General features: G+C 45.0%; 1 pseudogene; it reads right to left on the minus strand.

Moving 5' to 3' along the window:
• Positions 1-45,361: 45,361 nt before the first annotated feature.
• Positions 45,362-45,470, minus strand: LOC137374768 (U2 spliceosomal RNA; annotated as a pseudogene).
• Positions 45,471-72,089: the final 26,619 nt, after the last annotated feature.

The following is a 72,089-nucleotide window of genomic DNA, read 5'->3' on the forward strand; positions in this document are numbered from 1 at the left end:
AAGATACAATTTTTCAATTTTTTCTTAATGTTAAGCAAAACTGCTGACTTGAACTGCCAGCAATCTGTCCCCTGATTTCTAACACACAGGAACAGCTGTTAAAGCCAAGAATTTTCACACTGCTGAGAAGCTGTGAACAGAAGAGTAATTCAGACTATCTCCTCAGGCCTCGCCGTTTGTTTGCTGTTCAGCTTTGCCCTCTTTCTAGCAAGAAAGAAGATTAATGTGTTTATCATGAAACTCAGGATGGAATTTCAGATGTGAAGCTCATAAGCCGTGAATAACTCAAATATTTTGTTGAAATTATTCTTGTTGCTAATTTTAGCCTTTTCTTACTTCAGGCGATGTTTGCGCAAACTGTGAGTGACATTATTAGACAGAGACCATCTCATGTGACGTCTGAATATTACACATATAAATTGTCCTGTTAAATCTGAATAGGAAGCATTAATTTATCTACCGTATATGCCAATAAGCCATCAAAAATGCCAGCCCAATATTAATAACATCTCCTGTATGTGGTACAAGGACTTTCTTTCATTAGCCTAATCTTTTCCGGAGAAAAAGGAAGTGGGATGGAATCGGAAAAAGAAACTTCTTAATAAGAATGTTGCCATGCTTCCTAGAATTTAATAACAATCCTTAAGGAGACTAACTAACTTAAGAGTCGTTCCTAAATCAGCCATGGTGTTCGTTGCTCTAACTGGTTTGTTTGTTCATTTTTAACTAAGTTAGTTAATAGTTCATGAAAAGCCAAACTGTATGTGATCTGTGCAAGGAATGGATTAGGTAGGTTAAAAAAGCCTTTTCTTATTCCTTTGTGCCATTGATTTTGAATTGATAATGACTGAAAAGAAAAGCCGTATGTTACTCCTGATGGATGGAGAAGGCCAGATCTGCAACAGTTAGTTATAGACAACAGAATTTACAAATTAGAGCTAAAATAGATTTATAATGAGTTAAGAATAAATTTCAGATAGTTTTACAACAGCGCCAGAATGAGAGAAATTATATTTGGTTTTAACTAAATGAGGATAATTTTGATCTGCACATAACATATTACTGTGAAGAAACAATATTTAGTTTCCTTGACTGTATAAAGTTTGAAGATACTGAGCAAGAGGGATGATCTATTTTCTGTAGATAAGCATGCGTTACCTACTAGAATCATCCAAAGGACATTGATAATTGTAAATTTTGAGGTAAGTGACAGTGGAATTATAAGGATTGAATTGATACTTCCATGGTAATGAATCTTTCTAAATAATATAGTCTTTGGATTATGGCTTTGGTTCCATGTCTAGTTCTTCACTGGGACATACTATCAAATGACTTTAGCAAAGGCCTGTCAGCATGTTCAGGAAATTCTCTTGTCTCTGGGCCAGATATTTGAAACATTTCTGTCAAATATTTTTAATTGTTTTGGTCTAAATTTGAAGTTGTGCAGTCAAAAGTGGAATGAAAAAAAAAATGTTTTGATGAAAGGTCATCGGCCAGAAACATTAACTCTTTCTCACTCCAGAGATGCTGCCTGGCCAGTTGAGTATTTCCAGCATTTTCTGTTTTTATTTCAGATTTCCAACATCTACAGTACTTCACCCTTGCAAATAAAAATGTTACTTATTTCCTGCGTAAATATGCTGGAAGGCGGCATATTTCATAGCCATGTGAACTGTCAATCTGGCTCATTTTTGAGTTACATGTCAGTGTGCATGGCTCAATCTAAACCTCTGCCATTACAATTTACATTTAAAGGAAGAAAGAAAAACTTCCACCTATATAGTGCCATTCACAGCCTCAGAGCATACAAAGCACTTTTTAGCCAATGAGGTGTTGTGCAGCCATTTGTATCTCGTCCTTTTTCTTTGTTCTTACTGGATAATGACAACAGAACCCCTTGAATACGCCAGCATTTAAAACCCAAGCTGAATAATCAGAGTGAAGAGCTCAAGCGATTGCCCACTGAGGCTTGCTGAACATAATTATCTCTACCTACTCTGTCCCATCCAATCAAGCCCTCGAGCGTGTTACACCATTCAATTGGATTATGGCTGATCTGTATCTCAACTCCATCTATCCGCCTTGGTTACATAACTCTTAATACCCTTGCCTAATAAAAACCTATCAATCTCAGTTCTGAAATTTCTAAGTGGCCCCCAGCCTCAACAGCTTTTTGGGGGAGAGAGTTCCAGATTTCCACTAGCCTTTGTGTGAAGAAGTGCTTCTTGACATCAGCCTTCAATGGCATAGTTCTAATTTTAAGATCAGTATTAAAGAGATCAAAGTTCTGGCATCAGTCACAATGTTTCCTCTTGCTGATTTATTGGATTGGTTGCCTGTGCCAATGTTGATGTCATGGAGTCACAGTTGACAATAGAGATCAGTGTAGCAGTGGGAGTGAGCATGAATTGTAAATATACAGGTTTCCTACAGTTCCTGTCTGCATAAGTTCTAGGGCTGGATCTTAAGAGCCCACCATCGCTCCCGGCGGCAAACTCAAAAAATGGCGGCCCACATGCGCAGGCCGCAGGTGGAAGATCCATCACGATCCCCTGCGCGGTGGCTCATTTAAATAGCCGGGGCTGCCCACCCACCATGCCCCCCCAATCACATGGAGGGGGCGGGCTGTCTGACACCAGCATTGATGTCAGCTGCCTGTGCGCAGGCGCGAGCGCCATTTTTAAAGGGCAGCCAGCCCTGCTGGCATATTTACATTTTTAAAGATACACTCCCCCAAAATTTATCAAATAAAATTCTGATGCCCCTCTCCCACCCCCCAATAACAATTATAAAGCATTTACCTTTTAAAGGGGCGGCACAGTGGCGCAGTGGTTAGCACCGCAGCCTCACAGCTCCAGGGACCCGGGTTCAATTCTGGGTACTGCCTGTGTGGAGTTTGCAAGTTCTCCCTGTGAAAGCGTGGGTTTTCGCCGGGTGCTCCGGTTTCCTCCCACAGCCAAAGACTTGCAGGTTGATAGGTAAAGTGGCCATTGTAAATTGCCCCTAGTGTAGGTAGCTGGTAGAGAATATGGGATTACTGTAGGGTTAGTATAAATGGGTGGTTGTTGGTCGGCACAGACTCGGTGGGCCGAAGGGCCTGTTTCAGTGCTGTATCTCTAAATAAAAAATTTTTAAAATCTTAAGTTTCCCCCCAAGACTGCACAAAATTTAAAGTTCACCCCTTCCCACCATCCCCTACACTCATTGTATTTATTTGACCCCGTCCCCACACCCCCCACACTGGAAATCTTAACTCCTTCCCCCTCCCCACCAGTGTCATGCTGGCTTTCCCCAGACGGGGAATTGAAGGCACGGGAATGCCAGGCACTGCGGAAGATTGCGGATAAGTTCATTTAAATTTATTAATCTCATTAATTTAAATATTAAAATTGAGGCGGGGTTAGTGTCACGGAGCCTCGTCGCCACCAGGAGGATTGGGCCAGGCCGGGCCAAGCCCTCCTGGCATCGAGCTCCATGGCAGGCCTCATCTGGAGCTATCTTCCTCAACCGCCCTCCCCCCACCGCACCACAGAGCCCGACTTAGTCAGCTTGGTAAATTCCAGCCCCTAGAGAGAACTGAATTTCGTGAAGGACATAGAAACAATTACTAACAGCAATTGCTGTTATTATAATAACACTTGAATACTGAAACTGCATAGCAGCTCAGTCTGAATCGAAAAGACAAAAGATAAATGAAGGTTTCAGGCATTAGCCTTCACAATTTCTGTTGAAGGGTGTTACTGACAATGTACCTTTGTCTGAGATTCATATTGATCTGCTGTAACTTTCCAGGATTACTGTTTTTACTTCAGAATTCCAGTGCTTGTGACTTTTTATTAGAAATGTTATGCTTTTTCCCAATAAAATAATGGCTGTGTTTTATGTTAGTGAAGGTGAAGGATGCACACTGTCCCATCTGGGAATCCTGGGTTAATATCTCCCACTTTAAGTTAGGTTCCACTTCTATCCCAATACACCTCAATCACAACTTTGGACTGTAGGAACACACATAGGAACAGGTGTAAGCCATTTAGCCCCTCTAGCCTGCTCTGCCATTCAATTAGATCATGGTTTGTCTGTATCTTAACTCTACCTATCTGCCTTGGTTCCATAACTTTTAATATCCATGGCCAACAAAAGTCGATCAATCTTGATTTTTACTCTGAAAAAAGACCCCTTTCCATGCCTTTAGGGCATAGTTTAGTTCTCATTCTGAGCCTCTGAGTTAGATTAACGATTAACAGCAAATTGGGATCAGTTTGTGAATTATATTATCTCCATAGGTACCAACAGCAGCCTCAGATGGAATTCACGCAAAGTGAGAAAGTGTCACTATCCTGTTCTGAGAAGTGGCAATTTTTCATTTCTTGTTAGAATGTGTGATAGATCATTGGACAATTAAATATTCAGTTACACTGATTGCAATGAAATGCTTAGAGCAGTGCTGACATACTGGAATAAAATCTTTTTATAAGGTTATCCTTTATAATCCATTCAAAAAGTGTGTTATAAAGAAATTATTCACCATCTGAGAGTGAGATATGAAGGATGTATAAAAATTTTGCAGCCATGATTTGTCACAGAACGTTATAATGGGGGTCTAGTGAGTTGCACATGTCTTCCTTTATCTATGCTGCATCTCAAGCATATCAAAAGTATTGGAATAACACCACAGTATCACAAAGCTCAACAGAACTGACTACTTGTTTTTCCCTTATTACGGTAAATGTAATACAGGACATGTGATAGAATGCAAGGTCTCCCATCTCTCTGTAATTCCAATTCATTTTTCCAGTTCCATGTATAACCCCTAACCTTTACTGCAGTCACAAGGCAATTCTTAGGTTTTTTAGACTTCACATGCATAATGTTATGGTCAGGTTAGGACGGGTCAAAGGGCTTCCCTCTTTTCCCTCTCCTTGTTTGATCACAACAGATTTAATTCTTTCTTAAAGTGGATGTACTGGCCAATTCAGAAGGTGCTTGATTACTTACTTGCCATGATCATAACAAGAACCAATCAGACAGGTTTTCTTGAGCTAACAAAGAAAGAGGTTAACTTTATTGTACCTAAGCCAAACTAATAAAATAATAAACACACCAACTTTCATTCTCTCACACACTTTTGAGGTTTACACACACACAAATTGGTTACAGAGTGGGGAAAGGTAGTTTGGTTCAGTTAGAGTTCATAAAAAAGGTATGCAGTCTGTGGAGTTTGGTGATTCAGCTGGCTTCTTGCTGAATTCAGTGGTCCTGAGGCTTTTAGTTTGAAGAGGTAGATGACTGGTTCAATGAGTCTCTTGGAGATAACGATGTGGATGATTTCCTCCAATGGCGTTTCAGACTGCAGCCAGAGTATGCAAAGGTGGTCAGTCAACAAATAGGATTTGAAAGTTTTCAAACTGGAATGGAGAGAGAGAGAGATAGGGACCCCAACTTAGGTTCTGCTCATGTCAGAGTCCAGTTGCTTCTCCTCTGCTGCAGAAAAAATACCAGCTTTAAAACCACAGATGGGGAGGGGCTTGTCACATGACAGTCACTCAGTCTTTCAAACACAGCAGTTAGCAGAATTTCTCTGCTTGCTGAGAGAACAAGTAGTTCCTTTAAACTTCCTGAATCTTGGTTCTTGCTGGGAAATTAGCAGATATTTCGTCTCACTCCTCACAGTCCTTTGCAGTGTCGGATACAGTGTTGCAAACGAGGTGATCATCTTAAACTGAAAGGATAACTTTGCTGGCAGCTTGTAAAAAATTTTAAACACTAAACATTTTTTAAATGTCTTTAAAAAAAATAAATTCAGATCTGCAGCCAGTGGACCAAAGAAAATGATCATTCAACAAAACACACTGGCGTAACAATAGATTGTTCTCTAGCTAGTTGGGAACTCTGAAAATAAGCACTATTAAAATGATCATATCTCCAACGTCTCTTTTGAACTTCTAAAATATTTTTAAGCAGAAACTTCCTACAAGATATTGAATAAAGCTTTTTTTCTCAAGAACAATACTTTAAAGATCATGCATATAGATTTTGGCAAATTTTTCTTTTCATTGTGGGAGGGAATATCAGGAATGAAATACTGTCTCACTTTGATCACCTCCGTGTCAACATCAAGCACCTCTGGTGTATGTATGGTGTGATCTAGGTGCCTCTTCTCCACTCAACATTATTCCTTAATTTCAAACTCAGGAAATTGTGAAAACATGAGTGAAATTGTTTGTCTTTTCTTAACAATTTCTCGGTTAATTTTGCCGCAGTCTCTCTCCTCTTCTGATGGCATTGACTTCTGATCGAATGTAGTCTTATGGACGCCAGTCACCTCCTTGTATTTCCCATAAGTGGCCATTGTTCAGCCTGGACACTAAGTTATTAGCAGACTATTTGACCACAGAACAAATCACAGCTGAGCCCAATCCACACGTCCACACATGCATACTTCCAACAAGGATGACTGGATAATGATCAGGAGAGGGAACCCTGGCCAATTTTCTCTTCCCTCCCTAGGGCATTGAGACCATTAATGGCACTGTATTCAGAAGCGGGGTTTCCATGAATAGAATAAGCTATCAGACAAACAATGACACATCTGGTTTTAGTAGTTAGCTTTGGAAACATTGTGGTGAGCAGGGGTCCAGGCATCACACAATGACTTTCTTGGGGAAAGAGAACCAGATTTTACAAACTGAACTTTATTATATTCTTGCTTAAAACCTTTCACATTTCTAATATCTGCTAGTTCTGAATAAGGGTCACTGACCTGAAACGTTAACTCTGCTTCTCTCTCCACAGATGTTGCCAGACCTGCTGAGTATTTCCAGCATTTCTTGTTTTTATTTCAGATTTCCAACATCCACAGTATTTTGCTTTTATTTTATTATATTCCTACAGTCCCTCCCACCCGCCAGAAAAAAAATCTTGTTGATTTTTAGCAGATAGGAAGATTAATTCACACAATCAGAAATGTGTGAAAGGTCAGAAACCCAGATAAGAATGGAAATCCTTCAATATTAATTTAAGGCAAATTGAATCCATTCCATGAATACTTGAACAGTGCAGTGCTATATATTTTGGGGTGAACTTCCATATGGGGGAGGGAGGGGTGGTTCTCCTGTTTATTTTTTGTAACTTTGGTGGAGCAGCTACAGAAATCCCAGAAAAATGGCATAACATTTGTCCCCCATATTGTTAAATTATAATTAAAGTCCCTGAGTATTGCTGAAAATAGAGACATGTTGTCAAAGCTTTTCGTCTTGCACTCATTAGGACAATTCGCAAGAATAACCAATGTGAGAGAAAACAACATCTTATGCTGCATGAGAAGAGAATGCTGATTGGTTGGAAAGTGAACTTTGGTAGAGGCCTTGCCATGGAGAATGCACCAGTTTACGGTGACTGACAGTTAACTGCCAAGCTTTGTTTGAAATTTAAACCAGGCAGCTTGACTTTGATTGGTCAAGCACGGGCTGGTTGAGTACACCCTGTACCTTTGCCCGTTGCGAACAGTGGGAGGAACATGCTGTTTGATACGATCCACCAGTCTTTGGGACGTACGGCCTATATACCTAGCATCACACTGGCATTAAAATTGCTTGCAAAACTCAAAACACAGTGTCCAACATTAGATGTGATTCCGCGATTGGACAACATTTGCTAAATAATCCTCAGTGTGCTAAGAATTATGCTGACAACCAATTTAAGATTGTCAATAGGGCTCGTAGTGTGGTGCATTTGCATGTACTGGAAGCTACATATATTAATACACAGGACCCTGTTCTTTGCAGACAGAAAGAATATGTACAAACATTGCCCCTGTTTCAGTTCAACAAAATAAGTGACAGACATTCGCTGGTTCATTCCTCAGGGCAATGCCTTGACCAATCAAAGTCAAGCTGCCTGGTTTAAATTTCAAACAAAGCTTGGCAGTTAACTGTCACCGTAAACTGATGCATTCTCCATAGCAACACCTCTACCAATCAAAGTTCACTTGCCAACCAATCAGCACTCTCTTCTCATGCAGCATAAGTTGTTGTTTTCCCTTACACTGGCTATTCTTGCGAATTGTCCTAATGAGTGCAAGGCAAAAAACTTCGACAACATGTCTCTATTTTCAGCAATAGTCAAGTTCTGTACTACTAAATGACTAATTAAAGTCCCATTGTTTCAGTTGCAGCTTAGTTGTTAACTCTGTTGTATCTGAGTCAGACGGCTCTGGGTTCAAGTACCACTGTGAAGGCTTGAGCACATGGGGCTGTATTTTCCCAGCCCGTCGATGTTGGGGTCGTGGCGGGGGCCCCGGAAAATACTTCCGGGAGAGGTCCGCCATGGTCTGCAGTGCCAGGAAGGCCCTGCCCCCATTTTACCGGCAGTGACGGGACCTCGGAGCAGCCCCCTCCGCCGCCCGGTGGCGGCACCCCAATTAGCATACGTAAAGTGCTACTTACCTTGCCTGATTATGCATTCTACTGCCTCTCACTCCACAGTTCTGCATTTTCTGTGAACGGGCAACTGTCTCATGCCGTCCCGCTCATGACTTATAAAAGCCAGTGAGAAAGCAGAGGTAGCAGCAATTGAAGACAGTGGATCAGTGTACTTGAAGGTAGGTGGGAGGGGGGATAGTATTACAGGGGGCACAACTCTGCATATTTGAAGGGAGGTGGGAGGGGGGATGGTATAACCGGGGTCACAACTCTGCATGTTTGAAGGGACGTGGGAGAGGGGATAGTATTACAGGGGGCACAACTCTGCAGACGTGTAGGGAGCCACTGTGTGTCCACCCTCCATAAAGCTTGTCCGCTCTGCGCCATTGTTTGTTTGTGTGAGTGAAGAAGCAATGGCACTCAAGTCACCCTGTAGGTGGGGAGAGTGCCAGAAACGATAGGCGTGTAAAGGTTATCTGGCTGGTGGCCTAATTAATCCAGCTTTTACAATCTTTATGTGGTCATGCTGTGCCACTATTATTTGGAGCTAAGACAGGCAATGCCATGCCACGCCACATAGTTGGTGCATGAAAGCACCTAATATACCATTCAACATCAATCTCTGCCCTGTTAGGTACCTTCGAAGAAGTAAAGGAATCGTGTTTAGTTGCAACTTGGAGATGGAGATTTTTCACCCTATATGCGTTGTCCTGCTTGTTGTGAGGATGCATATGCATCGCAGGTAAAACCAACAGGCAGGTGCAGCCCATGTAGAGGCCCCCGGTCATGAGCAGCAGCAGCACCCAAAGAGAGCTCGCCACGACAGATCGCCGCGCATCTACAGGTCCCGCATGACATAGCTGCAGATGTCAGAGTGCCAGTGTCAGAGGCGACTGTGGATGTCGAGAGAGGCAGTCACACATCTCTGTGCCCTGCTCAATGATAACCTGCAGCGCACGGGCTTCGCGGGACATCCTATGCCTGTGGCCCTCCAAGTGACAGCGGCTCTTAAATTTTATGCCTCTGCATCATTTCAGAGGCCCAGCGGAGATCTTTGTGGGGTGACACAGTCAGCAGTGCACCGCTGCAAGAGGGACGTCGCTAATGCCCTGTACCGGAGGGTCGGTGACTATGTCTGCTTCACGACAGACCCTGAGAGCCAGGTCCAGTTTCGGCACCATCGCGGGATTCCCACAGGTGCAAGGGGTCATAGATTGCACCCATGTGTCCATCAAGGCTCCCGCTGGGCGACCAGCTGAATACGTAAACTGTAAGCACTTCCACTCAATCAATGTGCTGCTGGTATGTGATCACCGGACATGCTTCATGAAAATCTGTGCCTGCTTTCCAGGCAGCTGCTATAAAGCCTTCATCCTGCACCAGTCCCAGCTGCCATTGCTGTTCACTGAAGTGCCTCAGATGGAGGGGTGGCTTCTTGGAGATAAGGGCTACCCCTTGCAGACATGGCTCCTGACATCAGTGAGACACTCCAACACTGCTGCAGAGGAGAGATACAACGCCAGCCACGGAGCTACAAGAGCCACCATTGAGCAGGCGATCAGCATGCTGAAAATGTGCTTCCGCTGTCTGGATAGATCAGGTGGTGCCCTGCAGTACAAGCTGGAAAGGGTAGCTTACATTGTTGCTATTTGCTGTGCTCTGCACAACTACACACTCAATAGGAGAGAGGCCTTGCAGGATGAGGAGAGACGTGAGCAGGACTCATCCTCGGACGATGAGGATGCTGAGGACTTACAGCAGGAAAGGCACATGGGAGGACAGAGAGCATCCAGACACCGCATGCAGGGCGAGCAGCAAGCTAGGGATGTACGACAGTGCCTCATTAATCAAAGATTCTTCATTCCATAAGAACTATTATGAGGTCTGCAAGCCACACAGTACCTTCGCTAACCTGCTGTGTATCAGCCAGCATCTGCAACATCTTTGTCTCCACCATTACAGGCAGCAGCAGTCTGAGCCATTGTCCGTGTTACTGCATCTGTGGAGACACACATGAGTAACACTGACGTGGCAATGATGTTATTCCATACATTGGCAGTTCAGAAAGGCCAATGATGTAAAAGGAAGAGACCTGAGTGGTACATGCTGCCACACGTCACTCACACAGTAAAAATGACACTTGTTAGTGAAGGACATTTAGTGATATACATACTTACATTGTTGTGGCACGCGTGCATTCCCATTTGTGTCAGTGTGTTTTTTGGAAATGCTTGCGGATGCTCCTGCATGGTGCCACTTCTGTGCTAACAGCCTGACTGGAGGAAGGCTGCTGATCAGAGTGCTCTTTGGCTGTGGATGACTTTGGCGGTCGTCCTCTGTGCGCACGAGGACCCCGGCTGGCTGGGGGATTCCTGCGCTACTTCACAACTCTCCGCAGACTTCGTGGCTGCTGGAGCTTGACTCACTGGCGGAGGAGCGCAGGGGCCGGTAGCCACAGTGGATGCACCTTGAGGGGGTCCACAGATATGGTGCGCAGGCTCGGCTCCTCCAGCTCAAGGCTCGTTTGAACCTCTCTTCTCTCCTGGGCAGGGGCAGTTTCCCTCTCATACCTTGCTGCTGATTTTTGGATCTGATGGCCTTGGCAAGGGATTGCAGGTCAGGACACATTAATGCATTGTGGCTCACCAGGAGGGCCACTGCTGTCTCCATGTAAGATGCCATGTGTTCAAATGCCTGGGACACGGCAGCTGTCATGGCCTGGATGGACACCCCCATCGTCCACTCAAGGCTGCGCATGGCCTGTAGCTTCACCACCAGATATTGCCACAACTGCTGCTGCAGCTCCACCATGCCCTGTGCTCTTGACAACAGAGGGTCATCAGCAGCCTGGGGTTCAGCATGGGCCTGGTCACCCACAGCCCTCTGACTGTCAGGGGCGTCGGCTTTCTCAGCCTCAGTCAGGTGCTCGGGCACGTGTGCAGTGCTCTCACCAGCTTGTGAACCAAACTCTAAGGCCGACCGGATTCCCACTGAGGTGACTCTATCTGTGCTGGTGGAAGGTGCAGGAGTGTCATGGAAGGCTGCATCCTCGGAGAGTGTCTCTTCCTCTGAGGTGCGGGAGGTGTCTTGGGCCGTCATTGCCAACTCAGAGCGTTGACCTGCAAGATACAATGAGAAGAGCACATGGTCAGTCTATATGGTCAGCATGTAACGATTGTGACAGCATTGTGTCAAACAGCATGATTTTCACAGTGATCATTGTGTATATTGTGTTCTTATAATTAGTCCATTGTATTCTTATAATTAGTATAGGGTTGAAGAATGGGCAGGAAAGTGGAGTTGAGGCCACGATGAGATCAGCCATGACCGTATTGAATGGCAGAGTAGGCTTGAGGGGCTGAATTGCCTACTCCTGCTCCTAGTTCTTATGTTCTTATATCAAATGATTGCATGTTCATCCAGGAACCCGAACTCAATGTCACCAACTGCACGGTCCACATGTGTCACAGCCAGTTTGAGGGCCTCCTCCTCAGCCTGTGTCAACATCCACATATCTGGCACTCCTCCAACAGTCCAACTCGCCTCACGAGCATTGTGGGCCCTCTTTGCCCATAGGATTAAGGAGGCAGAGATTAAGCATGGCAAGGCAACAACCTGAAACATGTCACAAAAGGGATGCTGGACCTAAAAGTGGGGAAGACTCGGTGTGCACTACTGAGTGAGCCACTCATGTAGGTGCCATGTTCTGAGCAGCAGACAAGAGTGAGTTCTTTCATACTTTCATCCATTCATGTCACGTCATTCCTCCCTGCCCAACCTCCCTGTCTTTGGCATAGCAGTGGTACACATGTGCCACTCTGGGGACACCCAGGTTCAGTGGGGCCATGATACAAAGTGCCACTTAGTTTTGCAGTACGAAGCAGATTGTCCATCCTCTTCCGACATTGGACCCTTTCACGCTGGATGGCCTCACAACTACTTACCTCCTCTGCCACCTCCAGCCAGGCTGCCTTGGTCAGGCGGGAGGGCTCTTCTTACCATCGCTGGGGATAAGGACCACCCACCTTGGCTGCACAGCCTGGAGGAGGGTGAGCAGGGAGGCATCGCTGAACTGTGGGCCACCTTGGAGTGCCCCTCTGTCATCTTTGGTTTTCTGTCTGGTCCCTTAAGGGGGGGTTATTCCACAGTGTAACTGCTCCAGCTTGTGGCTCAAGGTGTAGCTTTGCACATGTTTGAAAACTAATGTAGAACTGGTGAGGAAACCTGTGCTGTTGTCCTGGTTTTTCATCTATGAAAGATCGACACAGATATACATGTTCACGTACATCCTGCTTCTGCACCAGTTGATCATAATTATTGATGTAATATTTCTGGTTTGCAATGCAGCTAGAATATAAACAGATTTTCCTGGTTCTTTAAGAAGTACTGTTAATTCCAGTTACATGTCTTTTCACATAACAGTTAGCAACAAAATGAATACAGATTCCAAATGCATATTAGTCTGCAGCTTTTCACATTCAGGAAATTAAAAGCCCACAGTATGTACATATTATTAAATTATGCTTTTATTTCTGAGTGTGTATTTGCCTTTTATGATACTATTCTGTCTCACTTTCTTGTATGTGCAAAATTAAGATGATTCACCTAGGTGCAACAAGCCTACAAGAAGAAATGTTACACTTGAGTGGAAGAAGAGGATCTCAACTGCACAGGACACTGGGACAAAGAAAAGTAAGTATGTGGCAGTAAAGCAGAAAGTACTGGAGAAGCTCAGCAGGTCTGGCAGCATCGATGGAGAGAGAAGCAGAGTTAATTTGGTCACAGACCTGAAAGTTAACTCTGCTTCTCTTTCCACAGATGCTGCCAGATCTGCTGAATTTCTCCAGCATTTTCTGCTTTTCTGCCAGATTGCCAGCATCCACTGTATTCTATACTGAAATAAATATTTGGCAACTGTCAGGAAGCAGGTGCTGAGGTACTTTAAATAGCCGATGTTCATCATGGCGCAGATGTCCCGCCCCCCGCCCTCCCCCCCCCCCGATGTAATTTGGGGGTCACCGTGATGATAATCAGCTGTTTGGGGCACAGGTTGCAGTGCAGTAGTGAGTGATGTGGCATTGTGGAGCTATATATACATATGCTTGAACAATGTAGCTGCTAAGTCATAGCCAGTCGAGTCAAGTCTGCTCTGGAGTTGGTGATCCACCCTGATCAGACCTGTACTATACCCGGCAGGAAGATCTCTGATAGTCTCACGCTACTCAGGGATACGATCGCCTATGTACGGGACAGGAGGGTGGACACCTGCCTCATCAGCCTGGACCAGGAGAAGGCTTTTGACAGGATATCGCACACCTAAATGTTGGGCGTGCTTTCCAAAATGGGGTTTGGGGAGGAAATCTGCAATTGGATCAAACTGCTCTACACAAACATCAGTAGCGCAGTCTCAATCAATGGGTGGGAATCAGAAAGTTTCCTGATTCAATCTGGAGTCAGACAGGGCTGTCCTCTCTCCCCAGTCTTGTTTGTTTGCTGTATTGAACCCTTTGCTGAGTCTATTAGGAAGGATGCGAGCATAAGAGGGGTGACAATCCCAGGCAGTGGAGGCACTCAGGTTAAAATCTCCCTGTACATGGATGACGTCGCCGTCTTCTGCTCGGACCCGCTATCTGTGTGCAGACTGATGAGCATCTGCGACCAGTTCGAACTGGCCTCGGGAGCCAAAGTTAACCACGGCAAGAGCGAGGCCATGTTCTTTGGGAACTGGGCTGACCAATTCTTTGTCCCCTTCACCGTCAAGTCAGACTACCTGAAGGTGCTGGGGATATGGTCCGAAAGGGCCGGGCGTGCACCAAAACCTGGAAGGAGCGAGTAGCCAGCGTACAACACAAGCTGAGCATGTGGGAGCAGCGATCTCTCTCCATTATGGGTATGAACCTGGTCATCAGGTGCGAGGCGCTCACATTGTTGCTGTACGTGGTGCAGTTCTGGCCTATACCCCACTCCTGTGCTGTGGCGGTCACCCGAGCCATTTTCCGCTTCATCTGGGGATCCAAAATGGACCAGGTTCAGAGGGACACGATGTTCAAACCTCTGGATAAGGGCGGGAAAAATGTACCCAACATCGCCCTCACCCTGATGACTACCTTCATGTGCGGCTGCATCAAGCTGTGTGTAGACCTCCAGTACGCAAACTCCAAGTGTCACTACATGCTGAGGTTCTATCTGTCCCCAGTGTTGCGAAGGATGGGCCTGGTCACATTGCCGCGGAACGTTCCATCCAGTTGGACTGTGCCGTACCACCTATCCTTCGTGGAACAGTTTCTGTGGTCTGCACAGAATGTCCTCAAGGCCCTATGGGAAAAGGAGATGGTGGATCCTGTTGGATGGTTCTCCGAACAGATCGCCAAAGTCATTTGGCAGAATGCCTCATCACCAGAACTTTCAAACAAGCACCAAGATGTAGCTTGGCTGATGGTGAGAAGAGCCCTCCCCGTCAGATCCTTCCTGCATGCCCGAAGTCTCACCCCCTCTGCACAATGCTCTCAAGGTGGCTGTGGTGGGGAAGAGACAGTTGCCCACCTCCTTCTGGAATGTGTCTTTGCAAAGTAGGTGTGGAAAGAGATGCAGTGGTTGTCGAGGTTCATCAGATGTCCAAAAGGCCTTCGACAAGGTGCCGCACAAGAGGCTGCTGCATAAGATAAGGATGCATGGCGTCAGGGGTAAAGTATTAGCATGGATAGAGGATTGGTTGACTAACAGGAAGCAGAGAGTGGGGATAAATGAGTGCTATTCTGGTTGGCAATCAGTCACTAGTGGTGTGCCTCAGGGATCGGTGTTGGGACCGCAATTATTTACAATTTATATAGATGATTTTGAGTTGGGGACAACGTGTAGGGTGTCAAAGTTTGCAATTGACACTAAGATGAGTGGCAGAGCAAAGTGTGCAGATGACTGTGAAACTTTGCAGAGGAACATAGATATATTGAGTGAGTGGGCAAAGGTCTGGCAGATGGAATACAATGTTAATAAATGTGAAGTCATTCATTTCGGTAGGAGTAACAGTAAAAAGGATTATTATTGAATGGTAAAAAGTTGCAGCATGCTGCTATACAGAGGGACCTAGGTGTCCTTGTGCATGAATCGCAGAAGGTTGGTTTGCAGGTACAGCAAGTAATTAGGAAGGCAAATGGAATTTTGTCCTTCATTGCTAAAGGGATTGAATTTAAAAGCAGAGAGGTTATGTTGCAGCTGTATAAGGTACTGGTGAGGCCGCACCTGGAGTACTGTGTGCAGTTTTGGTCTCCTTACTTGAGAAAGGATATACTGGCACTGGAGAGGGTGCAGAGGAGGTTCACTAGGTTGATTCCGGAGTTGAGGGGGTTGGCTTATGAGGAGAGACTGAGTAGATTGGGATTATATTCATTGGAGTTCAGAAGAATGAGGGGGGATCTTACAGAAACATATAAAATCATGAAGGGAATAGATAAGATACAAGTAGAGAGGATGTTTCCACTGGCAGGTGAAGCTAGGACAAGAGGGCATAGCCTCAAGATTAGAGGGAGCAGATTTAGGACTGAATTAAGAAGGAACTTCTTCACCCAGAGGATTGTTAATCTATGGAATTCCTTGCCCAGTGAAGTAGTTGACGCTTCTTCAGTAAACGTCTTTAAAGCTAAGGTAGATATCTTTTTGAACAATAAAGAAATTAAGGGATACGGTGGGAGCGCGGTTAAATGTATCTGAGTCCATGAAAAGATCAGCCATGATCTTATTGAATGGCGGAGCAGGCTCGAGGGGCCGGACAGCCTACTCCTGCTCCTAGTTCTTATGATCTTATGATCCCAAGCAGCTCTGTAACACAGGAATCTGTGCTCTACGGGCTGTTCCCAGGGACGCACACCGAGATAAACATCAACTGCTGCTGGAGAACTATCAATTCAGTAAAAGACGGCCTTTGGTCTGCCCGAAACTTGCTGGTCTTCCAGCGCAAAGAGTTGTCCACGATCGAATGTTGCAGACTGGCATATTCCAAGACCCAGGACTATATGCTGAGGGACGCACTAAAGCTTGGGGCAGCCACAGCAAAGGCTCAATGGGAAAAGACCACTGTGTAAGGTCCCCCCACCAAGATGAACTGAAGGGCTGGATCCATGGGAAACCCCTCGAACTGTATCGGGAAAATTTTCGTTTGCTGTAAAATGGATATGGCATGAGAATTGAAATGGAAGAGTTGTGAGGCAACTCACTCCTGTATTGAAGGAAACTGACCTCCTTTGCACTGTTTAGATTTTTTGACTTGGTTTGGAACTGTTTTGTAATGTATTTTTTACAGATTTTTATGAATAAAGTATATTTTGGAAATTTAAAAAAAAAAGTAACTCCTAAGTCATTTTGGATAATATAAGATTATTACATGCTTATTTGGCTGTAAAGCACGTTGGGACAACCTAAGGTTGTGAGAGGTGCTATATAAATGCAAGTCTTTCTTTGCATAGGACTGTCACACTTATGAACCTTCAATGGAAATTATATTTGATAGCTAGTGTGGTTTAAACTTCAGGTTACAATATAGTGGTATAAATGTACATCAAACAATATGGAAATTAATACATTCTGGGAAGGTTAAAATATATTATCCATAAGCTTTGTTATGTACAATTAGGTCAAATCACTTAGAGACACTCAAGGATTAATGTTATGAAGTTTGCACTTTTGGCCTGGAGCTTTGCCTGTTGGGACCACATAAGGACAATTCAGGCGTGTAGCCCCTGTGATAGTCTGTGCATTATCATGGATAATCATGGGGAGCCTGCCTCCAAATTACTTATACATGCTTTGGGTGAGCAGGATTGTCTGTTTGTAAAATAATCCACACAGTGCATCAGGTCATGTGTTTTGTAAGGAGTTTGGTTCAGAACTAAAGAGACATTAGAACTGCAAAGAATGTGCTAAGTGAGTTGGGAATTTTAAGAAGGAAGATTGGGAGGCAAAAACCTTGCTCAACAACCCATATCCGGTGGGAACCTTGATTTAACTTCCCAACATTATTTCATATCCAACTAGTCAGAGAGAGGAGGTTTTCATTTAATGGGTGTGAATTCCCGCAAGAGAATCCCGTTAGAAATTCACTCCCTCTCCCACATGTTTTGGGCCGATTTTAGAGATGAACATACACAACATTCTCAATCAACTGTGCATCAAGTTCTTATATTCTAGTTTCAAGCACATGGTCTTCATTTATTTGTTTTCTTTGGAAATGTAGCAGGAAAAAATTGAAATCTGTGTCTCTGAATTTGAATCCATTACTGAACGGAGTTCAAAATAAAATGAATGCTCATTTGTAAGTCACATTTGAACATAGAATGATGCAGTTCTTTCTTTTGTAAAAGCTTCACTGGTTCCACTCTCCACTACCTGCAATATACTATAATCAAAGTAAGTAAGCATCTTAAATTAACTGTTAAATAAAAGATTGCATATCCAATTTATTGAATGTTTCACTATTCTGTGTGAAAATCTATAATATTTAAACATGAATGCATTTATTGTTTCTTCATCTTTTTACGATCACTACTAATTGAATCAATATTTAAAATAATCAGTGAAATCTGCAGAAAGGTTGTTTACAACAAGACGTCCCTGCTTACAGCAAGATTTATCACTGGATTTCAAGAAGCAATCCTTGACCATTGCAACATTGACTTGATCACAACAGGAAGCCCCCTGACCACAAGTGTATTTACAACAGGAAGCCTCTGACCATAGCAGCATTTGTATCATGAGAGCCCTCACCACAGCAATGTTTACAACAGGAAATCCCTCACCACAGCAAAGTATGCAACAAGGGAATCCTGACAAGAATTGTGCCAAAAACGCGCAAAAACAAAACTTGCATGATTGCACCCTAGTCTTCGAGGAAGCAAGTTATTTTGTCTGTAGTTTCTGGCACCATTGATGCCAAACAGATGGTCGGAGACAAAAATGGAGTAGAATGGTAAGTGGCCTATTAGCTTTAATTAGGGTTGATCTCTCCTTCAAACTTTCTGACAATGCTGGAAGATGGTGTTTTGCTCTGACCTGTTTTCACTTTATAAATCCTGCTGGTTCAGTTCAACAGAAAGGATATTGTCTTTTTAATGCCAGTGAATCTTTCCTGCCAAGATTGACTGATTCCTTGCCAAAGAAGGCTGCTTCCATGGTGATGATCTGTGGCTTCCCCTGTTGATATACAGACTGACTTATCTTGCAAGACTTAAGGGAAAAGCAGCATCGTTCATGAAGCTAGTAAGAGTGTGATGCTTACTATTTTATTCGTTATTGATCCCTTCTAGTCAGAATCATTAGATTAGCTTCAAAACTTTTCTACTGTTGGATTATCATTTCAACAATGGTGACCTTTTTCTGGGATTGGTACGCATCACAAAACAGTATCCTGGTACATCACACAAAAATACTTGTAACAATCATCTTAATATCAAACTGTCTATGGGTCATATTATTATGGGTACTTTCATCACAATGCTTGTATGATGCTCCTTTATATCACCTGATATTAATCTTACAATTAAGGATTCTACACACAAAAGTCCAGTAAGCATTTATCATGCTAAAAATAAATTGATTTATATGTAATATATAAGAATTGAGATATAAACAAGAGATTAGACGATGCTGTTATAATCAAAATGTCTTTTCACTTCTGGGAACTGAAACTCCAGCCAAGAGTTATAGGAGAACAATTGTGGTCCTGTGTAAATTGAGTTTGGACAAAAATAAAATACTGCAGTTGCTGGAAATCTGAAATGAAAACAGAAAATGCTGGAAATACTCAGCAGGTCAGGCAGCATCTGTGGAGAGAGAACAGAGTTAGCATGAATGACCTGAAATATTTCGCTTCCCTGCTAAAGTGAGTTTGGAGTGCCTTTCAATCAAATTCCCAGTAAGTGCATATAACATAATCTGGCAACATTCAAAACAGTTTGGCAGCTTTACTTAGAAAGTTGATAAGAATGGCCAATCTGAACAAAGGATATATCACATAGAGGTGGAGTGGTAATGTCACTGGGCTAATAATCCAGAGTCCCAGGCTAATGCCCTTGGGACACAGGTTCAAATCCCACCACGGGAGCTGGTGGAATTTAAATTCAATTAATTTTTTAAAATCTGGAATTGAAAGCTAGTCTCAGTAATGGTGCCACAAAAATATCATCGATTGTTGTAAAAACCCATTTGGTTCACTAATGTCCTTCAGGGAAGGCAATCTGCTGTCTTTACCTGGTCTGGCCTATATGTGACAGCTATGTGGTTGATTCTTAATTGCCCTCTGAAATGACCTAGCAAGCCACTCAGTTGTCAAGGGCAGTTAGAGATGGGCAACAAATGTTGGCCTTGTCAGTGACACCCACTCCCATGAAAGAATAAAAAAAATCTGAAGTTGGTATAAGCTTATTTAAAGACATTACAGGGTGCACTGAAATCCAAGATGGAACACTTTATTAAGGTTTAAAATAAGTTTATATTCAACAGCTTAATGTCAGCATACAAAATGCATTCTGGATCTAACTGATTGCCTAACAGATGGATTGTGAGATTATGATTGTTAAGGGAATGTTACTAAAATACATACCCAAATTTAAAGGAAACATTGATACTTAACAAAGTAAGGAAACATCTATCAATGCTTAAGCTGTTAATTTTCTTTTCTTTCCTTCAAAGTAAATGAATATTTGTACTTATTTATAACCCAGTAGATCTCTGACTGTTTTTATTTGCACCCATTCTTAGTGATCCTGTAATATAATAGACTTATATTGTTATACTCATTGACAAAGGTCACCAGAAACTGCCTGGAAGGATGCAGTTGCAAAGAAATGTAAAGCAGTGTTGACTTTGATACAAACTATCCTGTGTCCTGGTGGAAGTTGGCCTGCAGGTCTTTAGACAGCAATTGACATAACTCCGCAATAGTCTCTGGGGAGAATGTATAGCCTTCCAAAGCACTGATGTGCAGAGGAATATAAAACCTTCTGGTACTGGAAACCCTAATGAGTGCGGGCATCTGCATTGTGCAAGCAAATATCTTCTGCAATGCCTCCAATCCAGCCTTTTCCATATCCTCAACCTCCTCTACTCAGGAATTGAGGGGATCCCATTGTGAACTCCATGCCAACAATCGTGCTTTCACAGACCTGACTAAACCAGGCAGTAAAAGTCTTGAAAGAATCTCCAGATCTCCAAATAGCAAGCATCAATATGCACACAGAGAAAGGCAAACCTTTATCTCCAGCAAATAAATATTCTCTGGAACACTGATGTGGTGCTTATACTACCATGTATATTATGGCGATAAAAATTAGGGTTAGGTTTGGAGCAGAAATTATGGAAAGATCAGAAGGATCAGCTCCAGGTAGGGTATTAAAGGCTAATGGTGCTCTTTTGGGAGCAAAATACTGTTTTGTTTTAACTGGGAGAATTCAGGTGGTAGCATAAACTGCCTATTTTACTCAATTTAGCGTTCCTAAAACTGCCTAAAAACTGATGTTAAATCAAAGGAAAACCCAGCACTTAATCTCTCAAAATCTTCATCCTGCAGGAATTTCACTTGGCGATGGATTTGTTCTTACATTACTTTCTTTATCGCTCTCTGATCTGTCAGCTTGTCAGCTGGCACAGATGATATAGTTGGAGTAGACTGTGGTGGCTGTATCCTCAATAAATGATTCTGCAGTCCATTTATCCATTCCCTGTTTCTTAATCTCTTACTTGAACAGTGCATAACTGTTTTTATTTTCCTCACTGCTTATACTTTTATGTTTTCAGCTGACCTACAAATCTGTACTGCTAATGTCAACTCTTGCTCTCCCAACTGTCTTTCTCCCAGCTAATTATCTGGGGTTCCACAAATTATTCTGTCCTTTGCCAGCGATTCTGCAAATTCCACAAATTCACACCCTACTGTGAATAACTTAATTCAGTTACATAGTGATCATTGGTTTTTTCCAGTTATTGCACACGTGTGAAAAAGCTTTGCCTTTCACATATCACATTGTGTTTAAGCCTGGAGTCCTTCTCATACTTGTTCATTATTACATCCATTACCAGAGTTTCTTCATTCTCAAAGTGGAAATTATTTTAAATGTCCAATGCTTCTTCTCTTATCACAGGTTGAACGATGCATGCCTTCATTTTTTTTCCCACTATTTTCATCTGCTCAGATAACCTCTGCAAAATATTCAAAATATTGTTTAACCCTTTCCAAATTTCTGCAAGATTTTCAAACAGCTGAAGGCAAGATGGAGGATGCAATTTTTGCATTTCAATTTTATTTTATTGTACAAGGATTTTTTCTAACTCATTTTTCTTTACGTGCATTCTGTCTTTATTTCTCCTCTCTCGTCCAATCACTTCTGACACATTGGAATATTTTAAATCTAGTTTTAGGATTCACCAAAATCTCAGACTGATGGTAAAGGAATAACTATTAAGGGTTACAGCAACTTCGTATTCAGCAACTTTGCCTCTGCTTACAATCTCCAACTTGCAGACTCATGCCTCATGACATGAAACATTGACACTTAACCAAAATAATAGAATGTCTATAAAACGGTTGTCCGACATTTTTGTGTGGGGGGTCACATTACAATTTTTGTCTTAAATGGGGGGCCGGTGAGGCAATTTCAGAAAAATAAAGGCATTAAAAATTTATCTTCCAATGAATCATTACAGCACACTTGTAATGATGCTGAGTATTCTGGATCAATGTCCATTTGTCAGAAGTGATCTCGATCACTCTCTCTCCCTCTCTCTGTCTGTCTGTCTGTCTCTCTCCCTGTGTCCCCTCTCTGTGTTGTTCCCCCTTCTGTGTCATCGTCGCTCTCTGTGTAGCCCCCCCGTCCCCCCTCTTTCTCTCTCTGTCCCTCCTCTCTGTGCCCCTTCCTCTCTCTTTGTTCCCCCTTCCTCTCTCTCGCTCTCTATTCCCACTCTCACTCTGTTCCCCCTCTCACTGTTCCCCCATCGCTCTTTCTGTTCCCCTTCTCTCTGTTTCCCTCTTCTCTCTCACCCTGTCTGTTCCCCCTCTTTCTTTCTCTGTCCCCCCCTTCTCTCTTTGTCCCCTCTTCTCACACTCTTTCTTTTCCCCCTCACTCTTTGTCCCCCTTTTTCTCTCTCTGTCCCCCCTTCTCTCTCTCTCTCTATGTTCTCCCCTCTCCCTCTCTTTCTCTCTCTCTATGTTCTCTCCCCTCTCTCTCTGTCCCCCTTTCTCTCTCTCTGACTTTTGCAGAGAACGGGAATGCTCAGCAGATGGTTGGTCCGTTTTTTTAAAAGATCACAAGTCAGTTTCACAGCTGACAGGTGCTGCATCAGCAACAGCAGTTTCTGAACTTCCGAGAGTCGGGGTTTTCTGGCAGGCTTTTTAAAAAAATTCGGAAGCTGCCAAAAAACCCTAAATCTGTTTGAAGTTCGGAAATCGCTGTTCCCACTCCCAGCACCTGTCAGCTGTGAAACTGACTTGTGATCTTTTTTAAAAGCCACTCTGACAATGGGAAATTTCTCATCTCTAGTCACAAACCCCTGGTGAGGATGAGGAACAGCCTGGGTACAGTTTACATCCACGGGCTGGTTAGAAACCTTTGGTGGCCGGATCCTGGCCCGCATCCATATGTTAGACAACCCTGGTCTATAAAAAGCTTACACGATATGAATACCATGGTGAATAATTTTTGAAAGTTGAGCCTAAGGCACATGTTCAGGAATCTTTAGTTTGCACCAGACTATTCTATTCCTGATGTGGATGTACATCATCCTGAGCTTCACCCACTCTCTTCACCACCGACATACCATAGCTGTAGTGTGTACTATCTACAGGAGATATTGCAGCAAGTCATCAAGGCTTCTTTGACACTACCTCCCAAACCCATGACTTCTACCATCTAGGACAAGAGCAGCAGGAATATGGGAACATTATCACCTCCAGGTTTCCCTTCGTGTCACACACCATCCTGTTTGGGTTATATATCACTGTTCCGTTATCATTGCTGGGTCCAAATCCTGGAACTGGAACTCCCTACCCAACAACATTGTGGGAGTGCCTTCACTACATGGAGTGCAGCAGTTCAAGAAGAACGCTTACCATCATCACCTCAAGGATGACTATACAGGGACAATAAATACTGGACTTGCTCACATTGCCCAAATCTCAAGAAAGAATGAAAAAAGACTTGCTGCCAAAAGTGAAAACTTATTCCATTCACAGGATTAACATGTGTCCTTAACCAACAAAGAGTAAACTTGATTAGTTTATCAACATTTTGGCAATTCATTGGCATCAATTTTAAATATGATTTCAGTAAAATTAAAATATTGCAAGTAACATTTGGACATAATATTGATTTTACATTGATTAAACTCAGTCTCATCAGATGTTTGAGGGATTATTTATGGCGGAATAAATACACACAGGATTCCCTGGAGCTTTTTTTTATTCTTTCAAGGGATGTGAGGATCACTGTCTAGGCCAGCATTTGTGCCCATCCCTAATTGCCCTTGAGAAGGTGGTGGTGAGCTGCCATGTTGAACCGCTGCAGTGCACCTGGTGTGTGTATTATACCCATGGTACTGCTAGAATGGGAGTTCCAGGATTTTGTCCCAGTGACAGTGAAGGAACAGTGATACAGTTCCATGTCAGGATGGTGTGTGACTTGGAGGAGAACTTGCAGGTGGTGATGTTCCCATGCATCTGCTGCCCTTGTCCTTCTAGGTGGTAGAGGTCGCAGGTTTGGAAAGTTCTGTCAAAGGAACCTTGGTGAGTTGCTCCAGTACATCTTGTAGATGGTACACACTGCTACCACTGTGCATCGATGGTGGAGGGAGTGAATATTTAAATTGGTGGATGGGGTGCCGATCAAGTGGGTAGCTTTGTCTTGCGTGGTGTTGAGCATCTTGAGTTTTGTTGGATCTACACCCATCCAGGCAAGAGGTGAGTATTCCACTAGACTCCTAATTTGTGCCTTGTAAATGGTGGACAGGTTTTGGGGAGTCAGGGGGTGAGCTACTCGCTGCAGAAATCTGAGGCTCTGACCTGCTCTTGTAGCCACAGTATATGGCTGGTCCAGTTAAGTTTCTGGTCAATTGTACCCCAAGATGTTGATGGTGGTGGGATTCAGCGATGTTAATGCTTTTGAATGTCAAGGGGAGATGGTTAGATGATTTTTTTTGGAAATGGTCATTGCCTGGCACTTGTGCGGCATGAATGTTACTTGTCACTTAACAGCCCAAGCCTAAATGTTGTCATAGCTTGCTGCACATGGACTTGGACTGCTTCAGTATCTGAGGAGTCATGAATGGTGCTGAACATTGTACAATCGTCAGTGAACATCCCCACTTCTGACCTTATGATAAAGGGAAGGTCATTGATGAAGCAGCTGAAGATGGTTGGTCCTAGGACACTACCCTGAGGAACTCCTGCAGTGATGTCCTGGGACTGAGAGATTGTTTCTGCTGGTCAGGGATTCAAAAGCATGGGGGCACAGTCTCAGGATAAGGGGCCGATCATTTAGGACTGAGATGAGGAGAAATTACTTCACTTAAAGGGTTGTGAATCTTTGGAATTCTCTACCCCATACGGTTGTGGATGCTCCATCATTGAATACATTTAAGGCTGGGATAGACAGATTTTTGGTCTCTCAGGGAATCAAGTGATATGGCGAGCAGGTGGTAAAGTAAAGTTGAAGCCTAAGACCATGATCATATTGAATGGCGGAGCAGGCTCGAGGGGACACATGGTCTACTCCTGCTCCTACTTCTTGTGATCTGGTGTTCTTGTGTATCATCCTCAAATTTGGCTACTATATGCTTGGTTCCTCCATTCAAGTCATTAATATATATGGTAAATAGTTGAGGCTCCAGCACTGATCCCTGTGGCTTCTAGCACTTTCCCAATGACAGATGTTAGGCTAACTGGCCTATAGTTTCCTGCTTTCATTCACTTCCTCATTCCCTAAGATAATTTCTCCTGTCTCTGCTTCTGATGCAAAGTGTTTCGAATGAGGCAGGGGGAGTGCATGGTTTATTCTTCACAGGTCACAACATATATTTAAATTTTCCCACTTACCGATACGGTCAATCATAGACTCTATTTTTCCCAGAATAAAACACACCAACCAAGTTTCTTTAATAAACAACAAAATTATCAGTTTATTATAGCCAAATTGCCCTGGATCCCATGGGCTCTTACCTTCTTAACCAATCTCCTATGCGGACCCCATCAATAAAATATTTCATCTTTAACAAACCATCTCTACCTGTGGGGCGGCACAGTGGCGCAGTGGTTAGCACTGCAGCCTCACAGCTCCAGGGACCCGGGTTCGATTCCGGGCACTGCCTGTGTGGAGTTTGCAAGTTCTCCATGTGTCTGCGTGGGTTTTCTCCGGGTGCTCCGGTTTCCTCCCACAAGCCAAAAGACTTGCAGGTTGATAGGTAAATTGGCCATTATAAATTGTCACTAGTATAGGTAGGTGGTAGGGAAATATAGAGACAGGTGGGGATGTTTGGTAGGAATATGGGATTAGTGTAGGATTAGTATAAATGGGTGGTTGATGTTCGGCACAGACTCGGTGGGCCGAAGGGCCTGTTTCAGTGCTGTATCTCTAATCTAAGTCTTAACCAGTAATGAAGTTCATAAAATTCAGCCCAAAGTGGCTGCAAAGAGATAAAGATAGGTTAAATGAGTGGGCAAAAATTTGGCAGATGAAGTATAATGTGGGAAAATGTGAAGTTATCCACTTTGGTAGGAAGAATAGAAAAGCAGAATATTGTTTACATGGAGAGAGACTGCAGAATGCTGCAGTACAGAGGGATCTTCTGCATGAATCGCAAAATGTTAGCATGCAGGAACAGCAAGTAGGAAAGCAAATGGGATATTGGCATTTATTGCAAGGGGGAATGGAGTATAAATGTATGGAGGTCTTGCTACAACTATACAGGGCACTGGTGAGACTGCACCTACAGTACTGCATGTAGTTTTGGTCTCCTTACTTAAAGAGAGATATATTTGCATTGAAAGCAGTTCAGAGAAGCTTCACTAGGCTGATTCTTGGGATGAAGGGGTTGCCTTATGATGAAAGGTTGAGCAGGTTGGGCCTATATTTATTGGAGTTTAGAAGAATAAGGCGTGATCTTAGTGAAACATATAAGATTCTGAGGAGGCTTGCTAGGGTAGATGCTGTGACGCTGTTTCCCCTCGTGGGGGAATCCAGAACTAGGGGGCACAGTTTCAAATTAAGGGGTCTCCCATTTAAGATGGAGATGAGGAGGAATTTCTTCTCTCAGGGTTAATCTCTTCCCCATTGAGCAGTGGAAGCTGGGTCATTGAATATATTCAAGGTTGAGTTAGCAGATTATTGATCTACAAGGGATTGAAGGATTATGAGGTGCAGGCAGGAAAGTGGAGTTAAGGCCACAATCAAATCAGCCTTGATCTTATTAAATGGCAGAGCAGGCTTGAGAGGCTGAATAGCCTACTCCTGCCCCTTGCTCTTATGTTCTTACTCTCATCTCAACTTTTGCATTCAGCTCTTTTGCCCATGTTTGGATCAAGGTCAGGAGCCGAGTGACCCTGGCAGAACACAAACCGAGCACCAGTAGGCAGGTTATTGCTGTGTAAGTGTCACTTGCTAGCACTGTTGATGACATCACCCATCATTTTGCTGATGATCGCGAGTAGACTGATGAGGCAGCAATTGGCCAGATTGGATTTGTTCTGTTTTTTGTGGGCAGGGCATACCGGGGCAATTTTCCACATTGTGGGGTAGATGTCAGTGTTATAGCTGTATTGGAACAGCTTGGCTAGCAGTGCAGCTAGTTTTGGGGACAAGTGTTCAGTACTACTGGTGGGATGTTGCCAGGGCCCATAGCCTTTGCTCTGCATAAGGAAAGAAATTTTCAATTCTAAAGCAAAAATATAATGAAGTTAGAAACCTACCATATGCTGCAAAGGTTTTAGAAACTGACCTTGTACTACTGAAATTTAAAAATGCAGAGTGATGGAAAATCTACAGACAAGAGACATTCTGATTATCTTTCATGGTTCATGTTCTAAGTGGAAGCCAAGGTGCAACAAAGTTAATCCCCACAGTAAGTCTGAATCTGACCATGCACAGAAGTTCTTGTTTTCCACTCCAACTTCATAACTAATAGGTTACATCATAGAACATAGAACATAGAACATACAGCACAGAACAGGCCCTTCGGCCCACAATGTTGTGCCGATCCTTTGTCCTCTGTCAAGGACAATTTAATCTATACCCCATCATTCTCCTTTATCCATATACCTATCCAAAAGCCTTTTGAAAGTCCCTAAAGTTTCTGACTCAACAACTTCCCCGGGCAAGGCATTCCATGCCTCGACCACTCTCTGGGTAAAGAACCTTCCCCTGACATCCCCCTTATATCTCCCACCCTTCACCTTAAATTTATGACCCCTTGTAACGCTTTGCTCCACCCATCTCCAATAGCTAGGAAATAAATTAATGAAAAAAGTTGAGTTCACTAAATGTTTAAAAATGGTTAAATGTATCATCCAGCAAAGCATAAAACAAGACATATCAGCAAGATTGCAGACTTTATATTTGCTGATAGCAGCCAAGGGCACAGTTGGTTTCTATGTTCTTGACCTTGGTAGGAGAACCCATCATTGAGGATTTCTACCCCTTATTCGGCAATTGTTGTTAGATTATATGGGTTTGTGCACTGTTCGATGAGGACAGGATGAGGGCACCTGTGATGCTCGTGTACTTGAATAGACAACTGACACTTATTGACTAGAATTGCACATGAGGAATGGCCACTTTAAAGGCGGCACCTGTTCAAATGAATCTCAATGAGTCAGCACCTTTAGAAAAGGAGAGGAGAAAATTATGTTTGAAAATATTCTATGCTGACTGCATGGAAATTTATTTAGGTCTCAAAATGGGCAATGGACTATTAGAGGCCCAAGGCTTATGGGAAATTAGGCCTTCGGCCACATCTTAACAGTAGAAATGAGCTGCTGGCTCCTGTTGCACCTCCGGAGTCAGCTTGCCTGGCTTCTGGAATCAAATTTGAGTCTTCTGTCTCAGTAGCAGCAGGCATTGGGTAAGTCCTGGAAGCTGGGGTTGGAGGAGGACACTGAGGGTGGGGAGTCAGTATGGGCCGGCATGGGCCCACAGTACTGTTGTGGTGTCAGGAGCTGTACTCCTGCTCCTCCTGGCTCCACAGGAAGGAAAGTAAAACAAGCTTTCATTATCATTTGTTTGGCAACCTCTGTCTTCTCTTTAAGGAGCACTGGTTAGACTGCCGTGGAACTGGAAAAAGTATTTGGAGCAAGTGTGAAGAATGCTGTACCAGTTTTTTTCACAAACTTTGCTTAAGCATTCTGAAACAGATGCAAGACCTCTCGTTGCACATTTGAATTGATTCATGCTGCTTTCAGGCTGCATCTATGGATGCTGAGGTAGCCCCAGGACCAGTATCGTGGCAACATTCTAGCGGCACTGAATGGGCACAGGGTCTCGAGTGCAGATATTGGTATCTGTTGCTCAGCCAGAAAAACACATCCTAATTTCTATCCCACTATGACATGGCTTATTATGAAAGATGATTTAATCTCTGCCAGTGAAGCCAAACAGAATCCAATTGTAGTTTTGTCCTCCATCATTTGTACTTGTTGAGAGTAAGAACGTATCCTGTGATTAATTATATGCAGCTGGTTGATTTTTCCAAAAAACTGATCTATTTGTTACTTTTAGAACTTTTTAATAAAATCACGATAATTACATGATCTCCTGCCTCTTCCAAATCATTTATTTAACCAATTCTATCCGAATTGTTGCATTGAATCTTTGCTATAATTTGAGTTAACATTATTCATAAATAATGGGGGGAATATTAACCCAAACAAATGGGTGGGTTTGGATTGCGTGGAGGATTAAAGTGTTAAAAATCAGAATCCTGATGCCAATCCACCTCCAACCTGCTCACTTCTGGTTTTAATAGAGACGAGGCGATGGTAGTGGGGTGAGGGGGGGGGGGGGCGGGGGGGAGTGGCGGGGGGGTGGTGGGATGGGGTGGGGTGGTGGGGGTGAACCAACCCGCTCCAGGGAGGCAAGTTGACACTTTAAATATTATAATGAGGCTGTGAGCCTCATTGTTATTCAACATTTTGGATTTAACCATGGACGGCCAGTTTTCCCGAGTCTCAGGAAACCCGACAGCTAAACCCAGGCAAGGACTGTTGGAACTGGGAGATAGGGGCCTTTTCACCAAGCTACTGGATCCCTATGCCTGCCTAGACAACATCCATGATTGGACACCCCACCCCATCACCCCACCCCCACCTCCGACCCTTCTGATCTCCGTTCTGACCTTCCCCCTGAGGCCTCTGACCTCCAACCTCACCACACCCCTCCCCACTCCCCAGGCTTCCAATACTCCCAACCAGGTCTCTGATTATCCCCCCGGTCACTGGCCTCCGACCACCCCTCTATACCTCTGATTCTCCCCACCCCCAGGCATCCAATTTCCCTCCAACCTCTCCCCACTGAGGCCTCTGACCTTTTCATCCCTTCACCACTGCCTCCCCACCGCCCCCACTACCAAGGCCTCAGATCACCACATTCTTTTGGCCTCTTCACTGCCACTTTGCTGTCAGAATGCTTGTTCAGTAGCCAATTTTGAATGAACCACAATTTCCTCCAAGTAAACATTGGGAAGACTGAAACAACCACCTTTGGCTCCTGATAGAAAATAGATACCATCTCCACCTGCTCCCCTTCCAACCACTGTTCCAGGCTCAGTCAGACTGTTTTTAACCTTGGCATCATTTTAGACCCTCAACTGATCTTCCGACCCCCAAATGCTGTTCATATTACAAGTATCGTCTGCTTCCAACTTTATAACATCATCTGCCTCTGCCACCCACCTCCACCCATCTGTCAGTGTAACCCATATATATGTCTTCATCACCACTAGATTCAGCTATTCCAATGCCCTCTTGGCCAGCCTCCCATCCTCCAATATTTTCAGCTTCTCAAAATTCTGCAGTCCACATCCTATCCTGCAGTAAGTCTTGTTTGCCCATCACTTCGCTTCTCAGTAACCAGTCCCCCTCCCGAAATTTAAAATCCTCATCATTCTGTTTAAATCACTCCATGACCTCACCCTTCCCTATTTCAGTAACCTTGTTCCAAGTATCCAACCTCCACCCCACTAACTCTATTCCTCTGAATCTGGACCATTGCACACCCCCTCCTCTCTTCATCCCACCATTGGTGGCCATAGCTCTATGCTCTGGAAGTTGACTCTAAATTGCTCCACCTCTCTATCTCCCTTTCTTTTAAGACCCTTCATAAAACCCATCTCTCTGACCAAGTTTTTGGCTGGGGCCTTTTTTACCTTGTACCACTTTGAAGCATCTCGGGATGCTTTTCTGTTTAACGCAAGTTATGTTAAATTTGTGCGCAGAACTAGGTAATCAACATTTTTCCGCAATGTAAAATGGAAGGAGTGTCTTTTCTTCCCACAGTCTGCTGTATTGGGACTTGAAATAGTTTGTCAACATGTGGCTTGCTAACTTTTAATTAAATGCATATCTAAAATAGCTTTAGAGATTAATCGTGTAATGCATGGTGTACCATTTATGTGGAATCTTACCACTTATCCGAAAAGATTCTATTAAACAAAAGATTCCTCAGACAAAGAAGCCTTCTTTTGCCTGTTTCTGAAAACAAGTGGAAACAAAGTTCACTCAAGTAAGAATAACATTTTTTTTTGTTAATATTGATATGTCTGTGCAGGTTTACTTTGTATCTTAATCCTGATGGAGATTGGTGATTGGTCTGATTGCCTGAAGAAATGCTTTAACTTTGAAGATTGAATGTACCCAAAGGAAAGGTTTTTGCTTTAGTATTTAGAAGGTTATTAGAACAGGAAAACAGAAAACGGTCAAGAGGAGCAGGATTTTACAATATAGAAGGTATGGCCCCAACTTTAATTTGGAGATGGGAATGGAGTGTGCAAGGGGGGCAGTGGGTGACAAAGCCCCAACATCATCAAGACCCCAACATCATGCTAAACAGAGACCTGCCTGATTTGAATAACCAAACCTCATTTAGAGTCATAGAGTCATTTATGGCACAGAAGGAGGCCATTTGGCCCATCGAGTCCATGCCGGCTCTCCACGAAGCTACCCAGTCAGTCCTGTTTGGTCCCCGTAACCCTGCAGGTTTATTTCCTTCAAGTGGCCATCCAATTTCCTGTTGAAGTCATTGATTGTCTCCGCTTCTACCACCTTTGTGGGCATTGAGTTCCAGGTCATTACCCACTGCTGTGTAAAAAAGTTTTTCCTCACATTCCCCCTGCACCTCTTGCCCCAAACTTTCAATCTGTGTCCCCTAGTCAGCTTTTCCTTGTCTAACTTATCTAAGCCTGTCATAATCTTGTACATCTCAATTAAATCTCCCCTCAGTCTCCTTTGCTCTAAGGAGAACAACCCCAGCATTTCCAACCTAATCTTGTACTTAAAATCCCCCATCCCGGGAACCATTCTGGTAAATCTCCTCTGCATCCTCTCAAGGACCCTCACATCCTTGTGTGGTGGTGTGGTAAAGTGTGGTAACCAGAACTGGACTAAATAATGAACTAAAGAATCCTTCTGGGTTTCTCGGCCCATTCACGCATCTGTGGGGGTGCCGCCCACCCGCACGATGCAATTTCCCAGCCATTATTTAAAGCCTCAGTTCACTTTTTCAAGGCAGGTTCAGGGAGAGCATCTGTTTAAGAATGTTAAGATATATGTAGAAGTACATAGCGTTATCAAACAGTAAATTTGGTGGTATAAGTTGGTAGAAGAAAGAGACTTTTCATGTACCTATATAAACACGTGCAAGGTACAAGAAAAGATGTCTGCTGATGAACCAAAAGGCAAAATGTTGGTGGCAACTAACTGAAGTGTATCCTGCAGTGGAACCACCATCCAAATCAAAGAGACTATATAGGGTAATTTTCCCCAGATACTTTAGGCGCTGAAGACCATCCAAGGTGGCGGATGGGGTTTAGAGCTGCAATGCCAATTTAGCCCATGTTTAGTGCAAGACGCCATCCTGATAATGAAGTTGAAGCACGTGCTAGGAATGGCTGCCCGGAGGATTATAAAGGGGCTGATTTCCCATTAAATTACCCGCTGGTGCTCATTAGCAAAGTTCCACAGCACTTTGATGGCTGATGTTTCAATTAATGCCCTCTCCTAACAGCAGTCAGCTGAATAGGAGCAAACAAAGCTTTGCTGAGGATTTCGAGTGTCACTTAAAGCCATGCTCAGCTTTCACTGTTCACTTGCTGCTGGAAGTTTGAAGAGGAATTTTGAAACATATCGAGACATTTTCTGGGGCAGTTTGTGAAGACTTCACCAACACTCTATCAACATTTATTCCAGAAATTCTGTGAGGACTTCACCTAAAGAGAGTGAGTTCTATGCTACTCTACCTTATTGGACTCCTTATTGGAGTCACCAGGAGAAAGAGAGTGCTTAGTTATGGGCATCTCGCTAAAGGACCCCTTGATCTAGAGGAGGAATGGGAGGAGAACATGAGGCTAGGCAGGGCCACACCAGCTGCTGCAGGAGAGAGGAACAGGAGGGCAAGGAGGGCGGGGTGGTGTCCATCACCCGCTGCCGGTACAGACCATCCCTCCTTCTCTGGACCGCCTCTATTGGGACCTTCAGTGTCACATCCAAGAACCTGTCCATCCTCTCCCTCCCTCGCTGAGCCATCCAGAAACCTGCCATTGTCTGTCATCCAGAGCACTCCACAGTTTTAGAGGAAGTGGGTGGATGGAGTCCACATATACTGTTACTACCTCTAATCAGTGCCTGAGTGTAAATCTGTGGGTGTCTGTTTTAGTGCCTCTGGGCAAATTCAAATAATGGTAATCAGTAATTAGGTCCAAAATTGTGTGCCAAATCCAGACTTTCAAATAGGTATTATTACCCACTTAGAACCTGTTTTCAACCTCTCACCAAAATAAACGACTGTGTCTCTTTTTTTTTACAAATTTCATATCATTATTAAAGATGAATATGATTTCTACCTGTTACCTTATTATATACACTGAAAACCTTTGTCAAGCGTGAACTGCGTTTTTCCAAATTGAATATCAATGTTAAAACAACAGTAACAATGCCTTGTATTTATATAGCACCTTTAATGTAATAAAATGCCCCAACGTGCTTTACAAGAGTATTATAAAACAAAATATGACACTGAGCCACATAAGGAGATATTGACCGGGATTTTTCATTGGGCAGCAGGTCCCCACTGGCCAAAAAGTCGGTGGTGAGCCTGCGTCCGCTGGGTCTGGGGAGCCATATTAACATGGATCACCATTTCACCTATTTGATTTGGTCCATCTTCAGATTCATTCACATTTATTTCTGCAAGGGATCATAGTCCCTATTACTATCAGGTAACCTCTAGGGAAATGCATGTTTATTGTTGGCAGTTGAGGGTCTGGGCTCAACTACAATGCTCCAAATGGATGAGTATCTTGCTGACACTCAGGGCTGGATGCTGATGGAACAGGCAGGAAAATTGGGCAGCAATTTCCACTGCTGCATTGCTAATCTGAGCTCAATTAGCCTCCCCACTTCCCATCCTAGGAAGGCTGCCAGCTGCCTCTCCCCTGCTCATTATATGTGAGTACTAGCAGGGAGGAGTAGACTGGTAAGAAATGACAATTTCCTGCCTTCTCTCACTGATCACACCAACCCCAATGAGTGTCAGGAGAAGGGGTGGTAGTGGTCCCTGGATCAGCATCAAAAGGCCAGATGAACCAGGTCTCAGAGGGTGACAGCAATGTAATTTTGATTTTGTAACTTCTCACTCTTTACTTTGAAAAGTAGCAGATAGATTGAAGACTGGCTAACAGTCTGACAGGTCATGACATGAGTGTTCCTTCTAAGTAACCAACTTTATACCAGCTGATAGAGTGGTTAGTTGCATTAGGCATACAGGTGGATTGATAATCATAAGAAATACACCTTCTCATTCATTATTAACTATGGACCATTGCAACAATTACTGCTAGATGCTGGAAAGTTGTCCATCAGTTGCCTTTCATTTTAATTCCTTTCATTTGTAAACCCTTGATGACAATAATAATTGTCTTTTTAACTCTGTTTCTGATATGAGAACTAATTTTCATTTTTTCAATATTCTGAAGGTTTCTTCAAGTTGGATTGTGGCCAAAAAGCTTTTTTTTTTCTCTTCAACAACATCAAAGTCTTTCACATCACAGAGCTTCACATCCTATTATCAAACACTAAGGAAGTATATTAATTGGTACATCTGCTGTGAGTCCCTTCTGTAACGTAGTGTCAAACAAGCAATGGGAAGTGGAAGACTGGTATCAAAGCTGAATACTGCTGAGAAATGCCTATGCTCATTTACAGACTGTAATTTGGACTTGCGTTACGGGAGGGACTGGTGAATTTCTCCTGTGTCTCAAGCAGGAAGAGTGACGAGGTCCTGCAGGGGGAGTTTAGGGAGTTAGGTACAAAGTTAAAAGACAGGACCTCTAGGGTTGTAATCTCGGGATTACTCCCTGTGCCATGTGCCAGTGAGGCTAGAAATAGGAAGATAGTGCAGCTAAACACATGGCTGAACAGCTGGTGTTGAAGGGAGGGTTTCAGATATCTGGATCATTGGGATCTCTTCAGGGACAGGTGGGACCTGTACAAGAAGGACGGGTTGCATCTAAACTGGAGGGGCACAAATATCCTGGCTGCGAGGTTTGCTAGCGTCACTCGGGAGGGTTTAAACTAGTGTGGCAGGGGGGTGGGAACCAGAGCAGTAGGACAACAGGTAAAATAAATAAAGGGGAACTAGAAAATAAGGCCAGTAAGAGGAAGAGCAGGCAGGGAGATGTTGCGGAGCACAGCGGGACTGGTGGTCTGAAGTGCATTTGTTTCAATGCGAGAAGTATAACAGGTAAGACAGATGTACTTAGAGCTTGGATTAGTACTTGGAACTATGATGTTGTTGCTATCACAGAGACTTGGTTGAGGGAAGGACAGGATTGGCAGCTAAATGTTCCAGGATTTAGAAGCTTCAGGCAGGATAGAGGGGGTATAAAAGGGGGAGTTGCATTACTGGTTAAGGAGAGTATCACAGCTGTACTGCGGGAGGACACCTCGGAGGGGTCATGCAGCAAGGCAATATGGGTGGAGCTCAGGAATAGGAAGGGTGCAGTCACGATGTTGGGGGTTTACTACAGGCCTCCCAACAGCCAGCAGGAGGTAGAGGAGCAGATATGTAGACAGATTGTGGAAAGATGTAAAGGTAACAGGGTTGTAGTGGTGGGTGATTTTAACTTCCCCTATATTGACTGGGACTCACTTAGTGCTAGGGGCTTGGATGGGGCAGAATTTGTAAGGAGCATCCAGGAGGACTTCTTGAAACAATATATAGATAGTCCAACTAGGGATGGGGCCGTACAGGACCTGGTATTGGTGAATGAGCCCGGCCAGGTGGTCGAAGTTTCAGTAGGGGAGCATTTTGGGAACAGTGACCATAATTCCATAAGTTTTAAGGTACTTGTGGATAAGGATAAAAGGAGCCCTCGGGTGAAGGTGCTAAATTGGGGGAAGGCTAATTATAACAATATTAGGCAGGAACTGAAGAATTTAGATTGGGGGCGGCTGTTTGAGGGTAAATCAACATCTGACATGTGGGAGTCTTTCAAACGTCAGTTGATTAGAATCCAGGACCAGCATGCTCCTGTGAGGAAGAAGGATAAGTTTGGCAAGTTTCGGGAACCTTGGATAACGCGGGATATTGTGAGCCTAGTCAAAAAGAAAAAGGAAGCATTCGTAAGGGCTGGAAGGCTAGGAACAGACAAAGCCCTTGAGGAATATAAAGACAGTAGAAAGGAACTTAAGCAAGGAGTCAGGAGGGCTAAAAGGGGTCATGAAATGTTATTGGCAAACAGGATTAAGGAAAATCCCAAGGATTTTATACGTATATAAAGAGCAAGAGGGTAACCAGGGAAAGGGTTGGCCCACTCAAAGACAGAGGAGGGAATCTATGTGTGGAGCCAGAGGAAATGGGCGAGGTACTAAATGAGTACTTTGCATCAGTATTCACCAAAGAGAAGGACTTGGTGGATGATGAGCCTAGGGAAGGGAGTGCAGATAGTCTCAGTCATCTCATTATCAAAAAGGAGGGGGTGTTGGGCGTCTTGCAAAGCATTAAGGTAGATAAGTCCCCAGGGCCTGATGGGATCTACCCCAGAATACTAAGGGAGGCAAGGGAAGAAATTGCTTGGGCCTTGACAGAAATCTTTGCATCCTCATTGGCTACAGGTGAGGTCCCAGAGGACTGGAGAATAGCCAATGTTGTTCCTTTGTTTAAGAAGGGTAGCAAGGATAATCCAGGAAATTATAGGCCAGTGAGCCTAACATCAGTGGTAGGGAAATTATTCGAGAGGATTCTTTGGGATAGGATTTACTCCCATTTGGAAACAAACGAACATATTAGCGAGAGGCAGCATGGTTTTGTGAAGGGGAGGTCATGTCTCACTAACTTGATTGAGTTTTTGAGGAAGTGACGAAGATGATTGATGAAGGAAGGGCAGTCGATGTTATCTATATGGACTTCAGTAAAGCCTTTGACAAGGTCCCTCATGGCAGACTGGTACAAAAGGTGAAGTCACACGGGATCAGAGGTGAGCTGGCAAGATAGATACAGAACTGGCTCGGTCATAGAAGACAGGGGGTAGCAGTGGAAGGGTGCTTTTCTGAATGGAGGGCTGTGACTAGTGGTGTTTCGCAGGGATCAGTACTGGGACCTTTGCTGTTTGTAGTATATATAAATGATTTGGAGGAAAATGTAGCTGGTCTGATTAGTAAGTTTGCGGACGACACAAAGGTTGGTGGAGTTGTGGATAGTGATGAGGATTGTCAGAGGATACAGCAGGATATAGATCGTTTGGAGACTTGGGCGGAGAAATGGCAGATGGAGTTTCATCCGGACAAATGTGAGGTAATGCATTTTGGAAGATCTAATGCAGGTGGGAAGTATACAGTAAATGGCAGAACCCTTAGGAGTATTGACAGGCAGAGAGATCTGGGCGTACAGGTCCACAGGTCACTGAAAGTGGCAACGCAGGTGGATAAGGTAGTCAAGAAAGCATATGGCATGCTTGCCTTCATCGGTCGGGGCATAGAGTTTAAAAATTGGCAAGTCATGCTGCAGCTGTACAGAACTTTAGTTAGGCCACACTTAGAATATGGCGTGCAATTCTGGTTACCACACTACCAGAAGGACGAGAAGACTTTGGAGAGGGTACAGGAGAGGTTTACCAGGATGTTGCCTGGTCTGAAGGGCATTAGCTATGAGGAGAGGTTGGATAAACTCGGATTGTTTTCACTGGAACGACGGAGGTGGAGGGGCGACATGATAGAGGTTTACAAAGTTATGAGCGGCATGGACAGAGTGGATAGTCAGAAGCTTTTTCCCAGGGTGGAAGAGTCAGTTACTGGGGGACATAGGTTTAAGGTGAGAGGGGCAAAGTTGAGAGGGGATGTGCGAGGCAAGTTTTTTACACAGAGGGTGGTGAGTGCCTGGAACTTGCTGCCGGGGGAGGTGGTGGAAGCAGGTACGATAGCGACGTTTAAGAGGCATCTTGACAAATACATAAATAGGATGGGAATAGAGGGATACGGTCCCCAGAAGTGCAGAAGGTTTTAGTTTAGGCAGGCATCAAGATCGGTGCAGGCTTGGAGGGCCGAATGGCCTGTTCTTGTGCTGCACTGATCTTTGTTCTTTTGTAGGAGACAGAATTTTGTGAAATCCTATTAATGATTACTTCCAAATGATTCACAGTAAGTGTGTTACAAAGGGACAATCTTAGTTCCTAGGATTTACTTCCAGATGTCTTAACTTGCTCACTTCCTTTAACTGCCTCTTAGAAACCTATATCTTTAGCTGTCTTTCATTCTCTTCCTGGCTTAACCTGTCCCATTTCCGACTCAATATCTTACTTTCCCTATTTCCAAAGTATTTTGAGCTATTCTTTCATGTGAGAGGCACTGCTGCAGTTTATGTTGTATACGGTTAACAGGCAGAAATGATGAAGGAATCTTAGGAACTCATACTTCAATTTATTCACCATTTGTGCAACAAAATATGAAAACAAACTGACTGTGGAAAAGCTATCACACTGGGCTTAAAAAAGGAGGAGTAAAATGATTTCAAGAATTATCCTTCTTCCTGTGACTATAAAAGCATTAATGACTCTCTTGGCCAAATGAATTACTAACAAAGTTGATTGATTTTTAGGTGACAAACAGAATGACGTCATAAAAAATGGAGGGCTGTGGCGGTGCAGAGTAAACCATTTTTTTCACCCTCAGGCAACAATCTGAAGATAGTATGAAGGGGACAAATCCCTCTATCATAGTTTTTCTGACTTCAGACAAACTTTCAGCAGCACTCAGAGATGGTAAGCAGTACTATAAGGCCACAGACAGTTTGAGAAAATGTGCAAAAGGCCTGGGTAGTTCATGCAATAAAATCTCTCCAACAGTAGTGTTGGTTTAAAATAGACAAAAAAAATAGACAAAGCAGTGTCCTTGCTCCAATACCCTTCAATGTTATATCAAGATCTTGTTAGATAGTGCAAATGTTGGGGTAAAATTTTAAAAAGCCATTCTGTACACATCTCAAAATGTTAATGTTAATGTCATTGCTGACAATACAGATGACCTCCAGGTGTTAACACAATCTATAAAGCAAGCAAACAGATTTGCTTAACTATCAATACAATTAAGACAAATGTCTTAGATGTGTCCAGTAGACTGGAAAACCCTAAGATTACCATCAAAATAGAGCAGCTGGATAAATCTATATAGCTAAGAGGTTTGATTTCTGAAAATGAAGACCTAGCAATGAATTTGAAAGAAGAACTCACCTCGCATCTGCCAATTGCTTCAAGTTGATGAAGGGATGGAAAGGAGTATACCTTCGTGTAAACCAAAAGGCATTTGTGTGAAACTTTGATACTAGAATTGGATAGCCCCGAAAACATGCACAGGGATCATGTTATGCGATTAATCTGTGCCCATTGGTTGCAATGCGGGCAGCATGCTAACTTAATGCTGCCTGCCCATTTCAATGATCTCTGTATCCAGCCAGTGCTAACTGCGCTGTTCGTTGGCTGGACGTATCAGGAGAGGACCAATATCATGAGTAGCTGGCACCACTTAAAGCTAGCTTGCACTGCTTAAAGTTCATCTGTTCCTCTTAAAGGGGAGGTGTATTCTGGCTGGAGAACTTTCTGGGAGTCATGAAGAGAATCTGACCTGGGAAAAAGTGAGAACTGCCGCAGCAAGAAACAGACTGAGCTCCAAGGTTTTCTGGCGCTGCACTGGAGGTCTTGGTGAAGGAAAAGGAGATGTCCTGTATCCACAGAGAGGACGGAGAACTTCCAGACACATGGCCCAAAGGCAAACTGAGCAGATAGTGTTGGTGGTCAGTGCCAGGAATCAGGCCCTGAGGACCTCAATGCAGTGCCCCAAGTTCAATGACCTCAAACAAGTGGGCAAGGTCAGTGAATGCATCTTCAAATGCCTTTTTATTTTTATTTGCTCTGTGCAATTATCACCCAATCAGTGCAAGTGAAATTGAGTACTTGGTGACCATGGGAATCAATCAATTTTTTTTTTATTTTATTTTTTTTATTTCCAACATATACTTTATTCATAAACATCTGTAAAAATTACATTGCCAAACAGTTTCCAAACAGCACCAAAAAATACAAACATTGCAAGGGAGATCAGTTTCCTTCAATACTGTCATGTGTTTCTTCCCAACCCTTCCGTTTCACAATTGTCATGTCAATTACAGTTTTACATTTACAGCAATTGAGAATATTAACGATACAGTTCGAGGGGTTTCCCATTGATCCAGCCCCTCAGTCCAGCTTGGTGGGGGAACCTTACACTGTGGTCTTTCCCCATTGAGCCTTTGCTGCGGCTGCCCCAAGCTTTAGTGCGTCCCTCAGCACGTAGTCCTGGACCTTGGAATGTGCCAGTCTGCAACATTCGGTGGTGGACAACTCTTTGCGCTGGAAGACCAGCAAGTTTCGGGCAGACCAAAGGGCGTCTTTCACCGAATTGATAGTCCTCCAGCAGCAGTTGATGTTTGTCTCGGTGTGCGTCCCTGGGAACAGCCCGTAGAGCACAGACTCCTGTGTTACAGAGCTGCTTGGGATGAACCTTGACAAAAACCACTGCATCTCTTTCCACACCTGCTTTGCAAAGGCACATTCCAGGAGGAGGTGGGCGACCGTCTCTTCCCCACCACAGCCAACGCGGGGGCACTGTGCGGAGGGGGCGAGACTTCGGGTGTGCATGAAGGATCTGACGGGGAGGGCCCTTCTCACCACCAGCCAAGCTACGTCTTGGTGCTTGTTTGAAAGTTCTGGTGATGAGGCATTCCGCCAAATGACTTTGACGGTCTGCTCGGGGAACCATCCGACAGGATCCACCGTTTCCTTTTCCCGTAGGGCCTTGAGGACATTCCGTGCAGACCACTGCCTGATGGACCGGTGGTCAAAGGTGTTTTTCCGCAGAAACTGCTCCACGAAGGATAGGTGGTACGGCGCCGCCCAACTGCATGGTGCGTTCCGCGGCAATGTGACCAGGCCCATCCTTCGCAACACCGGGGACAGATAGAACCTCAGCACGTAGTGACACTTGGAGTTTGCGTACTGGGGATCTACACATAGCTTGATGCAGCCGCACACGAAGGTGGTCATCAGGATGAGGGCCACGTTGGGTACATTTTTCCCGCCCATGTCCAGAGATTTGAACATCGTGTCCCTCCGGACCCGGTCCATTTTAGATCCCCAGACGAAGCGGAAAATGGCTCGGGTGACTGCCACGGCGCAGGAGTGGGGTATGGGCCAGACCTGCGCCACGTAGAGCAACAACGTGAGCGCCTCGCACCTGATGACCAGACTCTTACCCACAATGGAGAGAGATCGCTGCCCCCACATGCCCAACTTTTGTCGTACCTTGGCTACTCGCTCCTCCCATGTTTTGGTGCACGCCCCGGCCCTTCCGAACCATATCCCCAGCACCTTCAGGTAATCTGACCTGACGGTGAAGGGGACAAAGGATCGGTCAGCCCAGTTCCCAAAGAACATGGCCTCGCTCTTGCCGTGGTTAACTTTGGCTCCCGAGGCCAGTTCGAACTGGTCGCAGATGCTCATCAGTCTGCGCACGGACAGCGGATCCGAGCAGAAGACGGCGACGTCATCCATGTACAGGGAGGTTTTGACCTGAGTGCCTCCGCTGCCTGGGATTGTCACCCCTCTTATGCTCGCATCCTTCCTAATAGACTCAGCAAAGGGTTCAATACAGCAAACAAACAAGACCGGGGACAGAGGACAGCCCTGTTTGACTCCAGATTTGATCGGGAAACTTTCCGATTCCCACCCGTTGATTGACACTGCGCTACTGATGTTTGTGTAGAGCAGTTGTATCCAATTGCAGATTCCCTCCCCAAACCCCATTTTGGAAAGCACGTCCATCATGTAGGTGTGCGATATCCTGTCAAAAGCCTTCTCCTGGTCCAGGCTGATGAGGCAGGTGTCCACCCTCCTGTCCCGTACGTAGGCGATCGTATCCCTGAGTAGCGTGAGACTATCAGAGATCTTCCTGCCGGGTACAGTACAGGTCTGATCGGGGTGAATCACCAACTCCAGAGCAGACTTGACTCGACTGGCTATGACTTTGGACAGAATCTTGTAATCAACATTAAGCAGTGAGATGGGCCGCCAATTTCTGATTTCTGCCCTCTCCCCCTTCTGCTTGTAAATGAGGGTGATGATGCCTTTTCTCATGGATTCTGACATGCTGCCGGCCAGGAGCATACTCTCGTATACTTCCAGCAGGTCTGGGCCGACCCAGTCCCACAGGGCCGAGTACAACTCGACCGGTAAGCCGTCGCTCCCGGGAGTTTTACTCGTCTCGAAAGACTCGACGGCCTTTGTCAGCTCGTCCAGAGTTAGCGGCTTGTCCAGTCCCTCCCTCCTGCTGTCATCTAAGACCTCTGTGATAGATGACAGGAAGGACTGGGAGGCTCTGCTGTCTGTGGGCTTCGCGTCATACAGCCCAGCATAAAAGGATTTGCTGATCCTGAGTATGTCGGGCTGCGAAGACGTTACCGAGCCATCTTCTTCCTTCAGGCTGCTGATAACAGAGCTCTCTCTGTGTACCTTTTGGAAGAAGTAACGCGAGCACGTCTCATCCTGCTCAATGGAGCGGACTCTGGACCGGAAGATGATCTTGGAGGCCTCCTTGGCAAAGAGCGAGGCCTGCTGGCTCTTCACCTCTTGGAGGTCCTCCTTGACCTCGACCACCATTGACTGCAACCGGAGTAGATTTTGCATAATTTTCTGGAGTCGGGACAGTTCCCTCTGTCTCTCTCTCACCTTCTGAACACCTTTGTGGATGAAGAACCTCTTGATGTTCTCCTTAATCGCTTCCCACCAGTGAACTGGAGACTCAAAGAGGGGTTTCACGGTCCTCCAACCATTGTAATCCCTTTTGAGTTCCTCAACGTTCTCTGGGGTCAGCAGTGTCGCATTGAGCTTCCACGTCCCTCTGCCACCCCGCTGGTCGTCCTGTAAGTGACAGTCGGCCAGTAAGAGGCAGTGGTTGGAGAAGAACACCGGCTTGACGTCGGTGGATCCGACCGTGACAGCACGGGACACAAACAGGAAGTCAATCCTGGAACGGGCAGACCCGTCCGATCTTGACCATGTGTATCTGCGCTGCGCTCCGTCTGCAGGTTTGCTGAAGACGTCGTGCAGTTTGGCATCTTTAACTGTTTCTATTAGGAATCTGGACGTAGCGTCCAGTTTGCTGTCGTCACTGCCGGATCGTCCAGCCGCATCGATGATGCAGTTGAAGTCACCGCCTAGGATGACCGGCCTGGACGTCGCCAGCAGCAGTGGGAGCTGCTGGAAGACGGTCAGCTGCTCGCTGCGTTGTACCGGGGCGTACACGTTGATCAACCGGAGCGGAGCGTTGTTGTACATCACGTCTGCTACGAGGAGGCGGCCGCCCACCACCTCCTTAACTTCGGAGGTGGTGAAGTTACCTCCCCGCAGCAGAATACCCAGGCCGGAGGAACGGCAGTCATTACCCCCCGACCAGATCGATGGCCCGTGGGACCACCATCGCGACCATTGTCTGTAGGTGCTGAGGTGTGGTATTCCACACTCCTGCAGAAACAGTAGGTCAGCTTTGACCTTGGCAAGGTAATCCAAGGTTGAAACACATCGCGTAGTCGATTTAATGCTACGCACATTAATGGAAGCAATTCTTATACCCATTTTTTACTAAAAATTAGTTGTTGCTTCCCATACCATTTGTCCTCGCTAGTCCCAGTCCTTCCCTTTCGGGATGTTCCTGCATACCCATCGTATGCGCAAGCAGTTTCACGTTGGTTGGGCTCAGAAACCCCTCCTGATTTTTCATGCAGGGTTTGTGCCGCTCGGGTGACATCAGGGGGGTCTTGTAGGCAGAGAGCATTGGGTTGTCCTCAGCTGCTTCCATCTGTTCCTCCTCGAAAACATCACAGCTCCCGGTCTCCCGGAGCTCAGGTGCGCCAGACGTGTCTTTGCTCCCGGTGTCGCAGAGCTGAGATGCGTTGGCCACGTCGTTACGTGTGGGGCATTGGGGTTGGGGCACGCCGGGCCCATCACAGCTTCCAGTGCCCGGGGGCTGGGATGCTTTATCATCTATCTCGGAGTTCTGCCGCCTCTTTTGAAGGGGCTGTCGTTCCAGCATTTCCCCGTCCAGTGAAGAGGAGTTGTTGCAGTCTGATTCAGAAGAGAGCCTCCTCTTGCCACTGGTTTGGGTGGTGGCTTTGGGATGTTTTTTCTTTGTGGTTTTCCTCTGGACCACTTGCCACTGACCTGTTTGTCCACCTGCTGCCTCCTCCTCCATTGATTCTGTCTGTGGAGGAGGGGTTTCCGGGCGCTGGGTAGGTGCTGGGTCGTTAGTTTCAGCCGCCTCCCCTTCCTTCTCAGGTTGAAGTTCCTCACTGCGGAGAAGGTTGCTGGTCTCCTTTCGAACAGCGGACGCCTTCGTCGAACCTTCGCCCGGCCATTCCTTGGACCTTGCCGCCTGAGCATAGCTGAGACAACGTTTGGGGCAGGTCTTGTAGAGATGGCCTGCCGCACCGCACAAGTTGCAACACTTAGTCTGCTTACAGTCCTTGGTCTGATGGCCTTCCTCCTTGCAGTTCTTGCAAACAACCGTGCTGCAGTTGGCTGCCATGTGACCAGATTTGCCACAGGTGCGGCAAACTCTGGGCTGCCCAGCGTAGACCAAGAAGCCTCGACTTCCCCCGATAGCGAAGCTGGAGGGAGGGTGGATGATGGCTCCACTGGGATCTACCTTCAAGGTCACCTTGACCTGCCGCTTGCTGGTCCAGATCCCAAAGGGGTCCTTGACATCAGTGCTGCTGCCGGCCACCTCGACGTACCTGGCGAGAAAGGTGAGTACATCCACCACCGGAACATGGGGGTTGTAGAGGTGAATCGTCACCACCCGGTCCCGTTGTGATGGAAGCGTGAAGAGCGGCTCCGCTGTGAGGATCGACAGTGGAGCCCGGTCCCCTTTCTCCTTGAACGCCTTCAGGAACTTGATGCATCCCGCCACGTTCCGGAACGTCACGTCGAAGTATCCACTGCTGGGGAAATCCTGCAGGCAGAAGACGTCCGTCGCTTGAAATCCGCAGCAATCGAAGAGAATTTTCTTGATGAAGAAGGTGCGATCGACCGGTGCATCTCCTTCCTTGTCCTTCACGACCACCCGAACGGTGTTGCGCACTCCCTGGCCCGAAGCTCGAAAATTGGTTATAGCCATTTTACTCAAAGCTTCCCCAGGATCAAAAGGCAATGATCATGGTCTCTTCTCAATCAAATAAGCACTGATAAGAACAGATACTACACTTGATCTTAGCCAAAAGGCCGAGAAGCGATGGGAATCAATCAATACCTTTCTGTTATCAGGCAGTTGACAAGATTAGATAGTGGGTTGCTTTAGTATATGCTGTGTGGAATTGTAGCATGCACACATTATACTTGTTGTAACCATTCTGGGTATTGCCACCAACTCATTTGTACTCCTACTCTCATATATCGAAGTGTGTGCTCTAGTGAATGTACAATCTACCTACTCTATTATGTCCATCAATATGGGAGACAAGACAAGATATTCAATACCAGATATAATGGATTGGCTATTTTTAACCGTTATATGCTGCACGTGCCTTTCTATCATTGTTAAATGAAGCATCTAGAAGGGAATGGGCTAACATAAAAGAGAAACCAAAAGAGGGTACAAATTTATGTTCGCTCATTACTTCTTACAATTCTAAACAAAAGCGCAAATGATTCATCCAAGCAATCTGTTCCACAATCTGTTCAGTCTGTGAGCCAATTCTGAGTGTTAATATCCTGAGAGTCTAATGAGGAGCAGAGGAGTTATTGTGATGCAGAGTTGCTGAATAAAGACGGCCTGTCTGTCACCAGGTCATCAGGTCATCAGGTTATTAATATCCTGATCAAGTCAGAACGAATGCATATAACAGGTCAGAACTGGTACTACTGTCAAATAAAAAGCCAGTGGAAATAAGGTTTTTACTGAAATAAGCGTGGCACAGACATACAGCAAACACAAGTGTGCCCACAAACAAGTGCAAAGGCAAAAAGCAGACACGTCTAAGCCTGGCTCAGTTCAGTTCTTAATGGGAACAGGCTCACAGTCGAAAACTGTCCTAATTAGGCATTAATTGGCACTAAATTCACAACCTCAGGCTATAGCATGTCTGGTGCAAGCAAAGGAAACATGTCACAATGGTACAGTATGGATAGTTATATTGAAGTTGGTTCTGAGGTGAATCACTGAGGCAAATGAAGCTTTATTCGGTCAAAGCTGACCTGAAAGTGCTTGAGGGTGACACTAGCTGGTCAAAATGAGCAGTATTAATATCCCTCAACTTTGAGTGCAAAATTTACAAAATGTGAAACAAATATCACTGCAGATCTGTATGGTAATTATATGGAAAAGTTATGTCATTCGTATTAGACCTATCCTAGGCCACAGATTAACAATTCCTTCTTCATTAGCTAACACATGAATGTCTTAATTATTGGCTCCCTGCTTTGGTGGGCACAAAACATCCCTGGATTACTGCCAACACCTGCAAGAGTTGTATGTGAGCTTGACGGTGCTAGATGTAACATTTCAACTTTTATCCAATTTAGCTAATACTACTGGAAGGAAATAAAAATGGATAACTCTGTCAAACTGGCATAAAATATGATCCATGGCCTACACAATGAAATCTACGTCTTCACAAATTTTTGTTGAGATAAAGGTAATGCATTTTGAATAAGGCCAACACAAATAATTATGTGTAAAATAATTGTTATGAACACTGGACTTTGTAACATGATTATGTTTTAAAAACAGTGATTTTAAAGGTTTAAGATGGAGTCCGAGAACTCAGGTGACCTCACATCCCCTCTGCTCAAGGACAAGACAGAAATCTTGGTTACCATGAAAACAGTGAACACCGATCAAAGACTTTTTCTAAAAAAACAGAGACTGCAGAGGTAACACCTGAAGAACAATGGGTTTAATCCTAAAGGCCTGCTTGGGTTTGCAAAAAAAAACCCGACCCAAGCCCGACAGAACCACATGCGACCCAAGCCTGACCCGGCCCGAGTCTTTTCACTTTTTCCCGTGCCCGACCCGACCCGACCCGACCTTCGGTTAACTTAACTTCCATTTTTCACTTTGTTGCTGATCTGCACAAGCTTAAAATAACTGTAACAAAACCACCTTTCTCGGCCAAAAATTAAATTAACATTGGAGCCACTTACCTGTGATAGAGCGTGTCCGACCCGACCCGACTCGAGCCCGAATGCTGGACCCGGAAGTGCAACCCGACCCGACCTGAACCCGACACATGTCATTGGGTCCCGTCAGGTTCGGGTCGGGTAGCAGGCCTTTATTTCATCCTCCCAGACTCTTGGGTCGTAAACAAGGAGTCAGTGATTCTGAAGATGCAAATGTACCAGGCAGCTGTTAACACCTGGGAACAATGGACGGCCCAGGTGGCTCTTGTGAAACCAGGCTTCTGACAGTACATATTGGAAAAGGGACAAGAAGCTATTGACTTTTGAGTCCAGATAAATTTAACAGATTTTCTAAAGGCAGACAGGCTGTAAGAAGGGAACCTCGTAGTTGCAGCCTCAGAGCAGGCGGTAAGGAAGACAACCAGCGGTAGTGGCCTCGAGAGAGAGAGAGAGAGAGAGAGGGAACACCTATTCTCAGAAGCCTGAGACAGCAAAAGGCTGTGAAGACTTGAAACTGATTTGAAAGTTGAAGCTTGCAGAGAAGTAGAAGACCAGTAGGATCACCAGGAATTACCTTATTCACGGACATCCAGGTCGGAAGTGCTCTGAGAAGTGAGCGAAGGGGACATTGATTTTTAAAAAGGGTTGGGAGATCTCCCATTGCAACTGGGAGGAGTTTGGGACTTTTAAACATGACCATAATATTCAGGTGGATTTCAGGAGGATCAAGAATCAGAGTGGGCATTTCGATGGTAACAGGAGTAGGAACAGGGGGGAGGGATGGCATGAATAAATTGATTGTGACACTGTCCAAGGTAATGTGGGAGGTTCAATGGTAACAGAGAGAAGGGTTAAGGTTACATTGGGTGGGTCAGGGATGATAGGTGCAGGCTGGAAAGTGGCAGGAGGAGGTTGGAAGGTGGGGAGACTTGCCTTAAATTGTACACTCAAACAATAATGAAAATCATGTGGCCACTGAAGGATGTCAAGGTGACTGGGAGGTGACAAATGATGATGGGTGGGTACCCAATCTTGCTGCAATTTTAAGGCACAGAAAAGAGAATTGCTCATTGCCTCGATGGTTCAGCTGACTGGCAGCAGAAAGCTGAATTTGAACATTTTGCAAAGCTGCAGCGACACGGGTGTCATACACCCAATTTGTCTAAAACCACAGGAAGAGGAGCAGAGGGAGCAACTGAGGTGGGCTCTTTTCTCTCAACGATGATGCCTGAATGCCAGCAGCAGGCAGAACAAGAAGATGAGGTTGCTCAGAATGATAGCATCCAACAACAGCGTTTTTGAAGACGGGTGCTGGCACATCATCACATCCTCGGGACAAGGACAAGTTACCTTCAAATGTCAGAGAGGCAATGCCAGAGACACCTAAGAATGTAACAGGAAATGGTCACATAAATTTGTAGGATCCTGTGGCATGACCTGCAACTGCTTGAGTTCGGTGGGAATCCCGTGCCAGTTGCCCTCAAGGTTATTGCTGCATTCAATTTTTTGCTAGCGGTGGCTTCCAGGAATCAATGGGCGACATATGTGGCATATCACAGTCTGTGACCCATTGGTGTATCAAAGAGGTGACCAATGCCCTATTTCATCATGCCAGTGATTTCACCTACTTACCTGTAGACGAGGACAGCCAGACAGCAAGGTCTGCGGCATTCGGTGCCATCATGGGGTTCCCTAGAGTGCAAGGGGTGATCAACTGCACTCCTGTGACTATTAGTGCTCCCTGGGACCAGCCTGCTGCATTTGTGAATCACAAAGGCTTCCACTCTTTGAACATACAACTGGTTTGCGACAACAGAAGAATAATAATGCAGGTTTGTGCATGTTTCCCAGGGAGCACTCATACATTTTGAGGAACTCACAGCTGCCAGGAGTTTTTGATGAACCAGCTGAAGTGGATGGCTAGATCCTGGGTGACAAGGGTTACCCCCTTTGTACATTGTTGATGACACCAGTGCGGCATCCCCAAAGTGCTGCTGAAGCGCGAAACAATGCTGCTCGCGTATCCTACAGAGCCATCATAGAACACACCATTGGCTTGCTGGAAATGCACTTCCGCTGCCTTCACCTGTCTGGAGGGGCTCTTCAGTACATGCCACAGAGGGTCTCATGAATAATCATTGTCTGCTGTGCCTTGCACAACCTAGCACGGCAACATTCTGAAGGCGGAGAAACAGGAGGAACACCAGTCCTCCTCAGATGAGGATGACTATGAAGAGGGTGAGGGGGAGGACAGTAATGCAAATGATACCGTTATAGGAGACATGCAAGGGACATCAGGGAAAACCTAATATTTGTACATTTCAGCCAAAAATAAGCCACTTCAAAAAAAAAACGTTGGGAAGAGAAAATATTCTCCAATTATATTCACATATGCCTGAGGTCTTAATCTTTGCTGTAATCAAAAAGGACTCTTCTGACAACAACGCATGAACCTGTTATCCAGGTCATTAAAAGCAACCCATGTCTTCACGGAAAATATTGTCCTGTATCAAGGCATTAACCCACACACATAGGAAGCTACTACGTTTCAGCACTTTGAGGTGACTGGAAGATCTAATTTTCTCTGGGCTACAATGGAACGGAGAACACAACAATGCAAGGAAAATAAGGGCGTGACCGAAGAACCATGAATGGAAGGCATGTGTGTAGCTTTACAATTGAAAAATATACAAACAAGAAACAGCCGTCATTGAGGACTGAATGCTAATATCAAAATGAAAAATGGACACTGGATACTTTTTAAAATGCATTGCAAACAACAATACATTGCTGCCATATGCCTCCAATAAACATTTTCCTTTTCAAATTAACCAAGCAAATGATTTACGAGAGTGGAACAAATATTAAAGCAAATAAATATGTATTGAAAATTCAGCAAAATGTGCACAATATTTACCACACCCAGGCCACCTTTGCGCTCAAAACTGTTTCTTGTTACGTTTCCTACCACTATGTCTAGGTGCAACCCCGACATTAGCAGCTGGGGTGGAGGCAGTCTTCTCAGTGCACTGGCCCATAGCTGTGGATGACCGTGGCAGGTGTCCTCTGCAGGGACAGGGCCTTGGTGGCTCCATCCTACTGGGGGTCTGCAACAAGGGTGATTAAGCATCCCCCGTGTGCTTGCCTGCTGAAGGTAAGGGGGTCAAAGTCGGGGGGATACTGCTTACTCTAGGAGTGTCCTGAGGGGAAGGCCCCAGGGCAGCTCGCACGCGTTCCTCGTCCATCTGTGTGCATGATAGCACCTGAACATCCCTGTGAGGAAGGAGCACCTGTAGGGAGATCCATGTTCCTCGCCCCCTCTTGATTAGTATCTGCTGCATGGAGCCCATGGCAACAACGATGGAGTCCAGGACAGATCGCATATGGCTCAAGTGCTCAACCAGACTCACCAGGGAGCTTGCTAGACTCTCGAATGAGGAAGCCATATGCTCATATGCCTGAGACATGGCAGGCATCATGGCTTCCATGGACTCCTCCATGGCACGCATAAAGCCACACATGACCTCAGGCATCTCCGACATATTTTCCACATGACTTTGCTGTAGTTCCAGCGGGCCTCTCATAGCAACAAACGGAGGATCATCATGAGCTTGGGGCTGAGCAGGGGCCTGGTTCCCAGCAGTCCTCTGATTGTCAGGGGACTTGTCTGGCACATGCTCCCTCATCTGCTGGGATGTGTCTGTGTCGTGACCACCAGCTTGTGACCCTGATTCTAATCTTAAACCCCTCCCTCCCAGCGGACCAGGTGAATGTATTTGCACTGGCGGAGGTGGAAGAAGAGGCAGGTGACAGTGCACCCACTGGAGCATTGGGTTCTTCTTCTTCCCCAGAAGGAATTCTTGGGTGTCGTGGCGTTCAGAGACTCGAGTGCAGGCACCTGCTGTGGAGACACAAACAGGGGCACATTAAGCATCAGATGCACATGAGTTCACACGCTTTCCTTTGGTGTGCACAAATGGCTGCAAGAGTGAAGATGACATTTCATCCTTACACCTTGAAGATCCTCCCTTGCCATCTCCGATCGCCCTGACTCCCTTCTGTCTCACAATTTCTGGTGCCTCCTCCCCAGTCGTTGTCAGCGCCTGGATGTCAGGGACCCCTCCTCCCATTTTACCACACTTACGCTGGTTGTGGGTGCATTTATCCTGCAGGAGACAGTGCAGATTTAATGACATATCAAATGATGCATCACAACCATTGCATACATGCATCGACATCACTCCTTCTGCAGTGGTTTTTGCACGACACATCCAAGCACATAAACAATGCCAATCGTCATCTTGGCACACAATCATTTAGTGTATGGCACCAAGGCTGCTTTTGCATTACACTGCATTCCTTGTCTACCCTCTGTCTTAAAGTCACAGAACCAGGAAGGAAAACAATGGACCAGCTTTGTGAAGACCACTTATCCTTGCCGATGTGAGCAAGTCATTGATCGGTTTCCGACACTGAACCCAGATTCTGCAGGTCACCTGCTACCTCCATCCAGGCCACCTTGGTCAGCCAGGAGGATCTTCGGACTCCATCTGCAAGGAAGAGGACCTCCCGCTTTTCCCTGATGGCCTGAAGGAGAATCTGCAGGGAGGTATCACTGAACCATAGGCGGGACGCTGCCTGCTGGCTGATATCTACTTTGCTTTTGCTGCAGGGGGAAAAAATAATGGCGAGTTGGTGCTGGGTTTGAGAAATTAAGGAAGGAAAATGCATTTATAAAAACGAAAGATTTAATTTTGGTAACACTGCAGAAATATGACACGACATGAAGGCTACTGCTCCTTGAGGCTGGAAACACAGAATGTTTTATATCTGAGGGAATCCTGGTGCTTGACCCAGTGATGGCAGGTACCACTAATGAAAGGCCGCCCCCGCCGCATGATCCCACATGTCTCCTATGCCCGTCACCACACCATTCCTTTAAATATAGAATTGCATGAGATACAGGAAAAATGGCGGAAGTGGAAGTTACGCCAACTTCTGGTCCTGCCATTGGGAACACCATGAGACTCAAAATCCCAGCCTATATGTGGAGCTATTGAGTTTGCACTCACTGTCACGGCTACCTCCTTCCATTGCCCCCAGGCAGCTCTGATGGGCAAGCCTCCTCTGCCCAACTTCTTCTCCAACATTTCCACAGCTGCATCAAAAACCTGGGACTCTCTGCTCTTTTGCCATCTTGGCAGACATTACTTGAAAATCAAATTTCTGTTATGCTCCAAGAGTGCATCTGATAAAGCTTTCTCCTTTGATGTGTTGTAAAAAAAAAGGCCATTAGGTTCTACAGCAGAAATGCTATTTCACACCCAGCCCCCACTCTTTTTTTTATTCATTTGGGGGATGTGGGCATCGCTGGCTATGCCAGCATTTATTGCCCATCCCTAATTGCCCTTGAGAAGGTGGTGGTGAACTGCCTTCTTGAACCGCTACAGTCTTTAGCATGTAGCTACACCAACAGGGCTGTTAGGGAGGGACTTTCAGGATTTTGACCCAGTGACAGTGAAGGAACGGCGATATAGTTCCAAGTCAGGAAGGGGTGTGGCTTGGAGAGGAACTTGCAGGTGATGGTGTTCCCATGCATCTGCTGCCCTTGTCCTTCTAGGTGGTAGAGGTTCCGTGTTTGGAAGGTGCTGTCGAAGGAGCCTTGGTGAGTTGTTGCAGTGCATCTTGTAGATGGTACTCACTGCTGCCACTATGCATCGGCGGTGGAGGGGGTGAATGTTGAAGGTGGTGGATGGGGTGTCAATCAAAAGGGCTGCTTTGTCCTGAATGGTGTTGAGCTTCTTGAGTGTTGTTGGAGCTGGACACATCCAGGCAAGTGGAGAGTATTCCATCACACTCCTGACTTGTGCCTTGTAGATGGTGGACAGGAATTGTGGAGTCACGAGGGAAGTTGCTCACCGCAGAATTCCCAGCCTCTGACCTGCTGGCGTAGCCACAGTATTTATGTGGCTGGTCCAGTCCAGTTTCTGGTTAGTGGTGACCCCAGGATGTTGATAGTGGGATATTCAGCAATGGTAATGCTATTGAACGTCAAGGGGAGATGGTTAAATTCTCTCTTGCTTGAGATGGTCATTGCCTGGCACTTGAGTGAATGTTACTTGTCACTTATTAGCCCAAGCCTGGATGTTGTCCAGGTCTTACTGCATATGGACATGGGCTGCTTCAGTTTCCAAGGAGCTGTGAATGGTGCTTAACATTGTGCAATCATCAGCAAACATCCCCGCTCCTGACCTTATGATGGAGGGAAGGTCATTGATGAAGCAGCTGAAGATGGTTGGGCCGAGGACACGACCCTGAAGAACTCCTGCAGTGATGTCCTGGGACTGAGATAATTGACCTCCAACAACCTCAACCATCTGGTTTTGCTAGGGCTCCTTAATGCCATACCCGGTGAAATGCTGCCTTGATGTCAAGGGTAATCACTCTCACCTCACCTCTGGAAGTCAGCTCTTGTGTCCATGTTTGGACCAAGGCTGTAATGAGGACAGGAGCTGAGTGGCCCTGGTGGAGCCCAAACTAGGGGTCAGTGAGCAGGTTATTGCTGAGCAAGTGTCGCTTGATAACACTGTCAACGATCCCTTCCATTTGCTGATGATCGGGAGTAGACTGATAGGGCGGTAATTGACCTGAAATAAAAACAAGAAATGCTGGAACCACTCAGCAGGTCTGGCAGCATCTGTGGAAAGAGAAGCAGAGTTAACGTTTCGGGTCAGTGACCCTTCATTGGTAATTGACCTGGTTGGATTTGTCCTGCTTTTTGTGTACAGGACATACCTGGACAAGTTTCCACATTGCCGGGTAGATGCCAGTGTTGTAGCTATATTGGAACGGGTTGGCTAGGTGCGTGACCAGTTCTGGAACACAAGTCTTCAGTACTATTGCCGGAATGTTGTCAGGGCCTTTGCAGTATCCAGTGCTTTCAGCCGTTTCTTGATATCCTGTGGGGTTAATCAATCTTTTTTTTTTTTTTAATTCATTCACGGGATGTGGGCGTCGCTGGCCAGGCCAGCATTTATTGCCCATCCCTAATTGCCCTTGAGAAGGTGGTGGTGAGCTGCCTTCTTGAACCGCTGCAGTCCATGTGGGGTAGGTACACCCACAGTGCTGTTAGGAAAGGAGTTCCAGGATTTTGACCCAGCGACAGTGAAGGTACGGCGATATAGTTCCAAGTCAGGATGGTGTGTGACTTGGAGGGGAACATGCAGGTGGTGGTGTTCCCATGTATTTGCTGCCCTTGTCCTTCTAGTTGGTAGAGGTCGCGGGTTTGGAAGGTGCTGTCTAAGGAGCCTTGGTGCATTGCTGCAGTGCATCTTGTAGATGGTACACACTAGGCTAATGGGGCGGTAGTTGGCTGGGTTGGATTTGTCCTGCTTTATTGTGTACAGGACATACCTGGGCAATTTTCCACATTGCAGGGTAGATGCCAGTGTTGTATCTGTACTGGAACAGCTTGGCTAGGGGCGAGGCAAGTTCTGGAGCACAGGTCTTCAGTACTATTGCCAGAATATTGTCAGGGCCCATAGCTTTTGCAGTATCCAGTGCCTTCAGTCGTTTCTTGATATCACGTGGAGTGAATCGAATTGGCTGAAGTTTGGCATCTGTGATGCTGGGGACCTCAGGAAGAGGCCGAGATGGATCATCCGCTCGGCACTTCTCGCTGAAGATGGATGCAAATGCTTCAGCCTTGTCTTTCGCACTGATGTGCTGGGCTCCTCCATCACTGAGGATGGGAATATTGTGGAACCTCCTCTTCCTGTCAGTTTTCTAATTGTTCACCACCATTCAGAACTGGATATGACAGGACTGCAGAGCTTAGATCTGATCCTTTGGTTGTGGGATCGCTTAGCCCTGTTTATCACATGCTGCTTACGCTGCTTGACATGCAAATATTCCTATGTTGTAGCTTCACCAGGCTGACATCTCATTTTTAAGTATGCCTGGTGCTGCTCCTGGCATGCCCTCCTGCAGTCTTCATTGAACCAGGGTTGGTCCCCCAGCTTGATGGCAATGGTAAATTGGGAGATATGCTTCGCCATGAGGTTACAGATTGTGGTTGAATACAATTCTACTGCTGCTGATGGCCCACAGCACCTCATGGATGCCAGATTTTGAGTTGCCAGATCTGTTTGAAATCCCTTTTAGCATGGTGGTAATGCCACACAACATGAAGGTGGGTACCCTTAGTGTGAAGAGGGGACTTCATCTTCACAAGGTCTGTGCGGTGCTCACTCCTACCAATACTGTCATGGACAGATGCAACTGCGACAGGTGGATTGGTGAGGATGAGGTCAAGTCGGTTTTTCCCTTTTGTTGGTTCCCTCACCACCTGCCGCTGACCCAGTCTAGCAGCTATGTCCTTTAGGACTCGGCCAGCTCGATCAGTAGTGGTGCTACCGAGCCACTCTTGGTGATGGACATTGAAGTCCCCTACCCAGAGTACATTTTGTGCCCTTGCTACCCTCAGTGCTTTTCCAATTGGTGTTCAACATGGAGAAAAATTGATTCATCAGCCGAGGGGGTGCAATAGGCAGGAGGCTTCCTTGCCCATGTTTGACCTGATGCCACGAGACTTCATGCAGTCTGGAGTCAATGTTGAAGACTCCCAGAGCAACTCCCCTCCCGACTATATACCACCGTGCCGCCACCTCTGGTGGATCTGTCCTGTCGGTGGAACAGGACATACCCAGGGATTGTGATGTGCCAGGGACATTGTCTGCAAGGTATGATTCCATGAGTATGACTATGTTGCTTTACTAGTCTGTGGGACAGCTCTCCCAACTTTGGCGCAAGCCCTCAGATGTTAGTGAGGAGGACTTTGCAGGGCCGACAGGGCTGGGTTTGCCATTGTCGTTTCCAGTGCCTAGGTCAATGCCGTGTGGTCTGTCTGGTTTCATTCCTTTTCTTAGGCTTTGTAGCAGTTTGATCAACTGAGTGACTTGCTCGGCCATTTCAGAGGGCATTTAAGAGTCAACCACATTGCTGTGGGTCTGGAGTCGCATGTAGGCCATGTAAGGACGGCAGATTTCCTTCCCTAAAGGACATTAGTGAACCAGATGGGTTTTTACAACAATTGACAATGGTTTCATAATCACCACTAGACTAGTTTTTAATTCCAGGCTTTTTATTAATTGAATTCAAACTCCACCATCTGCCCTGGCGGGATTCGAAAACATGTCCCCAGGCAATTAGCCTGTGGCTCTGGGTTACTAGTCTAGTGCATTACGACCACACCACTGCCTTCCCTTAGAGGCATTTTTGATGCTTGGAGTTTGTCCAAAACATTAAAATGAATCTGACTGGAGAAATTACATTGGGGTCAGCAATTTTTGACATTCTTTCTTCACCCTAACTTTGATTGGGATTGCACCTGGAGACCTGGGCTGCTGCTTGCAGTTTGCAACGACCAGACTGCTTGTTCTTGGGCAAGGCAACAAATAACTTCTTTCATTTGTAAGAGGAAAGGGAAGAATGTCACAAAGGAGTCAAAAATGCAGAACAGAAACAGACTGGCAGAGTCGCCAACTGCCTTAGGATTCAAGAATGAGACGCTTCTGCCCATTTTAACATTCAAAACCAGGTTGGTCTCAGTCTCATTAAATTTTCATGCCCTTTGAATCACATTGGAAACTTCCTCTGTTAAAATGATTCTGTGGGAGGGATGAGCGTTAAAATGTACCCTGAGGTTTCATTCATTACCAAAATTGGGTATTGAGAGGAAAATAATTTTACAATGTGATGGGTGGTTGGCTTGACAAAATAGTTCTTAGCTGCAGATCAACATGTGCATAATCTGGGGCTACAAGCAACCTGCTGTGAATATGCTGCCTATTTAGTACTTCAATCCAAACAGAGTGTGATGAGTAAACAGGGATATCGCTAACTTCAACTTGTCAATGTAAATCTGAGGTATCAGATTTCTGCCTCGGGTTTCTATTGGGAGATCATTAACCTAGTGAAATTTTCATGTTAACTTTGGTTATTTAAAAGTGCCAAATGAATGTAAAAGATTGTGCAAGACTGTCAAAACTTTAAAAAGAAGAGGGTGTTAGGGTTAGATTTGGGAAACAGTACAGGCCTAAAACACAGACTGAACAGTCTCAAAAAGTCTGGAAGGATAAAATTGTGCTGTGTGATATTATGTATCCAACATTCATATGCAATTCCTTTGTGTGCATTAATCCATTAAAATCTCCATTAAAATAGCAATCAATTGAATTTTATGCAAATGTATTCAGTGTTGCATGTTGCCAAACTATTTATCTAACATCCAGTCCTGGATGAGCTACAATTTTTACCACTTAAACATTGGGAAGACAGAAACCATTATCTTGCTCACACTTGCCACTGATTCAATCCCCCTCACTGACCACTGTCTCAATCTGCACCAAACTATGGGGAACCTCTCTTTGCACTAGAAAATAACACTATTTGCTCTCGTATCTTATTTGACCCTAATCTTCCAACCCCATATCCTCTCCATCACAGGAGCTCCTGGATCCACCTCGTAACATCATCCAGCTCAGCTTGTAGCTCAGACTATCTGTTACCAAAACCTTCATCTATGCTTTTGTCCCCTCCAGACTCAGCAGTTCCAATGCTCTCCTGGTTGGCTTCCAATCCTCCACTCTCCATAAACTTAAGATTTTCTAAAACTCTGCCACTTGTTTACCATCCCACACCAAGTCCCACACATCCTCCATCACCTCTAACCCCACTGACCTATATGGGCTCTCGGTCTTATAAAACACCTCAAATTTAAAATGTCCATTGTTGTGTTTAAGTCCCTTCATGGCTTCATCCTTGCCCATCTCTGTAACCACCACTAGCCCACAAACTCTCCACTCCTCTGACTTTAGCCTCTAGTGCACCCTCCTTGCTCCCCACCATTGGTGGGCAGCCCCACACTCTGTATACCTCTCTGTCTCTCCACCTCCCTCCTCCTTTAAAATCTTCCATAAAACACACCTCTTTGACCAAGATTTTGGTCACCCTATTATCTCCACTTTTGGCTCAGCACACATTTTTTTTTATTATGCCCCTGTGAAGCACATTTGGACCTCTACCCCATAAGACCCCGATATAAAGGCAATTGTGGTTGTTCTAAATGTGTTGGTCATTCTGATACTGAACGATGCAGATGTGGGAAGTCAATGTGTTCATGAGAAAATATGAAGAATTTGGCAGAAGAAAAAAATATTCTGAATGACAACAAGGCAGCCTGAAAGAATCGTTTCAAGCTGTGGCTTTCTCGATTGTCTATATACTCAGATAGGCAAACCTAGCTGTTTAATATCACTTTAGCATTGTGCCATTGACACCTGCTGTGCTGATGCCAGAACACCAAATGGAAATAAGTGAACTCCATGCCTCCAACAGCAACTGGGACTTGATTGCCCAGCTTTTGGAAGCATGAGAAATACAGAAGTGCTCTTATTGGTTTACTGACAGCCCAACAGGGACAGGTAGCAGACTACTAAATGGAAATGGAGGAGGTCAGCACTTGAGGATTATGGGTCTGCATCTGAGAGTAGCACCAATGTAAATAAAATTGTCTTAAGCCATATATAATCCATATTTAAATAGGCATTAAAACAGCCTGCCATGGCATCCCAGCTGAACAAAATACAATTTCCAAAAATACAGCCATTTCCCATACTATTGCTGTGTTAAATCTTCCATGTTTAAACAAGTTTAAACTTATATGTGTTTAGAGAACATCTATACTAGGGAGTGGTTGAATGTGGGAAGAATAAAATAGATCGCCAAGACAAAGGGTATTGAAGACACATGGAACATATTCTGGACTTACCCAAACACATGCTGAATCTTAAGGTAGCTGCAATCATTGTAATATTATCTAGTTGACATTCAGGTCTTGTATATTTTCTGGTGTGCATGTTAATCTTTTTAAATAGCTTCTTCAAGGTATTCAGTCCTCATCTTATTTTGAATAACGATTTGAAACAATATGGGAACTCAACCAAAAGCTTGAAGAGTCCCTTTTAGTTTTGTGCAAGCAGAGAAATTGATGGAACAAAAAACCCAAGTTGTTTGTACTGTCAGACTTCTAATTCACATATACTTTATTCTTCTAAAAGAACTGTGGAAACCATGTCACAAAATGCGCCCTAGCTAACAACAGATTCCCAAGGGACTGTCTGTCTGTGCTATTCACTGTATGCTAGCTTTAATCTTCTAGGTTTTTCAATCAAGTTAAGCAATTGCGTAAAATATAAAAGAACTTATTGGACATACATACAGCATAGTCAGTCCTTACCATAGTATACACGACATCTTAAGAAAGCTATTCTTTGCGATTTTCTTAGCACTATTTGCTAATTGCAAGACATTGTCTGTACATACGTGACCCTCTGTCTTCTGTGTCAAAGCCTGTATACTGGGGAATTTCATGGCAATGGGTGATTCAATGCAAAGACTTGGAAACTGGGGTGAGAACTCTCCAAGCACTGTAGGGAGTGAGAGCATTCGGGGTACAGCACTGATGGAGCCTTTAATAGCTACTGAACCAGGAAAATGGAGAGATCATGCTGCTGACAATGTTCAAGATCTTAAACCTGCAGGAGTAATGAGACAGGGATCATGAACAAACCTGTCACAATACACTAAATGAAATCATTTGCAGCATAATTACAGGTCTGCTGCATTACACACGGGCCATGATCTGAATATCTCTTTTGTCATGTGCACAGCTTCGCATTAAACACATCACCAATTCATCTCCATTCTGAAAAAAGGGATCACATCTCAGGGTTGTCATATAATCCTTTAGAATCAGATTGACCGCAAGCACATCACTGTGAGTTTACTGGAGAACCATGTGCAAGAAATACAGAATTTCGTTCAATAGAATGAACAGAGGAGGTTGCTTGCCTCAATTTTAATGTTACTGATTCCAGCTAATTACAGATGAGACTACTGTGGGTAGTGAGCTACACACTAATTGTGTGAATAAGTCAGCACATGAGAGAACAGGGCTCAGATTTCATTGTCTTACCTTTCTGACTGAGTAGACTGGAACTGATGTGTCATGGACTTAAATGTCTTTCCTACCTATGACCTCCTGCCACTGGCTTCATTAAGAACTTCTATGGTGGAGGTCTATTACAGCCAAGCAGAAAACTCGCCAATTGACAGATCAATTCATGTTGCGAAATCAAGCTCAAAGACCTAACTATGAAACACCATCAGTTGCTCACTAACCCTTTGCAATATAAAGAGTGATTATCTGACTTTACAACATATTGATGGACACTCCAGAAGCTGTCATAATTGGAATGCTTCTTGCCTGGCCAGACATATGCTATTCACGATTACTCATTCATTCAGATGGACAGCTTGAACATCTCTGTCTACAGTTGGGTTCACAGCATCTAGCAGTATGAACTGACCAAAATCATAAATGACAAGTGAAGTAAAAGCCTGTTGAGGCAACCGGAAAACAGTTAACAGGGAACATATGGGCGATGCCACACACACACTGATTTGCTTCTCCATCATGCAAGAGGGATGGATTACTGAATGGTCTGGGTATGGTTTTTCATGTAGTGTGTAACATAATTCTCTTATAATATCAAATAAACACAGGCTTTCACACATAATGCTTACATTTGTCCATTGGCATTCTCAAGATAATAAAATTGGTTGGGAAAAAGGTAGAATCAGTAGAATGTCCTTTGGAAATGTTATCATCTTTATATCAGAAGGTTGGCACTTGATTATTAGTATTTAAAAAAAATAGCTACTTAAAACTTGACTTTCAAACATTCTACTGGAACTTGGAAAGCTTCCTTCTTTACGATCATTACACCAAAATCTATACATTGTGTTTCTAACATATACTTATATATTTATATATATCATGATTTTTGTATAATGTCAGTATTAAGAAGATTGCAAATAATTTCAAATGACTAAAGAAATGTGTGGAAGTTCTACTCCATTGTGATTACAAAAATGTTTCTTGCCGTCAAAGTTACAAATCAACATTCCACTTTAAGCTGCAGTAGACTTTTTAAATCTTGAGACAGCACGAGATTTTCCACCCACAACTGGCCCAGTTTCCAATCATATGCATTTTCAACATTGTGAGTTCGCTCACATTATGACTCTAGAAATACAGATAAGTTCAAAGCGTGAAATATCAGGCAGATGCTGTTCCCTTGTCAGCGGACTTCTAGTCAAGCATATACTGATCAAAATTCCTAGGCTATTGGGATTGAAATTGGACTTTGTTGCAACCATTTTGGGCACAGGAATAGTATCATAGTGATTCTGTTACTGGACTAATAATCCAGAAATCTAGACTAATGATGCAGAGACATGAGTTCAAATCCCACCACAGCAACTGGTGAATTAGAACATTACAGCGCAGTACAGGCCCTTCGGCCCTCGATGTTGCGCCGACCTGTGAAACCATCTGACCTACACTATTCCATTTTCATCCATATGTCTATCCAATGACTACTTAAATGCCCTTAAAGTTGGTGAGTCTACTACTGTTGCAGGCAGGGCGTTCCACGCCCCTACTACTCTCTGAGTAAAGAAACTACCTCTGACATCTGTCCTATATCTATCACCCCTCAACTTAAAGCTATGTCCCCTCGTGTTTGCCATCACCATCCGAGGAAAAAGACTCTCACTATCCACCCTATCTAACCCTTTGATTATCTTATATGTCTCTATTAAGTCACCTCTCCTCCTCCTTCTCTCCAACGAAAACAACCTCAAGTCCCTCAGCCTTTCCTCGTAAGACCTTCCCTCCATACCAGGCAACATCCTAGTAAATCTCCTCTGCACCTTTTCCAAAGCTTCCACATCCTTCCTATAATGCGGTGACCAGAACTGCACGCAATACTCCAGGTGCGGCCTCACCAGAGTTTTGTACAGCTGCAGCATGACCTCGTGGCTCCGAAACTCAATCCCCCTACTAATAAAAGCTAACACACCATATGCCTTCTTAACAGCTCTATTAACCTGGGTAGCAACTTTCAGGGATTTATGTACCTGGACACCAAGATCTCTCTGTTCATCTACACTACCAAGAATCTTCCCATTAGCCCAGTACTCTGCATTCCTGTTACTCCTTCCAAAGTGAATCACCTCACACTTTTCCGCATTAAACTCCATTTGCCATCTCTCAGCCCAGCTCTGCAGCCTATCTATGTCCCTCTGTAACCTACAACATCCTTCGGCACTATCCACAACTCCACCGACCTTCGTGTCATCCGCAAATTTACTAACCCACCCTTCTACACCCTCTTCCAGGTCATTTATAAAAATGACAAACAGCAGTGGCCCCAAAACAGATCCTTGCGGTACACCACTAGTAACTAAACTCCAGGATGAACATTTGCCATCAACCAGTTCATTAAATAAATTCAGTTAATTAAATAAATCTGGAATGAAAAGTTAATATCAGTAATGGTGACAATGAAAACGACCAGATGGTTGTTAAAAAAAATCCATCTGGTTCACTAATATCCTTCAGGGGAGGAAATCTGCCATCCTTACCTGGTCTGGCCTACATGTGATTCCAGACCCACAGCAATGTGGTTGACTCTTAAGTGACCTCTGAAATGGCCTAGCAAGCCATCCAGTTATATTAAACTACTACATAAAAGTATAATAGAAATAAAACTAGACTGATCATCTGACATTGACCTAGGCACCGGACGCGACAAAGGCTTACCCAGCCCAGTTGACCCTGCTAAGTTCTACCCAATAGCACTGTGGGTATACCTGCTCCCTGCAGACTGCAGCAGTTCAGGAAAGTGGTTCTCTACCACCTTCTCAGGGATAATTGGCCAATAAATGTTGTCCTTGCCAGCGATGCCCACATGCCATGAATGAATTAAGAAGAAATAGAATAGCTGTAAAGTCCAATTTTAGGAAACAAAGTCCTGTGCCCCAAGGATGCTTGAAAAAGGGCAATCTGAAATTGGCTGGGCAAGTTTGCAGACCTCTCTGGTGGTCACCTAAAATAGGCATTTGGAGCTGAATTTTCACGTAATAAGTGAGAAATGGAAATCAGGACTGTTTCCTGGTCTCAAACCCATCCACAGGCAGCAACAGAATTGAGTCACAATTTTCAAGGGAGGAAACCCCTAAATTGGTGTAGGGACGAGTTCAGCGGCCAATTGGTGGCCGTGGGGGCGGGAATGGAGGTAGGCCAGGTGAAGAGTGAGCCTGATTTAAACAGATCACAGCAGCCATTACTGTGGCTGCCATGTAAGTAGTGAAAGATTACAGAGAAGATGCCCATAAAGCTTTGGCCTACTTTGCTGTCTTCTATGATTTCTAACAGTAACCTTGAATTGATGTTGGAGGCCGTGCAGGGGAGGAGGAAGGCCCTATTCTCTGAAGCTAGTAGAAGGAGGCCACCCATTCAGACCAAACAGGCCTGGTTCCAGATCACAGCCACAGTCAGAAGCAGAAGCATTGTAAGGCGAACCTGGATCCAGGGTCACAAGAGGTCCAATGATCTCATAAGCTCTGACAAGGTGAGTAGAAGCCCCAACCCTCAGGACAGGCCTCAGGGAAATGACCTTCCAGCAGACACACCAGCTGAGGAGCCTCAGGGCACTTATTTCCCCTGAACATAGGAGGACTTTGTGCCCAGAGCACCTACTGACCCTTCAGAAAGGCTCAGAGCCATAGGGCTGATGAGGACCTGCCAACATTGAAAAATGCACCCTTCAAAGAATTGGAGCTGCTGCCGTTGGTCATAGAGGACATCAGTGCCTTATCACACTCTCTTTTGTCCTTGCAAGATAAATGCTCCCATAATGCTTGTGAAAGGGTCCAAACAGGCTGAAGGTTACCATAGTTGCAAATCATAATGCCAGTGGAGGATTGTGCCATGGAGATAGCCAGGATCACGGACCAGGAGGAGGTTGGCCCTAGCGAAATGTGCATTCATGGTGGAGATAGAGATTACAGAGGGAGAAGTGCTCATTAAGGGAATGCATTGCACTCCACCCTGCCTGACAGGATGCCAAACACAGAGCTGCACTGAGAAGCTTCAGCACTGCAGAGGCTTTAGGTTTTCAAGGCTAGCTCTCATGATCTCTTCTCGTATTTCCCACAGGTGCAGATGTTCAACCGTAGAGACCTTCTCCTTTTCTCTCCGTGGTCCCAGAAGACCAGCAAGGAACCGAAGTAGCACTGTCACACCTTACAAGCACACTGTCTACCAGCACATATACTCTCACCTCAGTGGGTCCTTGCGCGAGTTTAGATACGGTGGCACTAGGTGGAGCATGGCACTGGTGTGCAGGAGGAGGTCCCATAGGCAGAGGCAGCTGTGGGCAGTTCCCTACAGAGGAGGAAGGGCAGACATAGCCCTGCTCAGCTGGGAACAGATGCAAGGTTTCAGGGGGCCACAGCAGAGAAGGCTTTATCTAGAGCAGCAGCAACAAATGTGTTCCCACACGTCGGAGTTCCCTGAGGCAGTGCGGAGTCATGGACTGAGAATGGAGGAGTCTATTCAGCTCAAGTGTGCCACAATGGCTCAGGGCTTTGAGCACATGAGTTCCCATTGAGCACAAGTTCACATTGAGAGAGTGGCCAATCTCTTGGACGGTCATATGTGGCAGCACTTGGAGTGCATGCAGGAAATACGCACTGACTTTCAGAGGACGCATGCCACAGTATCTAACCTGAACCAATCAATGGCGCTAATGGTGCAGAAATGTTTGGAGTGGATACTAGTTGCTCCCCAGTTGTTGGTCTCCTCCAGCCATCCAGAGTGTCTGCCAAAGGTTGAGGATGTCACCAAGGAGGATGAGGGTGCTACTGATCATCCTCGGCCTCCTTGGCTCCTCTGACAGTGGGAGCCTCTGTGCAGTAGCATCAAATGACAGAGGCTTCCCCAGAAATGAGCAGGTGCAGCAGTCTCTGGAGATGATCCCATGGGCACCTCCACAATGAGGATGACCACCATGTGCATCTCAGTCGCATGCAGAGACAGGTGAGCAGGCTGCCTCCACAACATCCCAAGCCACAGGGCAACCACGGCATAGAAATGGCCAAGCGCGGAGGCCACCACATTGCACAGAGCACTGAGTGGGTCACTGAGGTGTCTTCTTACCGTATCTGTGCACTATTTTCCAATTTGAGCACTATGCTAACAATAGCACTTTAAGCCGCACATTTGAGACTCCTTTCATTGATGGCAGAACAAGAAAAGAAGTTTGAGGTGGTGAAGGAGATCAAGGGTTTCTCAACGGTGACAGCAAAACCTCTGGGCAGATGTGGTTCTTTCATTGGTGGCAAAAGTTTAGATGCTTCGGGCTGCATCTTCAATGAACATGTTAGCATAGGTGCCTCAGAGTGACTTACATCCCATGCCCTTCATCCTGGTCAGAGAGGATCAGTTGAAACATTCCTGAATATGAAGATCCCTGACATTCATGGTATCCTAATGAAATATTCGTGCCCGCGCAATGCCCAGTCACCTCCCTGTGTAGCCGGGCTATCTCAGGGTTCTGCATCCTCCCCCTCCGCCTCCTCTTCCTCCTCCTCTCCCATCTCCTGTTCCTTCTCTTCCTCCAATGAGTTGTCTCCTTCCAGGGCCTCACTGTCCTCAAGCTCCCTAGATAATCCCAAGGTTTGCCATGACTGGGTCTCCACTGTATACCCTCCCTTCTCCCGGTCTGCTCCAGACAGCGTGTCGAGCCTGTGCACCCCCATGAAAATCTCAGCACACCCCGTTCATGAGATCTTAATGAGCTCCTTAGCCACCTTAATTGGCCGTAATCAGGAACACGATCTAGCCCTCCTCCCTCCCCAATCCTGGTGAATCTGCCAAGTATCGGCAATGGCATCAGGAAACTGGTACCATTTTATGGGAGAGAAACAGAATTAATGTTTTAAGATCACAGACCTGAAACCTTAACTCTGTTTCTCTCTCCACAGATGCTGTCAGACCTGCTTTTACTTCTAGCACTTTCTGTCTTTATTTCAGATTTCCAGCATCCGCAGTATTTTGCTTTTATTATTATGGTACAATTTTACGCCTGGAATATAACATGGCCCAATTTCACCTTCAAACCCTCCTTCAGCATTTTCTTAAAACCAGCCCAATTACAGTGCACAATCAAATGATATTTCAACAGAGAAAGCACACTAACATTCATCTGACCAGACTTCTATTGCAACAAAGGAAACATTACATGGCAGAATAAACCTGCTTCACAAAAGGATACCAAGTAAAGTGCCAAAACATCCGAAGTTCTGAAATACATTTATATATACAGAACACTTCATGGTCCTGAAGGTGGGACACTGTCTTTCAGATGAGCAATAAATTACAATTGATGAAGATGCATACGCTATAAGGGCTATTATAATTCACTGAAGTCATTAGGGCCAGTCGCACTTATGTAATTAGCATTATATCCATCCCATTCCTCTCATGCATCTCTATGAATAATCTAAATACAACTTCAAAGCACCAATTCTATTAGGAATATAGGAACAAGAATGGGCTGTTCGGAAGAGTTCTAAGTATTACTGTGCTTGTTTATCAGAATTCTGGATTATTTATTTGTTCATAGTTCTCTTGCATATGTTACATCCACATTGATTTCTTACTGACCTTGACCCTGAAAACTTGTGACTACACCCATTGGTTCCCTTCAGTGCTTACCCCAATAGAGTTTGTGGGGGTCATTAGGAGACCACCTAATTTGCATTGGGAAGGCAGGCTGAAGTCCCAATGACAGCACATCTCCGCTACCTACCTGTTCCATGTAGCTGAAAAATCTGGCACCTAGCCGCCACTAGAGAGACAGCTCGTCCAGACCCTCCCTGCTGACCTAAGCTATGTCCACCTTCAGCCAATCCAAGATATTTAGAAACAAGTTGCAATTCCTTGGCTGTTGGGTGGCCTAACCTGAATCCTCATAGTGGGGCCCACCTGGAGGCTGGTACCCCTCATCTCACTGAGCGTACTGGCTTCCAGTAGTACACCATGTCCTAAATCAACTGGAGAAGTGGGAACTCCTGGTTTACTGAGTCCCCAACCACTGGTACTTGCCCTTCACTGATATATATTTTGTCAGGGGACAGTGGAGGCTGTGTGCCTTATAAGGAAGGCCAGAAATGCTGGAAAATAGCAGCGACAGTGCAACCAGATTCCTGACATTTTGTGGTTGGTTCTGTTGCACTCCTGCTGGGAGTACAGTGGAATCCCACACACTTTTGGGGCCAGTTATTTATTAATACAGTTTATTAACTTGCACAGCATTCCTCCCAGAGGTACAAATTTTGGGCTGTAATCCTAGTAATTTAAACTAAATTAAACAGAGCGCCACACATTTTTAACCTTTTTTTAGAATGAAGAATAAACCGCACATAGTTCTTCTGTAATTCCAAGCTATAAGCCAGTGGACAGTGCAAAGAGCTAAAGTGGCTTCTGCATTTTCACCTGCATAAAATTTTTATATACTGTTTCTTTAAGTTGTATTCTACGAAGTAAGAAACAAATGACATGAAACTCAACATGGTTTCATTTTTGAATAAAATGTTCCACTGCAACAGGAGCAAAGCAAAGCTATCAGATAGAAGTTTAAGGAAAATGTTCCATGTGCCAGTATTAGTTTGGAAACCAATGGGACTGACAAGACATATTGATGGGAGCCTTAATCCCTTTAATCCCTTACTACCTTCAATTGGTTCCCAAAATGGAGGAGAGATTAGAACCTGAAATTGCAGAGTCTATAAGGCTGTATTACAGCAATCTCCCAATGTGATCTTATCTTCAGCTTCATGAAGACTGGTTATCAGTCAACACATCCTGGTTGGATCACTTTCTTTCCTCTTTGCCCCCAACTAGCTGCTTCTGTGCCGTTTTCCCCAAGGTACGGGACCTTGGCAGCCATTGTAGTTCTACATTCCTTACACACTGGAATCTAGTATTGAGCCTGATTGCCAAGTCAAACACCAGGTTACTGCTGCAGCCATTGAATTACAGTTGTCCCTCAGTTGAACTCCCAAGGATTAAGATGCCCATGTGTGATATATCAGCATAACCCAATGGAAAATCGAGCATTTTAAAATGGCTTCTGCATTCTTAACTTTACCAGAAAGCATCACGTTCTGATTTACACGGCAAGAAAGAAAGACAAACAAGTTATGCTTATGGCTCATTTTATACTGCATAGCTTATTTAATGTCACCAAATGCATTGAAAATTGTTATTTCAGATCAAAATAGCAGGTATTTCAGACCCCTACTCCAGGCTCGGTATTAGTATTAGTCTGCATAGGTACATTAAGTGGCCCAGTTTATCATATATTGTCAGCAAGGCAACAGGGAGACTCAACAACTCATGTTGCTTTGCATTACCATGTATCTGCCTATGTGTGAACGCCCAGCACAATTTTTTTCCCTTTTTTAAAAAAGTGAGAATTGAAGTGAACTGGGTGACCTGAGTATCTAGGTCAGGTAGACCAAGAAGGTGCCAAATTCCATCCATAGTCTGTGCTGAGTTTAGCTGATCTCAGCCAAAAGTAACCTGGGTTGTCATGGTTGCCATCTTGGGCTGGAGGTATGCCTGGAGGTCTGATCAAAGGATGTCTGACCATCTGACATCAGACCAGGTGACATCCGGTCCTGTGATGTCAGCAACTGTTATTGCCTTTTCCTTATAAAGATTGGGTCACTTTTAGTTGAGTAGTTTCGCACCAGCAGCTGTTGTATGAGATATTCTGGGAACCAAGAAGCCACCTGTAAACAGGTGAAGAAGGGAAGCCAAGGGCCGGGTAGAGCAGAAAGTGAAGGCTTGGAAGGAATTTGTAGGGAAGAGACCAGAGTTGGGAGTAACTTTGATTCCAACAGCAACTAATAGTACCTCATCTAATATATTGATAACTAACAGTAAAACCAGTGACACTCAGAATTCTATCATAACCAACAGTAATACCATAACTCACTGGGAATCTATATGTAGCTGGTAATAATAAAAGTAACATCCAAATATTCTACCAGTAACTAGTAGTAATTCTATAACCTCCAGATATTAAACCTGTAACTTCAGTGTCCACTTACACGTCTCAGGATCAGGCTTCCCAGTTAATGTCACTTTTAACAAGGCCCATCTCGCTCCCTATCTCCAGAACTCTGGTTTAGACTTGTGAAAGTGACAACTCTGAACTGGGAACCTAATTCAATACCAATTTGTACTTGCATTTCACATGCCAAAAGCAATGGGCACAGCCCAGCTCAAACCAAACCAAGAGATTGCACAAAGGACAGTGGGCTCAGTGTTTGGGACAATTATTTTGATACAGTTATGATGAAGGAATCCTGATATATTTCCAAGTCAGGATGATGTGTGACTTGGATGGGAACTTGGAGGTGGTGGTGTCTCCAGGTGCCTGCTGCCCTTGTTCTTCTAGATGGTAGGAAGGTGCTGTCGAAGAAGCCTTGGTGAATTGCTGCAGTTCATCTTGTTGATGGTAGTGGTGGAGGGAGTGAATGTTTAAGGTGGTGGATGCGGTGCTGATCAAGCAGACTGCTTTGTCCTGCATGGTGTTGAGCTTCTTGAGTGTTGTTGGAGCTGTACTTATCCAGGCAAGTGAAGAGTATTCCATCACACTCCTGACTTGTTCCTTGTATGTGGTGGAAAGGCTTTCAGGAGTCAGGAGATGAGTCACTCACCAGACAATACACAGCCTCTGACCTGTACTTGTAGCCACAGTAATTATGCAGTTTGTACAGTTATGTTTCTGATCAATGGTGACCCCAGGATGTTGATTGTGGGGGATTTGACAATGGGAATACCACTGAATGTCAAGGGAGGTGGTTAAACTCTCTCTTGTTGGAAATGGTCATTGCCTAGCTCTTGTGTGGCACAAATGTTATTTGCCATTTACTAGCTCAAGCCTGAAAGCTGTCCAGTTCTTGCTGCATGTAGGTATGGACTGCTTCAATATCTGAAGAGTTGCAAAAGGAACTGAACACTATGTAATAATCAGCAAACATCCCCACTTCTGACCTTATGGTAGAGAGAAAATCATTGATGAAGTAACTGAAGATGGTTGGATTTATGACACTATCCTGAGCAACTCCTCTGGTGAAATGATTGGCCTTCATTAAACACAACCATCTTCCTACAACAAGTGGGTGGCACAATGGGCGGCACAGTGGCGCAGTGGTTGGCACAGTGGCGCAGTGGTTAGCACTGCAGCCTCACAGCTCCAGCGACCCGGGTTCAGTTCTGGGTACTGCCTGTGCGGAGTTTGCAAGTTCTCCCTGTGACCGCGTGGGTTTCCGTTGGGTGCTCTGGTTTCCGCTGGGTGCTCTGGTTTCCTCCCACAGCCAAAGACTTGCAGGTTGATAGGTAAATTGGCCATTGTAAATTGCCCCTAGTGTAGGTAGGTAGGTGGTAGGAGAATGGGTGGGGATGTGGTAGGGAATATGGGATTAATGTAGGATTAGTATAAATGGGTAGGTGTTTGTCGGCACAGACTTGGTGGACTGAAGGGCCTGTTTCAGTGCTGTGTCTCTCTATAACTAAGTGGAGAGTTTTCCCCCTGATTCCCATTGACTTCAATTTTATTAGGGCTCTTTGATACCATACTCAGTCAAATGCTGCCTTGATGTCAAGGGCAGTAACTCACCTCACCACTGGAATTCAGCTCTTTTGTTTATGTTTGGACCATGGCTGTAATGAGGTCTGGATCTGAGTGATTCTGGCGGAACTGGAAATGAGCATCGGTGAGCAGGTTATTGATGAGTAGATTGATAGCACTGTCCATGACACATTCCATCACTTTTGTGAGTAGACTGATGGGGCAGTAATTGGGTGGATTAGTTTAGTTTAGTTTAGTTTAGAGATACAGCACTGAAACAGGCCCTTCGGCCCACCGAGTCTGTGCCGACCATCAACCACCCACTTATACTAATCCTACACTAATCCCGTATTCCTACCCCATCCTCACCTGTCCCTATATTTTCCCTACCACCTACCTATACTAGGGGCAATTTCTAATGGCCAATTTACCTATCAACCTGCAAGTCTTTGGCATGTGGGAGGAAACCGGAGCACCCGGAGGAAACCCACGCAGACACAGGGAGAACTTGCAAACTCCACACAGGCAGTACCCGGAATTGAACCCGGGTCGCCGGAGCTGTGAGGCTGCAGTGCTAACCACTGCGCCACTGTGCTGCCCATTAGATTCCTGCTTTTTGTGGACAGGTCATACCTGGGCAATTTTCCACATTGTTCGGTAGATGCCAGTTTTGTAGCTATACTGAAACAGCTTGGCTAGGGGCACGATAGTTCTGGAGCACAGGTCTTCAGTACTACAGCTGGGATGTTGTTGAGGCCCATAGCTTTTGGTGTAACCATTGTGCTCAGCCTTTTCTTGATACCCCTAGGTTCCAATCCTTGACTGTCTAGTCTCTGTTCATCGTAGTCCACACCTCTTCCCACTCTGGCTCTGTCTGCAGTGCAACGGAGAAAACTCTGGTACTTCTACAACAGGAGTGCTGTTGCAGCACCAAAAGATTCAGTGAGGGACCTTAAAGGGAGAGGAGCAAGTTAAAGATCAGTTGTTAAAACCCACTGTGATGATGGAGACTTTCAACAGGTAAGTCATCAGGGACAGAATGGAGGCTGCTACTAAACCATTCGCTCCATGCAGACTCAGCACAGTCACTGTTGTTTCTCCGAGCCCACTATCACTT

The sequence above is a fragment of the Heterodontus francisci genome, chromosome 10, assembly GCF_036365525.1.
Source record: "Heterodontus francisci isolate sHetFra1 chromosome 10, sHetFra1.hap1, whole genome shotgun sequence".
Lineage (NCBI taxonomy): Eukaryota > Metazoa > Chordata > Chondrichthyes > Heterodontiformes > Heterodontidae > Heterodontus > Heterodontus francisci.